This window comes from Symphalangus syndactylus, chromosome 18 (genome assembly GCF_028878055.3).
Source record: "Symphalangus syndactylus isolate Jambi chromosome 18, NHGRI_mSymSyn1-v2.1_pri, whole genome shotgun sequence".
NCBI lineage: Eukaryota > Metazoa > Chordata > Mammalia > Primates > Hylobatidae > Symphalangus > Symphalangus syndactylus.
The window spans coordinates 104,341,347-104,412,979 of NC_072440.2; the positions used below are offsets into that span (position 1 = coordinate 104,341,347).

The following is a 71,633-nucleotide window of genomic DNA, read 5'->3' on the forward strand; positions in this document are numbered from 1 at the left end:
CCTTGTCCCCCAGACAGGGTGTGCGACAGGGGGAGTGGCTAGCTTCCTCAGTGCCTCACTGCACAAACCTCTAGGGGAGCACACAGATGGGCAGGCTGTGGGGCTGACCCCACAGCAGTGTCTAGTGATGAATGTTTCCATCTCCTGAACCCCCAGTGGGTGTGTGTGTGTTACAGGGTGCTCTTTCAGCTTAGTCATCCGCAGGTGGCTTGTGTTTAACCGTTCAATCCCAAGGACCGGGGGCTTTCTGTATCCCGGGGTTTCTTGCCTTGGTGTATCAGAAGAATTGGATCATACATGGGCTTGGAGAATGAGTGCAAGGTTTCATTGAATGGAAGTAGCTCTCAGCAGATGGGGGAGCCAGAAGGGAGATGGAGTGGGAAGGTGAAGGTGGTTTTCCCCTGGAGTCGAGCTGCTCAGCTGCCCAGGTTTTCCCCCGCCTGCCCCGGCCAAACTCCACGTTGTTCTGCCAGTCAATGGCCTGCCGGCGTCTGTCGGTGTGCTCTTCCACCGGTGTCCTTGTGATGTCCAGCCACTTGCGTCTCTGCCTGCTAGGGTCTTGGGGTTTTTATAGGCACAGGATGGGGGTGTGGCGGGCCACGGTGGTCTTGGGAAATGTGACATTTGGGCTCGAAAACAGGAGTGCCTGTCCTCACCTAGCTCAATGGGCATAGGCCCAGGGGTGGAGCCCTAGCCAGGGACCATGCCCTGCCCTTCCCAGCACTTCCCTGCCCCACTTCCGTATCAATACTGTAAGGTATCAAATGACTTAGCAGAGTTGTCACGCTGTCTTTTGCTTGTATAGCACTTTGCAGTTTGTAAAAAGTTCCCATTTACAGGATCTCGCTTGAACTTCAGAGAGATTAAGTCACCTGCTCACATGAAATAGGCTCTCATTGTCCAACCAAATTTAGCTTATATATTTTTTGAACACTGATATGGTTTAGATTTGTGACCCCACCCAAATCTCATGTCGAATTACAATCATCAGTGTTGGAGGAGGGGCCTGGTGGGAAGCCACTGGATCACAGGGGCAGATTTCCCCCTTGCTGTTCTCATGATAGTGAGTGAGTTCTCATGAGCTCTGCCTGTTTAAAAGTGTGTCGCACCTCCCCCTGCTCTCTATTCCTCACCTCCCCCTGCTCTCTCTTCCTCACCTCCCCTGTTCTCTCTTCCTCTCTCTTCCTCCTGCTCCAGCGGGTAAAACATGCTTGCCTTCCCTTTGCCTTCTTCCATGATTGTCACTTTCCTGAGGCCTCCACAGCCAGGCCTATTCTAGAGCCTGGGGAACCATGAGCCAATTAAACTTTTTTCTTTACAGATTACCTAGTCTCAGGTAGTTCTTTATAGTAATGCAAGAATGGATTAATACAAACACTTTCTATGTGCCAGGCATGTAATAACCATGCTCATATATGTGCCCTCATTTGATCTATTTGACCATTCCTATTTTACAGACAAGAAAACGGAGGCAGAGAACGTTGGAGTCACTTGCTGGCTACACACGCTGAGGCGATTACCAAGGCAAGACTTGAACACCACCCTCTTTCTGATTGCAAACCTGGTTTTTTTCTTATTATAATGTTACAGTAAATAGCAACTGTCGTAAATTGTTATTTACTTACTTTCATGCTGCTCCCACTGGGCAAAAAGAACAAAGGAGAAATAAAAGGAGGAGGAGAGCAAGAGATAGAGGCAAGGAACTGTACTGGAAATCTACAATAACTCATGGAGGGAGGAAACGTCTTATAGAAGAGGCATTAGATTGAACATCCGGTAGTGTTTTCTCCCCTTCAGTTTCTGGAAAACCATATACTTTCATTTATTAACTCTATGCCCAGATCCCAAAGTAGGAATCAGCAGCTGCTTTGAGGACATGCAACCCTTCTCAGAAGTGACTCACATAACAGGATGAGGTAAGATGAAGGCGGCACTGCGGGTCCAGCCCTGGCTGAGGATCAGGGTCTGGCACCCTTTGATTTCTCCAGCGAAGATTCAGGTAGGATAGGGGAGGAAGAGGGGGATGAGGTGCTCCCTGCTACCTGGGAGACCCACTGCTTGGTCAAGCCTGCCTGGGCCCTGCCTGAAGTCAGCCACAGCCAAGCAACACAGACGATCCTGGAGAACTGAGGATGCCTGGCTTGATTGACAGGAAGGTGGTGGGCTCTAGTAACATTACTGAGGAGCCCAAAGGCAAGACTTGGGGCACCACAGTATCCTGGCTGATCAAGGAGCATCTGGCCAGAACCCAGATCAAGGTAGCCAGGGAGCTGCACTTCCTGTGCCTTGAGGGTCTTTTGATAACCAGCCTTTTGTGTGAAGCTGGTTTCTCTAAAGGAACTGAAAGCATGTGAGTATGGTGAGCTGCAGTATGGAAGGAAACATCTTGTTGACAAATGTCAGGCGGTAATTAGCCTATTTTAAAGAGAGGAGCCACCACTGATGGCTTTTGTTAGCTGAAAACCTCAGTGCTTTCTTGTGGCTGTGCTTGAAGAGGCCGGGTAGACACGGAGACTCTGAACCCAGTTCATAAATAGTTGATTTCATATTCTAAAATCTTGCACTAAAACTGTCACCCCCTCTCGTGGATCACAGATGGTGAAGAACTAATTTGTTACTGTTTGATAACTGCTTTTATGTATCAAAGCTCTTATTTACTACTCCGTGGGGGAAATGACAGACTAAGAGCAATTGTGTGTTTTCTTTCCATTTTTCTTGAACCGCTAGGCTTCTTGTTTTTACCCTGACGTGTTTCTTCTTTGAAAGATAAAATGGTGAAGCTTTTGCATATGCCAACGTGGCTGAACTCAGTTTTGGGGGGATTGGAAGATGCCTCTCCCAGCATAGACCAGCAGCCTTTATTTTTTGGATCCTTTTTAATGTCCCCATGCCCCATAATAACATTCAGGTCAGCCTCTCTTCCCTCTTAAGTCACAAAATGTTTCTAATTATCTAGGCAAAGTGAGGCTTTTCTTGTAAAAACTGTCCGGCAAATGTAAGTGCAAGAAGATGGGTAAGGTGATTCCAGTTCATCTGCTCCTAGGACGCAGGCAGACTTTCTTTCCTGTAACCACTCACTTCATTCATTCATTCAGTTCATATTTGATTCACTTTTTCATTCAATTAGCCAGTTGTTAATTCTTTCGGACTTTTTGGCTAGATCAGAGCTTAGATTGCGGGCACAGTGGAAGCCGGCACTGGTATGTACTCACCCCTACCACTCCTACCTATGTCCTTGGCGTGTCTTGGACATAACATGAAATGCCTAGAGAAAAAAATCCAACAATTATTTAGCTCAGTTTGGCAAACTATAGACTGTGAGCTAAGAATAATTTTTATATTTTCAAATGGTTGGGAAAAATCAAGAGAAGAACAGTAATTCTTGACATGTGAAAATTATCAGAAATTCAAGGTTCAGCTTTTTGGAACACTGCCCCACCCACCTGTTGATGTATCATTTGCGGTTGCTTCATGCTACAGTGGCAGAGTTGAATAGTTGTGAACGGGACCATTGTCTGCAAAACCTAAAATATGTATTACCTGGCCATGTGCAGAAAAACCTTACCAATCCCTGAGCTAGCTCATTCCCTGCTTTCTTTAACACAGCAGGAATGTACTTGAACCATACCCATGGTTGTGATTCAGGCATATGCAGCCTCGTCATTTGCTACTTACCCTTTGTTCACTGTGCCCCAGTCATCCTGCCCAAGGTCACCTCCTGCCCCGCATCTTTGCACCTCCTATTCTGCTTGCATGCAGAGCTATTCATATTCTTTCTCCACATCAACTTTATTAGTTCTTTTATTTCTGATTTTATATCAAATACAACTTCATCAGAGAAGACTTCATAACCCCCCAGACCAAATTAGCTCTTTGTCATCTGTTCCTTTATGGACCTCCATTTTTTCTTTTTTCCTTTGATAAGAGTATTTATGAAAGTTTTCACTTATATTTTTCTTAGTGCCATTATTTAATTAATATCCTTACACTAGCCTTTAAGATTTCTGATAGCAAAAGCAATGACTGTTCATTTTGTCATTGCACCGAGGTGCTCAAAAAGGGCCGGTGTGCAGCAGTGAGTGCCAGTTTGAATTAAGGAAGCATGCGTGGCCTGAAGCCTCACCGTGTTCCAGGCATCCAGTTAAGTGCTCTGCACATAATACGCCCATTGCGCTCCACGATAAGGTATTCATCTCATTTTACGGATGGAGAAAATAAGGATACTTTCTAGAATTTGGCAGAGTTCTGTCTGGCAGATAGAAACTAGTTCTATTTGACTCCAAATCTCTCATCTCATTCTTATGACTATTTTACAGATAAGGAAATTGTGTGTAAGGCAGCATGATTCAAATCAATTCTCACTGGGAAAGAAAAATGCCATAGAAAACATTTTATTCTATACACAAAAAGGTTTTCTCAGCATGTTTTATCAACATAATCATCGTCACATTATCATCATTAAGACATGAAAGAGGAGCGTACAATAGAGAGGCTCTCCTTCCCTCCTCAGTCACTCAAGAACGTGATGGTAAATGGGGTTTTAAGCTGTGTTTTGCTCTACGTTTAATCGTGTTTCCTTTCTTGAATAATCACAAGATGCTAGAGTGTTAGAAAGAATATTAGAGATGATCTAGCTCAGCCAGTTTCCTCGTCACACCCAGAAGTCTGAGATCACTTCCCCTGGTCGTAAAGTGTGGGTTGACATAGATTCCCGGCACAGACCTGCTTCTGCAGTGTTTGTTCCCAGGACCTCTCCTCCACTCCACTATTCTAAAAGCACAAAAGAAAATCTCTCCAACGCTTTCTATAATTGAGAATAAATTGCCCATTTACAACTTCGTCATGTTGTATTTTGAGATTGGAGATTGTAAATGCAGTTTCATGCATGTTTGTTCAATGATGCCCCCACACTTACCCTGTTGCCATGTTAGATTTTGGAGCGCTGAACATATAAAATCAAGAAAACAAATTTTCCCATGTCACTCTTTGGAAAATGTTCATGCCTCATAAATATTGGAATGTGGATTTCATCATAAGTCAGTCTATGTTGGGTGCCCACTCTTTTCTGAACTCACACCTCCCTGTTACCCTTTGTTCAAGTGAAGTTAAAAGGGTTAAATGTTATATTATCAACAATTTGATGACATTAAAAATGAATATGAACAGAGATCAATAATTCAGCATGTAGTTTCAGAGTGTCCCTTAGCTTTCGTTAGAGTAGAAGCTGATAATGATGAGAGTTATGATGACTGAAACAATAGACGTTTAGGAGCTATTTTACATTTGGCAAAGCCCCTTCATCATGAATTTTCTCATGAAATATTCACAACTTTTCTTGTTAGTGTCATTCAGTATTATTACTGCCTTATGCAAATGAAGAAATCGAGCTACAGAAAGTTTATAGGAATTTCCACAAATCATATAATAAATACATGATAGAGCTAGGGAAATTATTCTTTTGTCTTCTAAGGAGTAGAGGGAATTTCTATGTCACCAAAGATATCTTTTCATCTTTTCTCTAATTCCTAAAATTGCAGTAATATGAAGAAAATCTATAAAAGAAAAATTCCAGTGAAAGACTAAAATACTGGAGTCAACTCATGTTGGAGCAAAAATCAGTGGCTGCGTATTTGCCTGATAAGGTCCAGCTCCTGCTGCGGTCTCACGTCATAGTTCATCATGCCTCCCTTGCTGTCCCTAGAAGGTCCCAGTTTGGACAACAATCGTGTACTCATGTGATCACCCCAGAGACAAAGGACTGAGCAGGCTTGCATGGGGGTCAAGGAAGGAAAGGACAGGAGAGGAGACCAAGAGCAGAGGCCCAGGGTCACCTTCTCCCCAGAAGCTGGCTCTGAAGTGGTGAAGGCACAAGATGCATTCCGCAGCAGCTACTGACTTGATGATGTGTATCTTGACAGGACTTGGGGTTTACACAGCATCCAGGAGCTCCCCATCTAAGCCCCCTTTCACAGCCTCCATGTGAGAGTCTCCCATCTCCCCAGTACCCTGCCAGCCCCTCCACACTGCCCTGTCCATCTCTAGCCATTCTCGGCTTTGCTAATATTTCATGAAAAAACACCTTCTTTCTCTTTGTGCCATGGTCTTTTTCCTTAATTATACCAGAACACTTCTCAGGTCAACTAGTCTAAGCATGTCCTACAGACATCCTAGCCTTCTTTCAGCATCACTTGTGGAGAATCTGCAGCCAAAGTCAGTGTCCAACAGAGGCCCCTATGTCTGGCCCTGTCAATCAAGATCACATTCCTTCCTGACTCTCAGGAAAGGCCCACACGGATCCCACAGACTTCCAGAATCCCCAGCCCTCATTTCCTGGATTCCAAAGACCCACCATCCCAATCTCCCAAACTTTTCTCTGCAGCTTTGCACATGCAGCTCAGGTGTGTGTTTCTGTGTGTGTATGTGTGTGTGTGTGTGTGTGTATGCATGCACACCTGTGCACGTGTGTATAGGAGTTGGGGAATAAAATAGAAACCTCAGATAACACATTCCGAAGTCATCCCTTCACCATCATCTCTCATATGTTTTTGTTTTTCGGCTAAAAGTGACAACATGTTTACTATTACTCTAAGCCCCAAATGGCAAGAGAAAGGCTCATTTCATACATTCCTCCTTGCACATTCTTCTTAGGCAACACTAATGTGCGTACTTTTCACCAAAAAAGAATCAACTGTGCCTTCCTAAAGTACACTTGGTGCCTGCAACTGAATGCATTCAAATCTTAAATACATGGAAGTATAGAAAAGGATTTCTGTATACTTCTAGAATATGTTTATATTCTAACATGGGAAACAGATGTGAATATAAAGAGAGGGGATGTGTTTCCACAAAGCCAAAAGTATGTGAGAAATGTTTAAAATGGTCACAAAACTGCTCGTATAATCCCCGACAGAGGAGTTCAGGCCGGCACTTCTCTTTGGCCCACTTTCTGTATTACTCTGGCGGCCGTATTGATTTGATTTTTCAAGTCTTCATGCCCTGACCAAGGTCCTGCCTTCTGAATGGGCATCATTAGGGCTTCTTGGTTTGTTTCTCTTGAGGCAGAGGTTTTATGACCTTGAAGGTATCAGTTTTCATTTAAGTGGAAGATTTAGAGATGCAGGCTAAGGCATTATTTGCCTGAATTTTAACTTAATACACAAATAAGTTCTGAATTTCTGCTTGGAAACAGGAAAAGGGTCATTTAAACAATTTAAATATTATTAACTTGCTTAGGAAAAGGAGAAAAAAAAACCCCAAGCTATAATGGCATCTACAGCTGACAGGATAGATTTATGGAAGTTTTTATTCCATGGTAGAAATATATCTACAGATGCCCCATGGTAAAATTAGGTAGGCTTATGGCACTTAGAAAACTGAAATCTAGAAACACATGGAATGAGTAAGATGATATTTCCAGCAATCAATGCATTCTATAAAGTGATTGGAGAGAGCTTCCTCTACACAACAATTTTGGACTTGAGGTTCCAATTCAGTGTTTCTTGCCCTAAATTATAGTAAAGGCTAAATCTCATTATGACAAACCGTAATAGATCATCAAAATTCTTGAGTTAGACCTAGAAATCTGTTGCGTTATGCGCCTTGATCTAAATGTGACTGGGACTTGGAAACCTTGTTATACTGAAAAGTCTGGCTATACAGATATTTGGCTGATGTATTCAGTGATTCTCATTCCTAGAGCAGGAAAGGGAATGAAGTATAAAAGTTTCAGATTGTTTGGTGAGCTGGATCAGATCACAAAGTTGGTCATGAGTCCAGGGTGGGAGCACTGGCAGCTCCTAGGAAGCTGCTGTAACACCTGTTTCCTGCTCATCCAGCAAGCAAACAAGCTTCGAGAACTCTTAGAGCTCCCTGGGTGGATTTGGTCCCTGAGTCTGGCTTTGTTTCTCATGGAAGTGGGATCAGGACTGGATGATCTCAGCCTAGCCTGAGCAGAGCATAGATCCTGCTAGGTTGCCAGAGCTGTGGACTGACAAACTTCCCCCAGGCAGAGCAGGTGCAGGTGTCCATTCGGCACCCAGCCAGCCACTCCTTGTCATACAAAAGGGTTCTTCATGCATGGCCATTATATAGGTCTACTTAAGATTTCAGTGCAGGAGGACTAGCTACAAGTGAAACTGCTAAAATAGTCTCCTGAAATAAAAGATTATGCTGATACCTGATGTATTAGTCTGTTTTCTCACTGCTGGAAAGAACTACCTGAGACTGGATAATTTATAAAGGAAAGGTTTAATTGACTCACAGTTCCACATGGCTGGGGAGGCCTCAGGAAACTTACAATTATGGCAGAAGGTGAAGGGGAAGCAAGACATGTCCTATATGGTGGCAGGAGACAGAGAAAGCAAGCGGGGGATGTGCCACACTTTTAAACCATCTTGTGAGAACTCACTCACTATCACGAGAACAGCAAGGGGGAAATCTGCCCCCAAGATTCAATCTCCTTCCACCAGGTTCCTCCCCTGACACATGGGGATTACAATTCAACATGAGATTTGGATGAGGACACACAGCCAAACCATATCACCTGTGTTTGAGAAAACACTCTCCTCTGAAGGGTAAGATAGTAAAACAACTTTATTTAAAAAAATAAAAAAAGAAACAGAAGCTAGCATTTTAGAACCCAATACTTTCTTCCTTTATGATGATAGACTGCCAAATTCCTTTGGGCAAGCTCAGAAAGAAAACAAAAATATATGAATAGGGCAATTTCCTCTAGATGTGTAGCTTAGCGTACTCATCTTATATGGAAAAAATATCAGCTTTACTCTTCATCCACTAGAGAACTAGCAAAAGAATGCATTCCTATGGGAGTTTGTACTCTAAGAAGTCTTTCCATATGCGACAGAAGGGGAAGAAATATCCTTTCACACACGTGCCACTGAGCAGTCTGTTCTTTTAATTTGGCCAAATGTTGTCTAGGCTCTTCTTGGAGTCTCATTCACTGAGACATTTATTCCCTCATCTTACCCTTATTTTAAGGTATATTGAGAAATTAATAGGATCCGTGAACTGTCTTTTGTAGTTCATGTTAATATAGTTCTGCCTGAGAATCCTAAGAGGAGCTGTCTGAGAACTTTCTAATATCAGAAAAGTTATCTGAAGTTAGGAAATAGGCAAAGAAGATTAGTAAGTATTGTCCCAGTGCAGAGTTGGTTTTGCGTCTTTGATTGACTTTTTGTTGACTGAGCTATTTTACAGCTTCGTTAGGGGCAAAGTTACAGATTTTCATCTGGTAGAGATGCAAATAATTGCCATCCACTGGGGAAAACCTCCTCCCAAATACGGTTTATGACCTCACAAAATATCAATCAATTGTGTCTCTCACTTAAGCCATCTTTTCCTAATATCCTCATATTAAACTGTCCATAAATATCCAGCTCCTCAAATTCTCCTTTGAACCCCTATTAACATCTTAGTGGCTTCCTCACTAATTCATGAGCTGAATAGAACTTGGACATTATGTTCATATTTGTGTGAGAGTTGTGTTTTTGAACCTTTTGAAAATTAGACAATAGCTCTAGGAAATAACACTGTCCGGGGCCTGGAAATTTTCTTTGAACATTTTACATACTTCTCTGACTAGCATTCCATTTTTGTACCTATTCTCTACCCATGGAGCTTTTCTGAGAAGGATTCAATAACTATCACTCTTCCCAAGAAAAATGTACAACTCTATCTGCACATGCCAGTGCCATCTGGAAGGAGATCGGACTCCACAGCAAACAGGATGAGGCAAAGGAAGTCCAGTGGATATTCCTTCGTTTAGAAACTCTGACAGCAGGATGTGGAGGTGCCAATCAGAGTCAGATGCTGCTCATGACTGTGATAACAGCTGCCACTCAGAAGTCTTGCGCCCCACCCTGTGGTCCTCTCAGTCCCTCTAATCAGATCCATCTGCCTAGAATGACTTGTGTCTGCTTCATTCACAGGGGCAAGTAAAGTCTCTGCTGAGGTTTTACCTACCTGCCCCTTTCGCACTGGGAGCTTTGCCCTCCCTGTCCAGGTGCTGTCTTGGCTCCAGCCTCGTATCTGTCCCCAAGAGACCTGCTTTGTCTCAGAATGCCACAAGGCTATTAGCACAACTCTTTCTGATGGTTATTCATGGCAATTTGTACCTCTGGCTTCACCACTGTCTACAAAAATGCTCTTCATGACTCATTATCTGTTCCTGTCTTCTCTGGTTTTCCTTTTCTGGGCATTGTACTCCCTCTTTGGGTACCAAGACTACTTGGAATCCTCTCTTTTTGTATTGTTGAGTAATTCATCCTTTCTTTTCCAGTGCAAGTCTTGGGGATTTCAACTTAGAAAATAGGCCACTAAGGTATTTTGCTAAGCAAAAGAATTATAGACTCCAAGAAATACCAGTTCTCTAGGAATTCGAAATAGCCATAATCAGTGTTTCTATCAGTCTGAAAAGCGTGATTTTTAATGTTCACCCTACACCAGCAAAGGAGGCTGGATGGGAGGTGGCACCAGCCACTGAGGAAGTATCCTGGAGGAAAAATAGGTTTAGAGGGACAGTGGGAAATTTGGTTTTGAAACAGTTCCAAGGGAATTTCCCACGGAACATCCATGGTATCATGTGATGACTTCCAAAGCTTGGAGAAGTTTGCTTCCACCCTGAAACTTTCTGTCCTTCTGCAGAGGTGAGGAAAGCCTTTTCCTCATTTTGACTGTTAGTCATTGGGAAGCATTTGTTTCTTTCTCTCCGATCCCCTCCCATGAAGCTCCGCCATTCTGAATTACAGAGAGGTAGCTCCTTTTGATGCTCAGGGTCCTGTAAAACAAGCAGAAGTTACAGACTTGGAGTGTGACCCACGCAGCAGAGCCTGGCCCCCACCCACAGCAGCCCTCCCCAGGTTTGCACATATGCCCGTCCCAGTTCTGTGTGGGCTTGGCTGCAGTGGCCGAACATAAAGCCCCAGCTGCTGTTTCACAGCTTGGATTTTAAAGAGCTCATAAGGAGAGATTGAAAGCTGAGTATCTAATGCTGTCTTCAGATGCAACATCTATCACCCAGTCTGTGTACAGCATTAGTTGCTAGAAAACTGTCCCATACATGCTTTTTATATCTCACCCTCAACCAAAATGAACCCCTAAAATGTACTAATCAACCAACCGGAGTGTCCAGATCTCTGTTAGGCCAGAGGAAAGCAAAATTGTTGAAGTTCTAAACTTACATGTATGGGAAGTGAAATTAACCTAAACTCTTAGCTTTTGTCTTATAAAAACGATGTCCTGGAGGACCTTAGAAATTTCCTGGGAAATATTTAATTACCTCTTGTAGAGTCTGATAGTTAAATGTAGCTGTTATGGAACACACTTGATACCATTTTGACCAGCCATAGTCCAACCTGCCCAGTAATCTGTATTGTGCCAGGAATCTTTCAGAGGTAATTTAGAGAGTGTACATTTTTGTGAAAAACTAATTAGTAGAAAGATAACTGGATAGAAAGCTGGAGATTTAGGTTCTAATTTGGGTTTGCCTCCTAACCAGCCATGCATCCCTGGAAATACAACCCTAGCCTTTCAAGGCGCCGGTTTGATCTGTAAGGCCAAGTAGTTGGATAAAATACTTTCCAAGTGTTTTAGAAAGGTTCTTATAATAAATACTTTCTAAAGGTTCATCAACAACCTTTGCTTACTTCTATGTGCATTTCTAGTTAAGTTCCTTTTAAAGAAAAGGAGAAAGATAGAGCCTCTACATTCTCCCTGTTCACTTTTTTCCCCCAATCTAAGGGATTATGGAGGTCTTGTCATCAGGCAGACACTGGCCTAGGCTATTGCTAAGAGCTTCCTCCAAACTTCCTGCTTTTTCAACAAGGTATTTATCATAATGAATCCATCTCATATTTTTGGCTGCCAGCACCTGAGCATATCTTCTCTGTTTCAAGATCTTTGCTACTTTTACGGGGGCCCTGGGAGCCTTAATGGGACAGAGAAGCCACCTCCCATCACTGAAATTTCAAATGCCAGGTACTTGGCTTTGACAACCTCCCATGCACCTTGGGTACAGACTTGGAACTCACCACCAGACAAATACGCCATGGGCTGTAAGTCCTCAGTGGGGCAAGGACCACAGAGATTCCGTGGTGTGGCCATCGTGTGGCTGTGGTGGTTGTAGCCCAGTTGCTTACTTGGGCAGTGGTGCTGGTGCCAGCATACAGGGACCAGGTAAGTGGAACTGAGGTGCAAGATGCAGCCTGCTGCTGGGTCACAGGGCTGTCTTCAGCAGACCAGTTCTGTGGCCTGATTTAGGGGAACTGTTCCCAGTGAACCACCTGTAAATCTGCTGCTCAAACCCTCTCAGTGATTTTGCAAGCTAATCTGCAACATTTTAATACAATCCCTTTGTGTCTAACTCAGCCACACTCAGTTTATTTGTCTTGCAACTGAGTACTCTGACTTATATAATTGGACAAAAAATAGAGGTTTTCTTATTTCAACTGTTTCCAGAGACCAAAGCTAGATAAAATCATAAATCTAAATTTCTGTCTCCTCCACTAATCTGTTGGTTCTTTGAGATCAGGGATGGTGCCTTGTTTGTTTCTACTGCTTTAGAACTCAATGCCCTGTGACATCTTTCACAGAACAAGTTCTCACATGGGAACCTGAGCAAACTGTAATGGATGTTCCTAGGATCTGCCTATGGGATTCCAGAAAAGCATATGAGAGGAGTAACATTTGGGCTGGAAGCGAAAATACAAGTAAACATGTCAAATAGGTAAGTATGGAAGTGCATTCCAATAGAAAAAAATAAGTGTAAAAATACAGAGTAAGCCATTTAGAGCATAGCAATTAATTTGGTGCTTGAGGACTACAGCAAGGTGTTTCTTTCCCCACCCAAAAGTCTAGCAGTGGAATTACAGTCATGAGTCACTTAATGACAGGGATACATTCTGAGAAATGCCTCTCTCTATGATTTTATCGTAGCGTGCACTTACATAAACTTAAATGGTATAGCCTAGTATATACCTAGGCTATGTGGCATAGCTCCTGGGCTATAAACCTGGGCTATAAACCTGTTGCTCCTGGGCTATAAACCTGTTCAGCATGTTACTGTACTGAATACTGTCAGCAATTATAACACAATGGAAAGTATTTGTGTATCTAAATGTAGAAAAGGTACGGTAAAGGTGCAGCACTATGGACCACTGTCCCATAAGATTATATGTGATGCATTATTGACCAAAGCGTGATATGTGTGGTGCGTGACTCTGTGGTACTGTCTCATGAAATCAACACAGGTCAGGAGCAGCAGACAGTCAAGAGCACGTTCACAGATCAGAATAGCTCCCGCTTTGCCAATCTTAGCTTGAACTTGAGTGAATTCATTAATTGACTGCGTTAACATATCCAGAGGCAGAATTGGCACATAAAAGGTGAGTGGATCAGCCATGGATTGGCATCTAGTTTATAAATCAGTCTTGCTTGCTTGGTTAATGTGAGACTGTCACGAAAGATACAACCTTTCTATTTTGATGATGATAAATTAAGGTTTCAAACCGGTAAGGAGCAAACTAAGGGTAGAGGATAATTTACAAAGAAAATGCCACCTCGTAAGAAATGACCAGCTAGCTATTCCCTTATGCCATGGTTTGGCTATTTGCAAAATATCCATTTACTTTGAGTTTTTCTATTTGGTGTGTCTAAAAAGTAGGATTTCTTGCATGTGGGCACGGCATGTATGAATAGTAGGGCCAGAAGAAGAGTGTGGAAGCTAGACGTTTGAGTAAAAGCAGCCCCAATTTTGCATGCTTTATATACTGGGCCTTCCACGCTGTGAGTGGGGATGAAAGACAAATTAGAAAAATCACTTTTCTTCACAAACGTTATTTGAGTGGACTATGGAGAAGTGGGCTTAGCAAGATGACAACAGCTTTATCGTGTTCTCCAGGAGGTCACTATATAGTGGGAAACAGATGAGGGTCCCAGAATTGCCGGACAAGTCCAACAACAGGTACCAGCATGAGACATGGCAATCTGACTGATCATCCACATAAGAAGAGATTGGGAGGCCAACTGAACCCACTCTGACAGCTTCTCCCTGGCAGGCTGGGTGAGGAAGTGGGCTCTGTAGTTAGTATCCAGTTCCACTTCTCAGGCCCCTCTTGGTCCTGTGGACCCTCAGCCCAGCACCTCCAAGAGGATGTTCTGGGAGGATAAGGTTGCATCCCACCATCTCCCTGTGGGAATTCTCCGCATCAGTTTCCTCTGATGGTTCAACTGTCAACGGGTGTCCAGCCGTGTCATCTTTCAGAAGTTGACTGAAGTTCTATACTGGCTGACAGTCAATCCCTCCTCCTTCCCTTTTGGGACAATTTTGGTTTATGGATTTTTTTTGAGTGTGAGTTCAATACTTCTTAAGGCAGAGGAGAGGTAACAGGGTTTGTCCAGTCTGTCATATTTTTGCATTGCTCATTTCACCCTCACTCCATCCTGGAAAGGCAAGTAATATTATTAATCTAATTTAAAAGATAAGTGTGTCTCTGTGAGTTAGGAAGCTTGCCAAGGCGGCACAGCTATAAAAGGCAGAGCCAGGCTGGATCCCCCAGCAGCCCCCACTGTGCTTCCTTGTGCAAAGTGGGCTAAGGCCAGGGGGTGTGCAGCAGGGTGCAGCCAGTGTGAGCTCAAGAAGGTTGGTGTGGTTGGTGGACTACTAGAAGAACTTTGCAGGGTGAAGGTGTGTCTGTGTCTTAAAGCAGTGGTTCCCATACTTTGCTGAATATTAGAGCTTTTAAAAATCCCCATGCATAGCCACATGCCAGGCCAATTAAATGCGAATTTCTGGCAGTGGGATTCAGACATCCAAAATTTCTAAAGCTCCCCAAGCGATTCCAGTGCAGCCAGGGTAAAATGCAGATTCAGATTCAGTAGTTGTGAGCTGGGACCTGAGAGTCCACATTTCTTTCTCTCCTGTTTTCTTTTTTTCTTTTTTTTTTTTTTTCCTGAGACAAAGACTGACTCTGTCACCCAGGCTACAGTACAGTGGCACGATCTCGGCTCACCGCAACCTCCACCTCCTGGGTTGAAGCATTTCTCCTGCCTCAGCCTCCTGAGTAGCTGGGATTACAGGCTCCTGCCACCACATCTAGCAAATTTTTGTATTTTTAGTGGAGACAGCATCTTGCCATGTTGGCCAGGCTTGTCTCGAACTCCTGACCTGAGGTAATCCAATCTCCTTGGCCTCCCAAAGTGCTGAGATTACAGGCGTGAGCCGCCGTGCCCGGTGGAGTCTACATTTGTAATGAGCTGCAGTGGATGTGGATGCAGCCGGCCCCCAGCCCACTCCCCCACTGGGGAGTAAAACCTTAGACATGTGCAAGACCCTTTATTTCAGAGTTAATTTTCGGAAAAACAAGCCTGGTTTCCTTGGAGAAGTCCTTGCTGGGAACGAGTCCGTCCTCAGGTGATGCTGCCTTGCCGGGCCACATCCCTGGTGTCGCAGCCACTCGGCCAGATCGGTGGCAGTGGGAGCAGCACCTTCTTCCTGCCCCACCGTTGCTGCCAGGCTCAGCTGAAGTTTTGCCCTACAGTTGGGGGAAGTATCAGACGTGTGTGCGGTAAGGAAAAATCATTTTATGGGGAAATCTGCTTTGACTGAGAGTTAACAAAATCAAGTTGGAAGAGGGGCATTTCAGTTGGAAACTAGGGAACATTGTTCCCCGTGGCACTTTATTAGACAGCGGAATGAGTTTCCCGGGCAGTAGCGGCCACTTGTTTCATTTAAAAAGACCAATATACAAGAGGTGCTGGCAGAGGGATAGACGAAGTGACCTAACAGGGTTTCTATTGCTTCAGCTTCTGTCGCCAAATGAAACTCAAACAGCTTTTTCATATCTTAAACAGACCTACATAGAGCAACTGTGAAAATTCCATCCATTATAAATACCTCTTTTAGCAGCAGTTTAGAAATATGCCTCTTGGGTCCCATTCATCCTCAGTAGATGGGATTTGGATGATCAGGCGGGAGAGGACTCGTGGCTGGGGAGAAGGAAGGTAAGGTCTCCCTGCCCCATCTCCGGATCCCAGCCCAAGGAAGTGGGCCTGGAGCAGCAGAGGTAGGGCGGGCAATCACTCCTTCATCTTTTCTTACGGCGTTTTACAAAATGACGCTGCCCAAGTAAACAATGCAAAGCAGGTGACCATTTGCAAACAGGTTTTCCAGGGGCAGCTGAATTCCTCACAAGGCTTTGAGTTGATCACATCCGTTTTGTGTCTGGTGACCCCTGGCCACGCGGGAGGAGCAGGCAGGTGTTCTCCCTCTGGCTAATCCATGGAACAGGCCGCTTGGAGACAGGCATGTGTGAAATTGCTTTTCACACTGTTAGGGAGGTGGGATGATCTCTCAACAGTGTAACTGCGTGTGAATACTGGCTGGAATATTTTCATTTTAGAAAGGATCTGAGCAAAGTTCTCATTTTTCATCAGAGATACACTGGAGTAGGCAGAAGTCTTTCTGTTCCCCTTAACAAGGTGAGGGAAGAATGCAGGAACAGTGCAAGAAACAGATTAGACTTAAGAAGTAAAGCAACTTCCCTGACTGACTCAGATTTATGGCTTTAATTAGGAAGGTCAACCAGGGCCATAGGAAAAGCAGAGGAATGACAGACCTGGGTTCAAATCTCATTTCTACAGCTTGTTAATTGTGAGATTTGGGGCAAGAACCTCGAACAGACTTCGTTTCCAGTGGGAACAGTCATACCATCAAAACCAGTTGGAGTTCATTGTAGCAGAACTCGTAATGAAGCCTGTTTACTCTGTACAAATGAGTCATTATTCCTCACTGACATGGCCTGGATCTTGTCCCTGCCCAAATCTCGTGTGGAATGGTAATCCCCATTGTTAAAGTTGGGGCCTGGTGGGAGGCGAGTGGATCATGCGGGTGGATTTTCCTCTCGGTGCTGTTCCGGTCATAGTGAGTTCTCATGAGATCTGGGTGTTTAAAAGCTTGTGGCCCCTCCCTGCTCTCTCTTGCTCCTGCTTCTCCATGTAAGACACCTGCTCCCGCTTTGCCTTCCAGCACGATTGGAAGCTCCTTGAGGCCACCCCAGAAGCAGAAGCCTCTATGCTTCCTGTACAGCCTGCAGAACCATGAGCCAATTAAACTTCTTTATAAATTACCCAGTCTCAGGTATGTCTTTATAGCAGTGTGAGAACGGATTAATACATTCACTAAATATCCTTTCTTAGCTGAATTCCTAGGGAAAACACCACTGATGAATTATAAAGCTTACCACAAGTTTTGATTCCGTGATTAATGCTCATTCTATAATAGCTAGAGAAATAGTTTAAGATACCAACAAGGCACCCCAAGGTGCCATCAAATTAAGCCTCAGTGAAAATAGTTAAGATGAAGAATAAGAAATATTAGTTATTATCATTTAATGACTTACTATGTAACATAAGTTCCGAATTAAAGGGTTCTTGGTGGATGTGTTTGTGAAGACAAAGCTGCTTTGATTCTGTGGGAGTTTTAATATTTACATCCATTTCATTATGTAAGATAAAAATCACTTTAAATTATTACCAAGAAAAATAAATTATGAAGTAATGTATGCAGCAGAAATCCTCACCTCGTCCTTGACCTTTAACCTCTGGTTAATGGGGTGAGGGTGGGCCTTTAGGAATGGCCAAGAATGACATGATAATGAGAGACTGGGGCAGGAAACAATTTAAAAACAATTGAACTTACATATAGTTAATGAGTATACATTTTAGAATATCCAAGGAACATCTGTTACTATACTCATGGTATATATACACTGGAAAATTAATTTAAAAATAAATCAGAATGGTTTGTTTCTGGATTTAAAATAGATAAACTTGTCCCAATGCCCACCGTGTTAAACATCCAACAGTCTTTTGGGATGCCATGTGATCTCAGCAGGACCACAGAGATGATTCACTCATGAAGTCTACCTTCAGCTCCTTCCAGACCACTGAGGTTGAGACAATGGGAGTGTGAGTCCACTGTGATGTTAGACACGCAGTGACCAGGGCCACAGACAGGCTGAGCCCATTTCTGTGGAAGGGAAGTGGAGAACAGCCCATTTAGAACTGCAGAGGAAAGCTAAGGTTCAAGGAGAAGAGGCATTTGAACTGCGTCTTCATCTTTTATTAGGATTCAGATCCAGAATGAAAAGAAAGGAAATGGTTAGCCTGAGCTAAGGACTGGGGCAAGAGTGTAAGCTGCCAGAAGGGGAAATAAGAGGAGCTTTAGATAGCATGAGTTGTGAACAGGTGTTGGCTTTCAATGCCTAGCTGGAGAACTAGGCTGTTACTTCCTGGGTCCTGGGGAGCAGGTGAACTACACGAGGGTAAAGATGGTGTTGACAGAAATCTGAGTTCGTTAGCATTTAGTGGGGCACAATGGAGCATCCCGCAGCAGGGAGGCTGGGAGAAGTATTGTGACTGTCCCCATGGAGTAACAGCTCTCTACCCTGACTCAGACAACAGATGCTGAATGACAAGGGTAATGGGTGGGCTTCTTCCACAGAAGTGGAGGAGACCTTCTAGAACCAGATCCTGTTATTGGTGTGGATCATTCAGCACATGCAGAGCCAATCCTAGAAAGGGCCTCAGACAGTTCTCCACATTGAAAGGGACACATTTTACCCCCTGAAACTGAACAGGCCATGCTTTCTGTAATAGCGTCATCAAAAAGATATTCGATAAAAAATGTGCTCATCAGGTTTAGGTGAATTTGTCAAGTCTGGAGTTTTTCAGGCGCAATACAATCTAAGAATAAAAGCACCATCAATAAATCCAGTAAGAATGCTTCTTTAAGGTCTCAGGAGGTGAATGATGAGACTAGGTTTGAGTCTTCAGGAAATTCAGAAAACATGAGAAAGAAGGAGACTAGTGATTATCAATCTACCTACACATCAATGCATTGAATATATTATCTCTAATCTTCATAAAAATGCAAAATCAGTTATGACCCATTCTACGGTTGTGGAAATTGTAATTTAGAGTAAACAATTAGTCAAAGGCCACAGGACTCACAAATGTTGAAACTGAAGCTTGACTTTTGGTCAGACTGACTCTTAAGATCTCTCCACTAGAACCCCTTATTTCAAGAAGATTAGAATGTTCCTCAACTTCTATTTATGGATATCATTAGAACACGCAAAAATATAAAATTCATGACAGTGCAGTCTCCACAAGAGCATTGGGGATAGTATTTGAAATAAAATTCTGCGATTTTAAAATTCCTTCTTTCCATGTTTCTCCCCTGCTCCTACTAGCAGTGTTCTTATTAGAGAAAGTCAGAGAGAAAAGCATTAGTCATAGCTTAGTTTTGCATTTCAAAATTTAGCTGTGATTATCAGGAGCCAAAATTTGGAGAAATTAGCATCCAGTCTATCTCCAAATTATAGGATTTCATAGACCATGAGCCGAACTGGTCCCTTTTGTCTTCTATATACCAATTCTATCCCAGGGAAGGGAAATCAAAAGTCTTCATGGATTAGTTGTACATGTAAGATTTGTTCCAAAGAGTTGGAGAGAAGCAAGTGTTAGATGTGGATGTGGGTTTCCTGATCCCCATGCTAACTTCCAACTCCTCCTAGAAAGGGAGAAGTTGGAGAAGTTAGGGATAGAAACTTCCTTAATGTGAAGGAGTCCAAGAGCAGGAGAACTTATGCTAGCTTTTTAAGCACCTAGCCTAGGGATTATTAGGGACTACTTGAAATCTTGTTGAGATTAACATCTGCTTTCCCTTTCTCTTAATGCTAGGAGAAATATTTTGATTTCACAGATTCAACCTCTAAATGGGTACAATGAGAAATAAGAGAATAGGGCTGGGGGTTTCAGGTAGCTCTTTAAAAGTCTAATTGTTGGTTAGGTACATTTTCTGGGAGGAAGAAACATTTGCATGTGGTATAAAGAAAATTGTCCTAGCCGACTTGGGTTATTAGATTTCTTTTTTTGTTTCCTTTTTTTTTTTTTTTTTTTAAATTGAGATAGAATCTCACACTGTCGCCCTGGCTGGAGTGCAGTGGTGTGATCTCAGCTCACTGCATCCTCCACCTCCCTGGTTCAAGGGATTCTCCTGCCTCAGCCTCCCAAGTAGCTGGGATTACAGTCACCTGCCACCATACCTAGTTAATTTTTTTTGTATTTTTAGTAGAGACGGGGTTTCCCCACATTGGCCAGGCTGGTCTCGAACTCCTGACCTCGTGATTCGCCTGCCTCAGCCTCTCAAAGTGCTGGGATTACAGGCGTGAGCCACTGCTCCTGGCCAGTTATTAGATTTCTTAGACAAACAATCTTGACTTCTCTGGGTCTCAGGTGACTTACCTATGTGCTGCTGGGCAGCTATGTGAAGATAGGAGTCTTGTTCCAAGTTTTGTCTGAAGTTATTTCCCTATCTAGGATCCTGTGAGAAGGGTCTAAAAGAAATATGAATATGTACCAGAGTGGAGAGTGAGTATCCCTCTATTATGGTTTTTTTTTTTTCAGTTTACCTGAAAGGAGAATGGTAAGGTCAATCAAGGGATGATCGAGGGAAAACCTGCATGGTAGTTCCCTAAAAAACTCCACATCCTTCAGTAGCATCCTCCCTCACCTGGGGCAGTGGGCTGTAACCACGGACCTTAACAGATCCACCTTGAACCTCAGGCCTGTGTTCTCATGCCTTGAGTCTCTCCCCTGCTTTAAATGGCCTCCATGTCCATCTCTTTTCTGCCCCAAGGCCTCCCCCGGCTGCTTTCTTTCCTCCTTCCCCTGGGGCTGACACATTGCTGGAAGGTCACTTCCCAGTGTGTCCAAGGTCCCGGCTCTGGTCATCCTTGTTCAGCCTTCACAGTGAGGCCCCAGGCCTGGTTCTGACCAAAGTGGCAGGTTCTCATCTTGTTGAAAGGGGCGTCAGAAATTTAGCTCCAAAGGATGGAGACGAAATTTGGATTTCTATAGTCCAGATATTAGAATGACTTTGTGATTACCTCAGGGAGGTTGTTGGACCTGACCGGAAACAGTCATTTCTCACCTCACTGTGAGCTACTCCCCTTGCTAAGCCCTCAATGGCAGACCCTCTTCTGGTTCAGTCCCAGGCTGCGTGCCCTGCGTGTGGGCTGTCATGCTGCCTGACACTTAACGTTCTGCCCGACCTGCTGTTCCTTGTGAGGTCTAACTTGATTATTTCAGTGCAGGCAGTGCTGAAATTCCTCTTTGAAATTCCTGATCCTCGTCACATGATCACTGAATGCAGAGCTCCTGTGAGTCTACCCAGAGAGGACAAGCCAGGAAAGGACAAACCAGCACCTTCTCCTGTGCGAGACAGCACTGACCTCTGATGGGTGGGGGGAGAAGGAGGGCAGGTGAGCAAACGTGCACAGCAGAGTTCCAGGATCCTTTGAGAAAGCAGGAACTGAAAGCCCAACCTTACTCCCAAGGCTCAGTTACTAAAACTTACTGATTGTCTTAGCATGGTGCTTGGTGCAGTGAAAGTCAGCCCAGGGTGGCTCTGACCAAGGCTTCCTGGAAGAAGAGTCTGATGAGCCTCCTGAAATAAAAGCATCATGGGATATAGAGAGACAACCAGTGGGCCAATCCCATGGAGAATCTGCCATTACAAGGACAATATAGATTGCCATCTAGGAGGAGGTAAGTGCCCAAACCTTCTCAGAAGCAGCTCTCCTGGGAGCCCAGGCTGATGTCGGTGTGGTATGCATGTGGAGGTAGCTTCTGTGGGCAAGATTGTTCTCTGTCTCTAATTGAAGAGAACCACAGTGTCTGGTCCAATAAAGTATGGCTTAGAGCAGGAGTTTGGGGTTCAGATGCATCCCCCCGGGATGCCTTGGAAGGAACTGGCTTTGGAGGTCATGACGATTCCTCTACTGCAAGGTGTATTTCTGGTTTCCAGCCCCAACAATGAGATGGGAGCTTCCAGAGCAAACTTCGAACACTAAAAATCACCCACGAGCTTCTGGAGATTTTGCTAGGAAAGGTGGCCCTGCAGAAGCAGGGTGTCCTAGAGTCTCATGGTATTTAATAACAATGTTCAAAGTGGCTGTGATTTATTTCCATGCTGGTTTGGAGCCAGCAGGACACATTGTTTACACACATGTTGTTCTTGAGCTTCTGAAGTATCTTCGGGGATAGCCTCATTGCCCTCCCGTGAAGAGGAGGCCTGCAAACACAGGGACTAAGCCATTATCATTTTCCCACCTCCGCATTCTAGAACATATCTGATGATCAGAAACACAAATTTCATCCTGCCTGCTCCATAAACCCCTGCCTCTTATCTTTTTTCTTCTGGCATCTTTGGAAAAAGCTCATCTGAGATCATCTACACTTTGCCCCTTGATGTCCCAGGCTTTCAGAGACCACCTGGATTTTCTGTATATCATGTTCTATTCACATGATTATCAGTGTACATCTCAGATATTCTGCCTTAATTTTCATTTTCACACCCCACAACTTTCTGTGTACAATCTGTAATCAATGAGGCACCTCCCCAAGACCTTTGTGCTAAAGTACATTTGCAGGTGTTATTCGATCAAGAGGTTATATACATTTACATAACGTATTTTGCTGTACATGTTCACATGTATATGATATTTGTTTTTTTATTGTAAAGATTTCAAACATGTCCATTAAACATAGTCACCATAGATCTTCATTTCAGAAATATCATCTTTGGCCTAAAAGTAAAAATTTAAGGTGTACTGATTTAAAGAACATAGTTCTTTTCATATGTAGTGGCTTTGAACCTATCGTATTTAGTGAATTGCGTGATGATCAAATTTTTAAAATAGGGAAACTGAGGCCTAAAGCAATGAAGTGACTGGGTCAAGGTCATACCCCTAACGCAGTACAGAGCCTGAATTTGAACGCAGCTCTCAGGTTTCTTCATTAGACTATTTCCAAGAAATAACACTTATAACCTAATAAGTGAACATTTAGGTGGTAGGCAGCACTTCCCAGTTTACTTGACATTTCTGAAATCCTCCTTTAAGTTTAACAACAAAGTGAACAGTGCTGTTCTTAATCCCGACCAGGAGGAAACTTTTGCTGAAGGCCACACAACCAGGAACCAGGACAGCCAAGACTAGCATCCATTTATTTTGACCATACGCACTTTGGTTTGGTTTTATGTTTGTTTATTGCTTTGTCTTTATTATTTTCCTCACGGTCTCTCTCTTCCCTCCTCACGCCCTTCCTCTCTCGGAGGTCACTTGTTTACCTCATCCCAGTATCCTCCAGAAAATGAGGAGGAGATACACATCTTCAACTCCATGTTCACAGGGGCATCTTTCCCGATAGCATAACAATTATGCCTTAATTCTTTCTTTCCTCATCGTAAAAGTAATATGTGCTCATTTTGTAGGAAATTTAGAAAATACCAAAAACTCTAAAGAAGAAAATACAAATCCCATTATCTCATCATCCCCAAATAACTACTAGTAATCTCTATACATTCGCTTATTTATATATGTCTGTGTCTCTTGCCATCTATGTTTCTATCTATCTAGCCATCCTGTCCTCTATTTATGTATCTTTTATTCATGTTTCTACATCTCTATAATTGTTTTTACAAATTTCAGATCATAATAAATATGTGTTTTATTCGTAAATGTGTAATGAATAGTGGTCTGTGTAAAAAATCGTTTTCAGAATAGCTACTGATATGATTTACTTAATCAGTTCTTTCGTTGGCTGTGTCGGTTGTGTCCATTTTTTTTCTTCTGTGATAAATGACATTGCAGTGAACAACCTTACAAGATGCCCTTTCTACTCGCTCAAGACTCAGGTGTCTTCTCAGGTGGCTTATGAGTTAGCTTTTCTTTCTAACACAGGGGAAGTATGTGTGGTACTGGGGCCTTGGTGAGTGCTTCAAGGACAGTGTTGGTGGCAGAGAGACCATTGGATGCCCTGAGGCCCACAGCTCTGCTGGTTTCAATGAGCTCTTGCCCCCATCAACTTCCTAAAAGCAGTTACCCAAGTCGCTGTTAGAATACCAAATGGGCAAGGGCTTGGAATTAGGGAATGAGTTCCTCTGCTTTTGACTCCGGTTAGATAAAAGGGTAGGTCCTGATTCCTCCAGGGCCATAAGCGTCAGAAGCTGAAAGCTGGAGACCAGAATCCAGAGCCTTTCGGACAGTATCGATTCACCCTTGGGAAGGCAATATAACTGATACTTCAAGTTTCTTTGTTGTGTGCTTACCCTCGTGTGATAAGTCTTGTTTCCTCATTTGACAAATATTTCCAAGTACCTGCCCCTGCGAGGCATGCAGTCGGTTGCCTGGCAGTGTACTAAGCCCTCCTTGACTTTCATTATGTCCTCTATCCTTCACAGCAATTCTGAGAGGGAAGTTCTCTAACACTCAGTGTTTTCAGGGTAAGAAAACGGAGGCTTAGCAATGTCAAGGAATGTGCTCCCCTTATGACACAGCTCATAAGGAGTAAAGCTGGGATATGAACCAGGCTTATCTTCCTAGGGGCTTCTCAAGTTAGCACTGTTCATTTTGGGCTGGATGATTCTTTGGGGTGTGTGTGCGCGTGCATGTGTGTGTGTGTGTGTGTGTGTGAGAGAGAGAGAGAGATAAAAAGAGAGGGAGCTGCTCTGTGTCATGTAGGGTATGTAACAGTCTTCGTGGCCTCTACTCACTGATATCTGCAGGAGCTTGTCCCCGTCCCCAGTTGTGCCAGTTGTGACAACCAAAAACATCCCTGGGGGCTGAACCACCTCAGTTGAGAACCACAGGTCCAACTCTTTATCCCTGCTTTAACCACCATGCAATGTTTCATCTCATGGGAAAACAAATTTTATCTAATAAATGCAGTTTGGTAGAAGATAGTTTCTCATTGTCTTCTGGGAGGAGGAGCAGCAGAAGGTGAAAACACGTTTACTGGCCTACCTCACTCACAGCAGGGAAGGCAGTTTTTCTTCTCATTGCGGTAATTTCATTCCATTTTTCAGAGAAAGAACTTTTGTTTTTCTCCCATCAAGTAACATGCTCGTCAAAATAAGAATCTTTTTATTAACATTCTGATCATCAGATAATTGTATGTGTGCCCACCTCTATGCAACAGATTGCCCCCTTTTCCTTTCCCAAGCTGCCTCCGTGTTTCCCAATCACTTCCTACCTGGCACTAGGGGAAGACAGCAGTGTGTGAAAATGCCGATTCTTGCTTCCAAGTTAGTGTAAAGAAGAAGGAAAGTTTACAAGAGTTGAAAAAGTCAATCCGTGAAATTAAATGGCAATTGCTTCTCCTTAGTTGTCCAGAGAAGAACCAGAAGTTGCCAAGATTTCTGTCCAAATTGGTCATTAAGGAGGTCTGATGCCACTCGAATATTACCACCAGCAACTGCAAATTTCATTGCTACGTGGGCCTGAAAGCCCCTGTTCTGCATTCAAATATAGCTGCAAGCAGCTGTGATAGAAAATTGGTCATTTACCAGTGCTTAATGACTAATGCCCTACCCAATCTGAATTAGCAAGATTTATGACAGAATTGCATTGTGCATCTGAACTCTCTGCTGTTCTCAAAGAAATCATAAGCATCTGACATGAGGGAGAGAGATAGTGTTGTCTGTGCCTGTTGGTCGAGGACAAGCATTTATTCTCTACCTTACAGGGACAGGGCCTGGGCAACCTTCCATCTCCTGACCCGTTTTAGAATCAAGCTGCACATCTCCAGCATTGACCCAAGCAATCATTCCTGAGGGTCATCCTGAACAACCCTGGTTGAAAGGGATCTGTGGTCAACTCCAACTTGAGCTTGCCAAGGCAAAGAGATTCACTTTCCTTATTTAGGCCAGATTCCAGCTCCTTTCCAGCCACCATCATCATCAGCATCTTCATCTTCCATAAATGAAAGATGTATTTTTAAAGGATAATAGTCTTTTAAACATGTAGACCTGAATGTTTTATTGATTCACTTGTATGTTTCTTTGTCTACTCTTTTAATCATCCATTGACATAGTCACTTAGTCTTTATTCCTTATTTGTCAATGAATATGTACCCCACACTGAATTAGGCTCTGCAGAAACAGAGATAAGAAAGAGACATTGCCTTCGCGTCGCTCAGGGACTGGTGGGAAAATCAGCATGAGCCAGGTGGGCTGCAGTGCATTGTGTGAGGAGCCGATGTGAAGGCGTGTGTGGCCCTCCCTGAACAGTCAGGTTGGGAGGGTGGCAGTGCTTTATGGCAACACTGGCGGAAACACTCTTTGGCACCAGAAAATTAAGCTATGTTATTTAACCCATGGTAACACACCTGTGAAGTACATTTTATTATCTCAATTTTACTGAGGAGGAAGGTGAGGCTCAAAGTCTACATGCCACCTACTAGTGGTAGAGCTATGGTCAAACCTAGACTTGGCTCCAAGCCAAGGACAGTCCAGCTCACTGTAACTCTGGATGAATGGGGAGGGGTAGAAATTCAACACAGAGTTCCCCAAATCAGAGACTCATATTCCATTTGCTTCGTAATCTCACTTTAATGAGCCAAGCATCCATGCCATCATCTAGTAATAATTTTCAATATGCACATTATATTATACTGGAAACAAAGAATACAGATTGTGTAGGGAAAAGCGTAGAGGACCACCATCAGCAACCCTCTTGATTCCCTTCTCTACCCAGGATTGACCTCTGCTCGCAGTGCATTCTGTGTTCTTTTAGGTTTTTTTGTTCACTTACAAAACAGACATGAATATACTTATATATACACACTTCATCTATGTCTTCTTTAATCACACAATAGACCTTTGAGGGCTTATAAATGGACAGACAAAGCAATGTTTCTCTCCATTTTTTAAACCAACTTAACTTTCCCACATAGCCAAAAATTATTTCTATATTTCTAGGGCAAAAGCTTCCTCCATTAAAAGAGCAGGAGACTATCCTAACCCGAGGATCCATGGCCAGGGTTAGCTGTGAGTGAGGGGAGGCCACATTGTTGCCCCATGAGACAGGTTCATCCATCTTGAGCTCACATCTCCTGGGAGCAAAGGATGCCCCCTGTGCAAGTGTCTGCTCTTGTAGAATCGGTGAATAATGAATGCATTGCTTCTTTTTGATGCCATAAACCCCAGAGCCAGGTGGCAAGCTCATGACAGGCAGTTTTTTGCTCCTGGAATGCTTTGGTCCCAAGCCACAGGAGGTGCTCCACTGGGGGACCTGCACTTGTCAGATTGCAGGCATTGTCATTGATTAGACCACTCCTCCAGGCTGGCTGGAGCCATACGTGCATCTCAGAGAGGAACGGACAAAAGCTTCCCAGAACAGATGTTGCTGCTGGAAGCGAGGAAATTTCCCTCACTGCCTAGCGCTGCTGGGACCCAGCTGGGCATAAGAGCCAGGCTTCAGCCACACACACACCCTGAGCTCCAGGCCCCTTGCAGGTAGCCAGACGTGCAGAGGCTGACAGATGAAAGGCTGCTCTCCAGATGTCCCCTGCCGAGGGTGAGGTGGCCTGTCCAGAAATGTCATGTTTGGCAGCTGCTGAAAGCCCCCTCTCCCTGCTGTTGGCTCATGGCTCCTGCAGGGATAGGAGACAGGGTAGCATTAAAGTCTAAAGAGACAGTATTAAAGAGAATTTAAAGGGAATTTTTGCCCTCACTCATATCAATACAAAGCTGACAATGGGTTGCACCTTCTTGGCATCTCATTAATGACGTTTTGTAACATAATGAGAGCCACAGGATTCTGCTAACATGTACCTCTGATAATGCCACCCATCCATGGCTTCTCAGTGATGCCAAGACAGAATTCAACTTGTTCAGATGGCTTCAGCTTCAAGATGGACAATTCCACACACCCTCAGCTCACATGTGTAGATAGAACGTGGTTTTTTGATTTTCTGTTGCTTCCATAACCTTTTTATGAGTGCTCACCCTTCTGGGCAGCAGTGGAGTTCCCAGATGAGGAGTTTGTAGCCTCTTTTAGTTTGAATGCATACTTTTACCTGGAATATTGACTATGAACAAAATTCAACTCTTTCTCATTATTTCAGTGGCTGCTTTTGGCTATTGTAATATCTTGTAAATGCTAAGTGACTGTGCATCCCTGGGGTCACCCACCCACACCGTGCTGACGTTGTCTGTGTAACATCCCTATTGGCTGCATGGATAACTTAGCTTGTTGCCTCTGCATTGCCACGTCTGGGATGTGGTGACCTGGGAAGAGATGGATAAATAAACAAAAGAAGAAATGGAAGCGCTGTTGTGAGCCAAGGATATGTGGCAGCGAGGGGTCGCTGGGCTGTGTGAGTGGCTTGACTTCAGTGGAAATTCATCAGGAGCCTGGAGGGGCGCCGAGGAAATGAGGATCCCAGGTTCTCGCTGGGGTTACAGCCTGAAGACCTTGAACAACTGCATTCTCGGTGTTTTGATATCATTTTTTTCCTTCTTGTTTTCTTTTTTACCCCCCATTTTTTGTTTGTTTCTAGAAATGTGGCCAGGAAGTATGCAGTCACTGTTGGCCACCTCACCCCGCCTGGGCTGAGCCTCACAGGGCACTCAGCCACGGCAGTGGAGGCTCCTCTGAGAAGCCTGCACAGGGCTGAAATCTGGCGGGGAGCAGGGAAGGGGTGGGAGGTACAAGCCGATGTCGTGATTTCGCAGTGCACGGAGTTGGAAAGTTCAGGACTCTCATCTCCTGCTTTGTGAATCCACACAGCCGGCTTTGACCAAGGTCCACCTAGAAAGTTGTTTCTGCAAAATGTAATTTGGAATAATAAGATCGGTGTCCACGATTTCCATAGCAATGGGCAACAGGAAGGAGGCTGGGCTGCCTTCTCCTTACTACATTATCCCATGTTGTCATAATGCTTTTCTTAATAAAATGCGCTCATATCAACTTGATAAGAAAGAAAAACCTCAATCCAGGGTTATTTCTCCCTGCAGTTTTCTCTGAAATTAAATAAATAAGCATACTAATAGCCAACATTCGCTTTATGTTATTCGCTCTCCTAAGTACCTTACATTCATTCATTTGCTTAATTTCCATAGCAACCCTATGAGACAGATCTTATTATGCCATTTACAGAGGAGGACACAGTGGCACAGAGAGGTTAAGCTACTTCCCTGAGGTCACACAGCTAGTAAATGGCAAAATCATGCTTCCAACCTGTTGTTCTGGCTCAGAGTCCGTGCTCCTAACGGCTTTGCTATGTTGTCTTTCAAGAGAAAATGGAGTTACGCCATTTCCAGGACAGTGACCATGATGGCAGGTGGCTTTGTTGGCGGTGAGCTGAAGGAGGAACAGGGTGGCCCTCTCTCCCTGCCCTGGGAGGGAAGTAGCTCTACCTTGCGGGATTTGCAGGAAACCTGGAGGCTCTTGGAAGCAGCCCCTAGGAGAAGCTTTATAAACTGACTTTCACCAGTCCCATGAAGGCCTGGCTTCCCTAAAAACAGCTCCAGAGAAGGCCTTCCTTGTCTTTTGGGCACAAGCCACTGCTGGTGACCAGGAAGGATGCTCTACAGTGGGACAGAGGCCATGCCAATCAGGTTAGCCCAACCAGAGTCACCTCTGAAGTGTGGACGAAGGCGCATATGGTACAGGCCCCACGGCGGGGGCTGGGCCCGCTGCACCAGCTGAGCAGGGCTCTCTGTGAATGGTGTCCACCTGCTCACAGGCCCTTTGGCTCCCTGAGGGCATCTGTTCTGTCCAGCTATGGCCCCCCCTCCTATAATAAGAGGTCTAAACAGAAAGCAGTCAGCATTCCTGATGGGCACAGGGCCCACATATATACCAAGACGTGCCTGTGTATTCCACTACTTCTCACATACGTGGAGAAGAGGGTAAGGAACATAGTATGTGTTCAGTTCCACCCTTACCAGGTGTCACATGGCCTGGGAGATGCTCTCACATAGGTGGCCACGTTTGTTCTCATCACCGCCCTGGGAGGTGGCGTCCTCAGCTTCATTGCCTCCAGGAAAGGATCTTCAAGACCTAGGATCTCCTCTGAGTGACCCAGCTGATAGATATGGGAACCAGGGTAAGATTTCAGGTACCACAGACCCCAAGGCCCTGGCTTCTCCCCACTATCACACTGATGCCCTTCCCTCCCTCCATCACTCTTTCTCACGCTGCCTGTTGAGCTATGTGCTTTACCAAGGGTGGAGTGGGGGGCGGCACGCAGAGGTCTGGCGCCCAGGGAAATTGGATTAGGGCTCCATTAAGTAGAAAAAAAGAGAGAGAGAGAGAAAGAAAGAAAAGACTTCAAAATATGTATAAATTTAAAAATGTTCCATTGAGTCAAGAAATAATTTAAAACCCCTGAGTACAGACGGTGATTTAGAGAGGTTTTCCCTTCCTCTTTCGGTGGGACACCAGAGCTTCCCAAAGCAGAACAATAAGGCTGATAAGGCTCCTTCTCCCTTGGAGGAAAAAAAAAAAAAGAAACTTGATTTCCACTGGGCCGATTAATTTTCCACCTCTGCTTTATAGAGAAATATGACACAATGGGAGAAAAATTTAAAAGAAAATAAGTGCTCACACCCTCTGTGGCTGACTCAAAAATGTCTCCGAGTGCCCTGTATTTATAGCTGGAAAGAGCGGAGAGGAGCAGCTGCTCGCTGTTATTTCGAAGAACTTCAGGCTTCTGACCAAAATAGTCTCTGAACTTTTGAAACTCATTCTAATAGTCTCAAGGAGGAGTGAACCAATATCCTAGAATTTGAGAAGATATTTTTAGTCTTGAAATGAACGGTGCCCTTCCCTCCCTCCATCACTCTTTCTCACGCTGCCTGTTGAGCTATGTGCTTTACCAAGGGTGGAGTGGGGGGCAGCACGCAGAGGGCTGGCGCCCAGGGACATTGGATTAGGGCTCCATTAAGTAGAAAAAAAAAGAGAGAGAGAGAGAAAGAAAGAAAAGATCTCAAAATATGTATAAATTAAAAAATGTTCCATTGAGTCAAGAAATAATTTAAAATATGTTCATCAAACTAAAAAAAAATAAGAAGGCTGTTTTTAAGCTTAATAAAAGTGCTTATTAAAATAGATTTGCAGATGCTATAGCCCATATGCATCGTGCATATCTGTGTTCCCTATATGCATATATTAAGCTCAGCATGTTCTATGCCATATGCATCTATTCTTTCCTTTAATAAGGCACTCCTGGTGATCGATGAGGATGAATCACAGATCATCCAGCCCATTGAGTGCCATCCTCAACCTGAAAGCTTCATTCTTCCCCTCTTCTTAACTCCAACACGGAGCCCATCAGCAAGTGCTGCTGGTTCTACATCTAAACTCGATTTCAGGCCTCTCCTCATGTCCTTCCCTGCACTGCTGTGTCTGGTCCAGGCCACCTTTGGTTCCTGCCTGGGTCGCTGCAGCCATTTCCAACTAATCTCATTTCTTCCGCTCTTGATGCCCCCAAACCAGTAACTGTGATGGAGGTGGAGTTGCTTTTTATGCCCTTTGAGGATCGAAGTCCTGATTTTGGTGAAGACAAAATCATCGTCCCTTGAGAACAGTTTTTCCTCCATTGCATTAGCCTTGGTGGGGCTATAGGTTGAGGATCCACCCCTGATCCCACACTTCTGCCAAGGGATTGGTGTGTGATCCAAGCGAAGCACTCAGATGCTGACTCCCAAATTGGAATCTTGAACAAGGATGACAAGAATTGGGACTACTGGGGGCTGAGGATCAGCTTCTTCCTGCTGTTGAGGTGCTTAGAGAGCCTTTCTAAGAGCAGGTTTTTCAGAGGTTTTATCCTTTCAGATTTCTTCATTTAGCCAGAATTAAATCCTTTTGTTTTTAATCAGAAAGATTTAACCAATCCAGCAGTCTATTGAGAATGTAGTGAAGAAACATTATTTTTCTGCTTATGAGTTCAGTGGTGTCCCAGTGTGCTAAGAATAAAATCCAAGCATTGCAGGGTGCTGGACAGTCTGGCCCTGTCTATGTATCCAATGTGAGATTTGATGAACACCTAGTAGGCTCATTTTATAGACCAGGAAGGAAATTGAGGCTCACCTGGGTTAAATAATTTACATTAAATAACAAAATTATAAGCAATGTAACAGAGACTGAAATCTTTCTGACTACATAAATCTTTGCTCTTTCCTTCACTTCATAGGATATATGGTTTCTTTTCTCACTAACTTATCTACAATCAGAGCACAGAAACCCATACATACAATTTTTCTTAAGGCAAGATCATTTTCAGAGACCCTGGAAGACTGTATATATGTTTCTTCCATCCAATTCAATGGGTGTCAAATGACCCCAAACTCCAAATTCCTTGAAAACTTACCTTAATATCAAGTTAATTGTTTAGTTTGTGTAACATCTTTGAAGATGCTGTTCAAGTCTTTTTAATTACATGGAAAATTATGTTTGTAACAGAGCAATTAGGGAGGAATTAGTTCAATATGGTAGCATTTGGGGGCATGTAATAGGCATGGCGGGATCTTGCAGATCATCAAATATTTGTCCCTTTGGGTGAAAGGGCATTGTGAAATTCTCCCACACTTATAATCCCCAGTTTTCCTTTCTCTGTTACATTATTTGCATAAAATGGAAAGAAGACTTTACAGGAACCAGGGCTGAGAACAAAACGGGCCATGTCTCACTCTTTTAGCTCCTGCCAAATAATCTGTAAATTATAGTCCATTGCCGTTTTTTCATTAATTGCACATATTCTTTTTCATTTGGCTGCAAATTCCATCACTTTGGCCAAAAATGTGTACTTCTGTGACAGCACAAAGTAAGCACTTTGAAAGGACAGGCAGTTCAGAAAGAGTAAGTAATTATACCAAGAAAACCAAATGCAAGAGGACAATAAAGCCCCAAGATTGAAATGAGAGAAAAAGATGAAATAAAATGAAGTCACCTTATCGTGTTTTATGTGAATAGATTGATAAACAGTGCAAGCATTAAAGGCCAGATGTTCTGGCTAGCTGTTCTTCCCCCCTCTTCCGTCACGTGTCCATGTCTGAGTGGTCGGGTTCTTTCCTTTCATCCTCCTTTCCAGATGCAATGGAGGCATCCAGATTTGAGGATGCAGGATTCAGTCCACTGCTGGTAAACACTGGACTCACCAGGGATAAGTCTTGAGTGCCAGAGGTACCACTGACTCCATGCCTTCTATGTGTGAAACACCTCACTCTGCATTTACTGCTCTCAGTAGCACTGTGTCATACGTGTCATTGTCCCCATCATGTTTTTCAGAAGAGAAAACTAAGAATTAGTAACTCCAGTGGATTTTCCTAAGAACTCACTGGGCAATTTGGTATGATCAGGTGTAGACCCTGGCCTGTGTGACTCCAGGGCTGGGCAGACACACCTGATGGAATTCCGAATGTCATCCATTTGTCTTCGTTCATTGGAAACCTTGAGAGACTGCTGGGTGGGATGGGGAAGTGCCTCAGCACACTCTTCCAAAGATGGCTTTGGATTTATGTTTCAGATCCACCTATTAAAGTCCTTGGGTTTATTTGCAAGGGTGAGGAGGCCAAGTATGGTGGAGCTACTGTCTTGATTATTCTGTACTGTCCAAATGTACAAACTCTACGTTGGAAGGGGGAATTTCACTATACATAAATTATAAAAATAGAAACAAGTATCTCATAATTTCTATGTCTTGAGAAACAAAAACAAGAGATTGTGATGATTGACCTCATGGCTTAGCAGAGTTCTGGTTCCCATCAGCGGAAGGCGAATCATCATTAGAGGGACAGGATCATCAGTTGCTCTGTCTCTCATCCCCTGAGCTGGGTACCTTTGAAAACCCAATCTTATCGGGAAAAAGTCAGACTTAGAGTTGATCAAAAACAAACAAAAATCCTCTGATCTATGATCTTAGTCCATCCTAGAGAGGAGGACTATGTTTCTGTGTTTGCTTTTTTAAACAAACAATTTGCTTATGGTTAGTAGACTGTAAATATTTTGCAGGACATTACTTCCCCATATTTAATCACTTAATTATATGTATTTTAATGGGAATCTAAATTGTAATTTTGAAATAATCAACATCCTGCTGTGTCAGGGCTTTGAGAATAGTGGAACAGTTTCCTTGACATGGTGTACGTTCCCAGTTTGTCTCAGAGCCCATTCCAGAGCTTGAACAGTACCATCAGAGGGAGTGAAGAGCAATTTTTTTTGTTTGTTTCTACTTAACATCTCACCTGTTTTCAGAATGATCAGAGTAAGAAAGGCCAACAATATCTGAACTTTTCAAGCTTGTTGGATCTTTACAGCTGACAAGAACAGAAAACTTGTGTGGCGGGTGGAAACATGTACACAAACTTCCAAATGCCCAATGCTAGTAGACCTGCTATAATGAGGGATTTTCCTAAAATTATTTTCTAAGGCAATATTGTTTTACATCTCACTGGTGTTGACCTCTTTGACTATGTGGAGGGCCTTCCCTCCTTAAGACTTTCCCATGCCATGTCAACGTGAGTTTGTATAGGAAAATTGAGTTATGGTAAGTATTCTGGGAAAACGGGGCTTACTATGAGCATTAGGCTTTCATGAACACTGGGAGAACGTGGGAGAAAAGGTCAGGTGCACTCCAGTTGAAAGATGAGAACAGACACTGGGACCTTAGCCTGAAACGCCAGTGGTGGTTGTTTCCACAGGCTTGCCAGGAAACTGCTACAATTTTCAAGGCGCCTTTGAAAGCTCTCACCAACTGCCGCAGTCTGCATCAGCCAGGCATGTGTACCCACACAGCCTGCCCAGTAGTCTGTGTGAAGCCCATCTCCACTTCCAGGTCTGGCTGTGTCCAGCTCTAGAGAGCTGTGGAGTCAGCACCACTTCTGCTTCAAGATCCGTGTAGGTTTCTCTTGTTAGCAAACCGGGAACCTCATGGGAAAAAGGATCCTAAGATATAGCATCATTCCCAGCTTCTGCTCCCATTGTAGACAGTGGGGAGTGGGGCAGTGCCTTGACAACAGAGTATTATCACACACCTGCTGTTCCTTCCTCTGGGAACACTGTTCCTCTCACTCTATCCTTCAGGTCTTACCGTAAGTGTCATAGACTTGGTGCAGTCTTCCTGGACAACCAAATCTAAAGTTTGAGCTTCCTAATTAATCTTTTGTAATACTCCATTTTTTCCTTCATAGAACTCATTATGATTCATGGCATGGATTTGTTGGTTTTACTGTTTATTGTCTAGCTTCATCCTCGAAAGTAAGTTTCCATGAGGGCAGGTGCCAGATCTGCTCAGTTTGCTACTATAGGTCTAATTTCTAGCATAGTACTTAAAAACAAGTATATTTTGATTACATTTCTGAATTTTAATTTTTTTCTCAGATATTCTGAATTGTAAATTTTTTCTCAGACGTTTCTCAGATATTCTGAATTTAATTTTTTTCTCAGATATTCTGCCATTCTTTATCATACACAAGGTACATATGCTGATCTAAATAATAAAATAAGAAAAACCACGGAACATCAGTTATTTGCAAGGCAGTTTTCTAGAGTCTTAAGGAGGGGCCTACAGATGTTAAACAGAATGAGGGTCATGGCTCTGCTTTGAAATAATTTAGTCTTGAACACATGGGTTCCAGCATCACTAAAAATCTCACCTGAAGAGAGCCTTTTACTTGTTTCTAGTTAAGTTTGATATGACCCCTATGTCTCATAAAAAAATACAAGCCTCTTATTTATGTAGTTCATGCAGTGGTTTAGAGTAGAGGAGCTTATATTAGCTTTCAAGGTTGTGAACAGGATATATGAGCTGAGAAATCTGGAATTAGTCTGCATAGCCAGGGTTTCTGACCAACACAAATACTATTGTCCCAAAACAACAGAAAAACAGATTATGACAAGCAGCCTGTGGCGCCAGTGCTGTGGGACATGAAGCTCTATATTACTATTTCAAACAGTTTCAGGCAAGTTTAGGGCAAAAATAAAAGTAGGTAAAGCTCCTTTGGCTTTGGATGACACAGAAATACTATAACTTCAAGATCGCTATTTTTTTTTCTGTAGGAGGGAGAAGATTCTTTAAAAAAATTGTCTTCATTTAGATGTAGTATTACGGCATCTACCCACCAGGTTAGATGTCTATCTAGTTAAGAGGGGGATTTTAATTAAAGAACATAAAATTTAAATGGTTTGGAAAATGTCAACATGGTTTCCTATTTTGAGCCCAACACAGATGATAGAACAAGAGGGTATAAATGAAAATTAAAGAAAAACAAATTCAGAACAGATGTCAGGAAGTGTTTCTTCTTCTTCTTCTTCTATTTTTTTTTCCCCATGCAGAGAATCATGAATATGTGAAATAGCTTACCAGGCAATAGTTAAGGCAAAAAGAGAGAGGTCATTAAATCTACAATTAGATTTCAAAAACAATGCGATGTGGTGAAGTGAATGGTCTTTCTCTTTCCTCGTCTTTATATTGTTTCAGGATGAATGCCATCCCTGGACATCCCTCAAGCCTTCACTATGTAGACCATGCAGAGAGAACTTGCAGATATTGTAATGTCTGTATTCCTACACTTCAAATGTGAGCTTGTGGAGTGTCATCTTGGAGATTTTCATGTTGGAAATCTTCCACTCAAACACATGTGCTTCAGGAGAAACACGAAGTGTGAAAATGTTAAGTTCCAAGAAAGCACAGACGTGAGTCTAATGAATAGATTTGGAAATGATGGGTAGACACGGACAAGGATCTCATCTACTGCATTTGCTAAATAATCAGACCTAGTCTTAACATTTTAGCTCGTTCTACTCGTGGTTGTCCATGTGGCAAGGAGTCATGAAGTAATAATATACCCTGTGTAGTCAGTGCCTATGAAGGGGTGACGGACATCTGCATGTACAGGATATGCCGTGAATTTAGTGAGTTTTGTCTTGTGTCCTATATTGACTTTATCAGGAAGCCCTAAATGTCCCAGACTCAGCCTTTACCAATAAATTACAAAAACTGGCACACAGAGCTATTTTTCTGCCATGGTAATTGGTGCTTCAGTCATTTACCTAGCTGACAATCATATCTCTACACACAAAAATCTGGACAACCTCTTCCGGTCTTTCTCATAGGGTCAGCTGAGGGAAGACCAAAAGAGGGGACTGAGAAGAATTAAAAGTACATCTTTTCACCTTCAAGAAAGGAAAAGATCTCTCTCTTGCCTGAGTCCCAAGGAGTGAACAGGTGCCCAGCATTAATGAGAGATAACTTCGCATCAGTGCACATGTTCTGAAAATCAGCCAATCCCTGATAACCTCACTTGTGTTGTGCTTCTGAAAAGGAGCCAGTCAGCAACAGCCTCGCTCCAGTAACTACGCTTCTGAAGATCAGCCAATCAATGACAGCTCCAGCTCCTGAAAGTCAGCCTGTCAGTGACAGCCCCTCACTTACAGACAACAGCCAATCTGCCGGTCTTCACCCCGGTGACAGTGCTTCTGAAAGTCAGCTAACTCCAGTGACCAGGGGCACTGCTCACGTCCTGAGTTGCCCACACTCTCACCTCTGGAACCCACCAGCCTCTCCAGGCTGGGCTTCTTCAAACCTTATCCAAGATCAGCTCAGGCTTGATTTGGGAGAGATTGTTCCTCCCTTACAATTTCAACTCTTCCTTGGAGGAAAATGAGAAGTTTTCCTCCATAACAGATATTGAGTGTAATTTATCATTAGCTTACATATTTGCAACCTTTGTGACAGTTCATTCAGCCCCTGTTCACAGTTCAGACTTGCCAAAGATGGACATTAAGATGCTCAAATTTAATTTTTTCCGTTTTTGTGATGGTTGCTATTATCCATTTTTATTTGTGTATTTTTGAGTGCCCAAAATGCTAAAAGGCAAGTGTGAATATCATGATAAATTTAATGAGCAGTGGATATTTACCAAACAAGCATGTGTCTTTTTGAAGCTCTTTGTGTAGTATGCAATTGTGCATTCAATACTAAAAATGGTGGAATGTAAGATACAAGTCAGCAAATACTAAGAGCTAAGCATGGGAGATGCGTGATATCCTTTACCAGTGCCAATGAAAACAATAGTACATTTTTTGTGTAAGAGAAATTCAAATGAAACTGATATATGAGTGGCAGCAGACCTTGTGATGGCCTTCCACATTGTCTGTCAATCATCCATCTTTCAGCTTAAACCAGTTTGTGTCCTTCTACCATTCAGAAGCACTGTCTAATTCCAAATTTGCAAATAAATGTTTTAAGTGCCAGGTAAAAATTTACTTGCGTAATTTAAAAATGTAATAGTTCCACTAACTATTATAGAGATTATCAAAGATATAAATGCCTCACCTTTTATGGCAACTGCGGGTACAAGTAATCAAAATGCAGAACAAATTTCCCTTTGCTTTTGTAATATTTTTTTTCTCATGTGAACACCCTTCCAAAGGCGATTTCAGAAACAAAAGCAAATTTTAGGAAACTCATATGTAGGGTTGAAGAAGATGATAAAATTTGATGACAACATGGTTTTTTTGTTTGTTTGTTAGTTTGCTTGTTTTGGCCAGAAAATAATATTTCAAGAAGTTGATCAGGAAATTCAATATAATCCTGAAGTGTGGAAAAAATAAGTTATACCATGAAACATGGTATTTTGTGCTTGAACAAATCAAATTTGAAGAGCAATTCTCAGAGTGCCAATGTATAGTCAATAAACTTGTCTATGATGCTAATATTGAGCATAATTTTCAATTAACAAAGAACAGAATAAGTTAGATGTGCAGAAGCTATGATTTGAGGTAAAGAAACAGAGACTTTAACTGTAAGGAATTGCGTAAGGAAGTTCTGTAAAGCAAGGAACTATTAAGAAGAGCCAAATCACATATAATAAATATAGTTAAACAAGTATAAAATATAATTATTTCAGATTAGCCACAATTAATGTTTTAATATTCATATGTCTCATGCAACATTTTCTTTTATTTCAGTGTACATATGTACAGGCAATTAGAAATAACTCAAATTTAACTGAGTGTTCTATATTTTTATTTGCTAACTCTGGCAACTCTACCTCACTGATACTTAAGGCCTATAAATTTTACTGACATAAAGGACATGTTATCTGATTTCTTTTCTCTATTAGCCACGAAAGAACATGTCATACTGCTTCTGACAACCCAATTCAGTGCAAAACATGCAACTTTAATGGCTAGAGAAGTGGAGAGGAGGGATGGTTGACTCTTTTGAATTCTAAGCTTTCCTGGTAATGAACGAGTTGACTGGGAGGAAGTTAGTTCTCCTTTCTAAGTTTAGAAATACTACAGTGAAAACAAGGTATTTTTAATACTTCACTGCTTCAAACAACAACCACAAAAAGTGGCTGTCTGAGCTGTATGGGGAAAGGAAGGAAAGAAGGAAGGGAGGGAGGGAGGGAGGGAGGGAAGAGAGGGAAAGAGGCAGCAAAGCTCTGCATTCTCAGATCTCATGTCTAGTTTTTTGTTTGTGTCTTTCTTTTATGTTATTAATTTCAAATACATAAAGTTACTTAAACTGACATAAGAAACCATATTCTAGTAGATGTTACCAGGTTAATAATTAAATCAGAGTAATTTTAGTAAAATACATCATTTTTAGTTGTATGAGTATTTAAATGCACTTCAAGCTGCCAATTAAAATAGAATATGCTCTTATAGGACTTCAAGTGTTTTTCAATCAATATAGTTCTAATAAGTGAGTCTGAAACAATTGTAAATTTCAGCCAGCCCACTTTACTATTGGTTCCAGTATCATACTGCCTTACATAGAGAAGTCCCAACTGATGATTGTAAAATCATAGACTATATTTTATCTTTGGTACCAATAAGAATTTTTTCTTGCCATATGAATAGATTCATTATCTGATAATGATGCTAATTTTTGTTTTTATTTGTTGTGGAGGAATGTCAAATTAATGAACTGGTTACCTTTCTCAAAGACTCTCAACACATGTCCCTTACAATTGTCAAAGTCAGAAAAGGTTCATTAGATGTCACATGCAAACACTTCCTAGATTTCTTTTGTGTATGTGAGATTATCCCCTTGCTTTAACCTGCCTGTCATCTTTGATGACATTGAGCATGAGCTGTTTTCCCTGGATAGAGTAGTTTTCTGTTTATCTTGTAGAGCTTCAGTCTCTGTTGGGACAACTAAGGACTTATAATAGCCTGGCTTTCAGGCACAGAGGGACAAACTAAAACATAATTCTGTCGAATAAAAACAAATCCGCATTTAGGTAAGAAAAGATATTTTTCAGAAGGATTTTTGCAATAAGTGGGGAAGAGACTACTGCTGTAGAGAGAATGCTCCAACTGTAATATCTATAAGTCAGAAATGAATTTTCTTTTATAGCGGAATGTAAGTAAGGCTAGAAAGAACCAGGTACAGGGTATAGGTGTGAGCAGGTGGCATGGTGGTTCCAGCGCTTGGGGGTGGGCCAAATTTAGGGTCCTGTAGGGGAGGAGGGAAGCTTGATTAAGGCAAGTTAGCAGGTGTCTTGTCCAGATTGGTCAATGGGTACAAATAATTCAGTCAATCATTTATGGGGCAATGAATGGAATTTGGAGGGTCTATGTCTGGCTGTGTCACAGGCAAATAAACAGGCACCTATGAGTCTTCTCTAAGTCACAGGAGGAGAAGTGTTTCTTTGCAAAAAGCCTTTCCCAGAAGACAAAACGTGAGGACATTTCTTTACTCTTTCCTGTTTTCTAGTATCACAGGGCTTGGGTAAATTGTCAATCTCATCTTGCAGTAAAATAACTAGGCAATAACTAATCAAGTAATCAATACATCCATGTGAGCTAGAATGCAGAAATATAATATACTTCCTGTAAAAATGAAGCTAAGCTATTTAATGGCCAATACAATCAGGAGAGTAACTGGAATGATCCAAACTTCAAATATGGAACAGGGCGCTTCTGCTGAATTGCCTCTAAGGCAATATTTTGTCCATCTCCACGTCTCCAAGCCTTAGCATACTGACTTGCACAGTCCTGCTCATAAGAGGTTGAGTAAGCTGTAACCTCACTCCTTGGCCCTCCAAGCACACTCTGCACTCCAGCCACATGGACACAATCGTAAGACCTTTCTCTACCTCAAGATTTGTCTTCATCCTGTTCTCCGTGAACAGCCCTCTCCTATTTCTCTGACTATCCAAATTCCACCCATTCTTCAATAACCAGCCCAAATGACACTTTTCCCCTTAAATTTTCTTGGTAGCTCAATTTCTCCCTCCTTCCTTAATCTGACCATCTAGCACACTTTTGTATTGAGCACCTACCATGTAGAGGGGCCAATGCTAGTTGGGCTTTCTTTTTATGCCCATTGTTTTACTCGTCATTTGAGTATTACTCACAGTTCATGATTTATGATTCAACTTTTTTTGTCACATAACCAGTGGCGTGCTGGTTAATGTTTAGTGATAGCCTCTATGGGGCGTGTGTGTGTGTGTCTTCTGATTTGTAGCATTTTCTAATTTCAGTGGTGTAAGCTACTCTAAATTTGGAAAGGAATACATAGAATTGGTTCTCAGGAGCCTGTATGAGCCAGCCCCAGCATACCACTATACTTGACTGTGTAAACAATGTTTAAATAAGAATGTGAATGCCTTGTTTACCTCACCAGATGACAAGACTCTGTAGGGCAGGAAGTAGTTTACCAATTAACAATAGTAATAAGGACACTACTATTTACTGCATGGATATTCATTGAGTAAATGAATGAAAAAATAAGTGAATTGAAACATGTTCGATATAATGTATAATTGATCATGTTTTCCCCAGCAGCTTGCTGAGAGTCTTGCATTCCATAGGTACTGAAGAATATCTGCTCATTTGCTGAATGAGGCACTGCTTTTATGGGGTTAATTTCTGTTCACTGGCTTTAGGCTTCATCATGAAATACAAACGTAGCATGATTCTGTTAAAGCAGATATGTAGCATCTGGATCCACTCCCTTGCCCTTCTGCCTTTCTTGTAGAGGCTACCTGTGTTTGATGTCCTCCATTTTAGCCACATGCTTCAGGAGAGTGCCCAGTCTCATGTGTGTCATGATTGGTCCAAGCCCATCACAGTAAATGTTTTGCCCTCACTGCTGATTGATTGGCTGAGGCATGCCCACATGTTGGCAATATGGCCAATGACACAGAAAGAATGCAAGCCAGGGGGCTTGTGGGAATTTTCTCTCATTTAAAAATTGAAGTGAACTTGGCTCTGACTTTATTTGCTGTATAGGGTTGTGTGCTGCAGGGGTCTGTCCTGTGATCACAAAGGAAGTGAGCTTGAGGACAAAAATCAGCACATTAAGTATGGGGAGCAGAGAGGAGGAATGAACCTGAATTCTTGGCAATGCAGCTGAGCAGGAGAATGGACTAGTCAAGGAATTCTCCTCTCCCTGAGTATCTTATGCAGATAATGAATGCTTTTATTGCTCAAGCTACTTTTACCTACAATGTATCCTGGACATATTAGTATTGCTATGATGATGATGATGATGATGATGATCAACACTATTGTTATTATTTTGTTAAAAGCTGGTCTTGTTGCCTTCTTAGGAGCAAGGAATGCAGATGCTTGGGTAGGTGAGAGCTGGTAGTGTGTCCTCAACATGGTTTACAAGTGAGGTGGGAGTATTACTGACTGATAGTTGGATTTGAAACGGACTGTCTCAGCATCGTTAATGGACTCCTAATTGCAGGATCTTCGGGGCTGTATTTGAAATTTTTATCTAAGCAGTCTGATTAAGAGAGAGAGAGCAGATATGCAGATATGTAAACAGGAAGGCAGAGCTGCCCCTTATAAAATTCTGCCCAGGTGATATCAAGTCTAGAGCAATTTGAGAAACAGATGAAGAACACAATCATAAGATATCTAATAATTCCGCTCTTGGAGGGTTTTGCACCAGAAGGTAAGAAACATCCCACTAGTGTAATGCCAAGTGTAAGAATATTTCTGTACCCAAATCAGCATGCCCACTGTATTATTCACAATTCTCTAGAGGGACAGAGCTAATAGGATAGATGATAGATAGATGATAGATAGATAGATGATAGATACACAGATAGATAGATAGATACATAGATAGATACATAGATACATGATAGATGATAGATAGATTAGATAGATAGATAGATAGATAGATAGATAGATAGATAGATAGATAGAGGAGCATATTAAGTATTAACTCACAAGGTCCCACAATAGGCCGTCTGCAAGCTGAGGAGCAAGGAGAGCCAGTTCGAGTCCCAAAACTGAAGAACCTGGAGTCTGGTGTTCAAGAGCAGGAAGCATCCAGCAGGGGAGAATAACGTAGGCTGGACCCACAAACCCCTGAATGGTCACCAGAATTGGTGGGTGGAGAAGTAGTAAGGACTTCTTTTGCACAATCAAAGCAAGGATGTGAGACCCAAATCATCCATCCTTTGTAAAGTCACCTTGCATGTCTGTCCCACCATTTCAAGCACAGAATTAGCACCATCATTTGTGGCAGCTCCTGGTTTCTAGATCAGTATTATAAAATTACAGGTTATCCAGGAACATAAAAGATATATTTTTAAGAAGTTGTAAAAGAGCTTACCACTCATATTTAAAGTCAATTAACTTTATCTAGAGATCTTTATGAGCCAGACCAGGAACAATTAGGAAATGGAAGATTTAAATAAGATGAAGGTAGTTGTTCATTCCTGCTCATATCTTCCAAATATTTCAGCATTTCTGAGATTATTTTTAAAAAATTTTTTTTGAGAGTTGGTTTTTAGGGGAATGTTTTAAACATTGCTTCTCATGTTATCATTCTCCTGATGCAGTCTGCCAGGATGTTCCATTCAGCTGCCACAATCTGCTCATCCCTGTCTTATAAAGGAAAACTATTCTCAAATGAAAATCTCTCTCTCTTTTTTGCACCAGTATATTTCACAAAAGAATAAAGGTGTCAAATTTCAGAATTTTTAAAAATTTTAAAAGATGGGCATTTCCTGAAACCTATCTTTAGATGATCACATTCAAGGTGTTCACTTACGTATTTGCTACTCTTCCTTGGGTATCACTGAGCTTCACCACATACTGTTTATTAATTCTGCTTATTAATTTATTTAAAGATACAGGGCATTCACTGAATGCCCAGCAAAGGTAATATCTAAACACTGGGAGCTGAGATCTACAGAACATATATTCCCTGTCTCATAGAACTCAGGGTCAAGTGGGAAAATATTTATTTTGTGTATTCTCATGAGAAAATGAGTCCAGTGAGACAGAAATTCAGAAGAGCAGTTTAGTACCAGAGCATGCAAAAACACAACCTTCTCCCACCTCAGTGCTCACCAAGACTAAGCAAAAGTGGATTTTGAAACATATATGGACTTGAACCCTTCTGCAACTTATTAGGCAGCCACATCCTCATAGTCACATGTTTGATTTCTTGCAGCCCAGGATTCTGCAACCATAATTTAGCCATCTTGCTGTATTGTTATAAGAGATAAGAGAGATGTCACACAGCTGTTACCATGTTAGGTGATCAATACATGCCGGTGGCCTTTCTCCTCCCGTCTTCTCTGAGAACTCCAAGCCTATCTCTGTATGCTATTTTATCCTTTTATACTTCTAATTTGGCCTATCAGCACAATAATTTTGTCATGGTATTAAGTGGGTAAATAACTTCAAAATATTGATAATCAAAATGGGGAGCAAGAAATATATCAATGGAATATTTAAGCAATTCAATAGGGTATAAATTAATGTCAGTGTGCATTCATATGACTAAAAGAACCATAGGATGCCGTGTTTTTTCTACCATTAGCAAGTTTTGATCTTCTTGAGAACAGAGTACATGCACAGGAGATGTCTCCACTCATGAAAATATCTTCATTTATTCATTTGTCCATTCAACACATACTCACAGAAAGCTTATTTTGATATATTTAAAAATGTGTTATGAAACTTTACTGGTCTAGATATATTTGATAAGTGCTTGAAAAGAGAAGCAGCAATGAATCCTCCCATTCCCCTTTGAGAGGGAGGTGCTAGATTTATCCTTCTTGGGCTAAATCCCTCTACCTCCCCTTAAAGAGGAAGGTGCTAGATTTATCCTTGTTGGGCCAAATACACCTGGGCTCAGCTGGCACAGCCACTGTACCCTCCACTCCATGTAGTCTGAGCAGGGAGAAGCTGATGGATGTTGAAGAGGCCGCACGTGGTAGCCTTGGCCATGATATGGAGCTTCCCCTGGGCTATGCGGATGCTGAAGAAAGTAGCCAAACTTGGGATGCTTTGAAGAGATCAAGACCAAGAGAGCAGCCAGCATCACAAGGCTGTGGAGTGGAGTCGCAGGTGCAGGAGCTGGTAATGAGAGGGAGGGCACCAAAAGGGGGTTGACAAGTTCACCATGTGTTTCTGGGAAGCATGCGGTATTCATGTTGCCCATGGCTTCTGAAAAACTTGTACATCTGCCTCCAAGGAAAACTCCAGTATTGGAATGTCAGTCACGAGAAGGACTTGAATGAACGTCTCATAACAAAAGCAATCCAGTTAAGACTTCTGTATATTTTCTTAGGTCATCTTCTACTTTACTCTGACCTTTGTGGTGCTAGTCTCAGGAGTAAGAGCAGGCAACTAAACCAGACAAGAGCATGAATATCACAGCACTATTCACAATAACAAGGACATGGAATCAATCTAGATGCTCATCAATGGTGGACTGGATAAAGAAAATATGGTACAAATACCCCATGGAACACTATACAGCCACGAAAGAGAGTATCATGCCCTTTGCAGCAACATGGATGGAGCCGGAGGATATTGTTCTAAGTGAACTAATGAAGAAAGAGAAAATTAAATGGTCATGTGATCTCACTTATATGTGGGAGCTATACATTGAGCACCCATGGAAGGGAATGACAGACACCAGGACCTAATTGAGGATGGAAGTTGGGAAGAGTGAGGATAGAGAAACTATCATCAGGTACCATGCTTATTACCTGGGTGATGAAATAATCCGTACACCCAACCCCCACAGCATGTAATTTATCTGTAGAACACATTCTGCACATTTACCCCTGGAATTAAAAGTTAAAAAAAAAAAAGAACAGACCAAATCCCCTTCTGCCCTGAAGGCCCTCTAGCTAGGCCAGATGGCTGCAGGCTGTTTGCACCCCTGGCTCTGCCCAGGGACACCCCTCTCCTGGTTCTAACGCTCAGACCCAGGAGGCCAGAGTCTGCAGCCTGAGGGAGCTTCAAGGCCGAGGGGTAGGACTTACACGGCCCACACCACCCTTCTGATGGAGAGCTTTGCACGTGCATTCACGCACACATGCCTGGCGGGATCGCTGAGGATGGGTCTCGTGGCAGGAGTGGGCAGAATGGGGCGCATTTTACAGAAGAGTCACAGAGAGGCTCGCCCTCGGCGGAGGACACACAGCTGGGTGGGCATGTGAAAGGGAGTGCAGGTGTGCTGACTCCGAACCAGGGGAGAGCGCTCTGTCCTGAGCTCGCCGCCCCTCACAATGCACACGGCTGATGGCTGGTTCGGGCCTGAACTGGGAATGGGGTGAAGGTTTGAATCAGGTGAAATGGACTTTTCTAAACCTTAAAGTAAGTCCTAATTACCAAATTAGAAGATCATAAAAGAGACTGGCCAGAAATTAGTGTAAACATGAACAGGAAGAGTACTGCTCCAAAGCGTGTTTGAAAGCAGTAATTGGAGGAAAAATAAAGCTCTTTTCCTATTGCACCCAACCAAGTTCCAGCCCCCTCCGTACACTGCTTAGACAGCCACTGAACTCTGAGCATTCATCACATGGGGCCCAATCTGCAGATGCTACTGGATGGGGCCTGATCAAGAGTAAGAAAAGTCATGCTCCAAACTCAGTTCACACATTCATTACCTATATAGTCCTGGACCAGTCTTTGAAAATCTCTGACAGGAATGCAAACCTCATTGCTTTCTTCAGAGATAATCAGACTTGTATTATTTTTCTACTTCACTTTAGCCCAGACTTGAACTCGCACAAATTGAGTAATGAGAGCCTACTTAATTGAATATACACTTATTATTAAAAAGATGAAGGGGGTAGGAGAAACCAACCGTATCTCCTCGCTCCTTCCATTCGCTATACTCATGGAGCCTCAGATGCCTCTTGAAGGTGCTTTGGGGGCTATGTGCTGATATCTGTAATTCAAGGGACCCATTCCCTCCAAGTAGTAACCATAAACATGGATCCATTAATACTCATCGATGTGCAAGTAAAGAATATCTCAGGGAATAGCTTGGACCCAGAGGTGGTAGAAATCTGGGATGAGACTGATAAAATCACTAATTGTATGACCCTACAACATGGGCCTTCACTCAACTCTTTTGGATGGGGGGCTCCGGGAATACCAATTGCATATTATAGCTTTAGGCTCTAGAGGCAACAAATGTGGGTTAGTAGTAATGTATTTTTAAATAATTCACAAACATACTTTATAAAGGAGTAAAATGGAGGGTAAAAATATTCCTGGTAATAAAACACAGAGAAAAATACTTTTCCATTTTATTATCATAAGCATAGTAATTACTATGTCCAAAACAAACATAGACCTTGCACTTTGCAAGCCTGATTTCACTTCACAAGTATTATGCCCAGGAAGAAGACTCTAAAATGTAGTGTCCTTTAGTTAGTCAGTGGTAAAGACTGGATTCTGTCCCAACTATGGCTGTTTCCAAAGTGAACGCTCTTAACTACTGGGTTATACTGCCCTTCCTTCACGTTTGAGTGGAGTTTGGGACAAGACTTCTTCAATTAAACCTCAGAGTGATGCCTCGTCATTATTTCTCAGAACAGTTTGACTTCAATTGACAAACACTTATTGGACACTTACTATTGTAATAATTCACCATCCCTTGCAATCCATTTCCTTAGTAAGAAAATGTATTGGAACTCCTTTTTATCCACTGAAAGAATGTTGGCTCCTGGTGCCTAGAGTTGCAGATTATCTGTATTGGGAATAATTGCAAAAAAAGAGGGACAAAGACGTCATCAACAGAAAAAACAAACAGAATGGAGGACATTAAAAAGTGTGACTTGTGCAATGAGGTCTTGAGAGAGAGAAGGAAGGAAAGATGGAGTGATGGCAGCCTAGATGTGGCACTGCATGGCTGGGTTCCTCAAAGCTGGGCACCCCACAGGGATCTCATGACTCACACTCTAACATGGGCTTACAAGGAGAAAGCTAGTAAAATCTAGGAAAATGGTGAAAAATACTTACAAACTTTTTTATGTCTCACAAATCCACAAAACTTTGCTTGTTATGGCATAACCTAGGGTGCAAAAGGGAGGAGATTTTCATACATAAGACCATTTATGGAGTGTTTTGATGAAGGACCAGATGAAGGCAAAATAAATCACCTCTAGTCTGTTTATAATCTACAACGAAGTCAGACGAATTCACAACCATCTTAATGACACCACAAAAATGATTATTGAGACTGTCTAAAGAGTGATAAAAGGCAATTAATTTGCAAAACACATTATTACTCAGCTAGCATTCTTAGTATGACAGTATTGATCTGTTTGTTTTAGGTAGCTTTAATATTTTATTTATTTTTTATTCTGGTAAAATATAGATGTCATATAATTTGTAATTTTAACAATTTTTAAGTGTCCAGTTCATTGCTATTACTGTGTAACCATCACCACCATCCAGATTTAGAATTTTCCATCTTCTCAAAGTGAAATTCTGTACCCATTAAACACTAACTCCTCATTTCCACTCCCTTCAACCCCTGGTAACCTCTGTTTTGCTTTCTGTCTTTATGAATTTGACTATTCTGGGTACCTCACATATAATGTTTATCCTTTTGTGTCTGGCCTTGTTTCACTTAGCATAATGTCAAGGGTCATTCATGTGGTAGCACACATCAGATTTTCATTCCTTTTTAAGGCTGAATAATATCCCATTATATGTATTTACCACATTTTGTTTATCCATTCATCCGTCAATGGACATTTGGATTGTTTTCACATTTTGGCTATTGTAAGTAAAGCTACTAAGAACATTGGAGTACAAATATTGTTCAAGTCCTCAGTTTGCATTCTTTCGAGTAAACACTTAGAAGAGGAATTGCTGGGTTTTATTGTAACTCTGTGGTTAAAATTTTGAGGAATGGCCACACTGTTTGTACAGAACCTGAACCATTTTACGTGTCTACCAGCAAAGCACAAGGGTTACTATATTATATTCTATTGGGTGTGAAAAGACTTCCTAAGAGTTTGCACACCCCCTCCCCACTACATTTTCTCCACATAGATTCAGTTCTAGCCTTTTTTATTGGTCCATTCTCAAGCTGCCAATAAAGACATACCCAAGACTGGGTAATTTATAAAGAAAAGGTTTAATTGACTCACAGTTCCACAGGGCTGGGGAGGCCTCAGGAAACTTACAATCATGGTGGAAGGAGAAGCAAACGCGTCCTTCTGCACATGGTGGCAGGAAGGAGAAGTGCTGAGTGAAGCAGGGAAAAGCCCGTTATAAAACCATCAGATCTTGTGAGAACTCACTATCACAAGAACAGCACGAGGGTAACCACCCCCATGATTAAATTACCTCCCACTGAGTCCCTCCCACAACATGTGGGGATCATGGGAAATACAATTCAAGATGAGAAGTGGGTAGGGACACAGCCAAACCGTATCACCTTTAAACCACAAATTCACCTTGGCAGGTTGCAGAGTGGAGGGATATTCTAAATGGGATTTCTGTGAGACAGTAGAAAATAATAACTGAGCATCTACACTTTTCCAAACATTTTTTTACAAATATTATTTCATTTAATCATCACAACACTGTGAAGCAGTCATCATTATCATCACGATTCTCAATTGACAGATAGGTTATTGGAGGCTGATTGGCTTACGTGACTTCCAATGTGCTATGGAGGTGCCCGGGGTGTGAAGTTCAACCGATCTATCTGGCTTTGCCACTCTGAGCAGGCCTTCAGCAAATACTGTGATAATTTGCTAAGGTAAGTACCTGCTTGTCCCCTGCAGCTGGGGTCCATGGCTGAGGACCCTACTGTGACAGCTGACTCACTCCTGGGTGGCTCGGAGTGTCTCTGTTTGCTGTATATGCAGCTATTTGTATTCAATTATTTAAAATTTAGTTTTTTTGTGAAATAATTGTCCATCTCTCCCCCCAAAAAAGGCCAACTGCTAGTGCAGATGATGAAAATGAAGAAAAAGTGAGACAAGCTAAGGCACGTAGGTTTCTTCGCCAGAATATAAAAGTGAGTAAACTAAAGAGAGAAATAAATTCAGCAGTGGCTCAGATCTGAGGAATGAACAAGTTCACCAATTTCTCTCTACAGAAATGAGAAAAAGACATTTGTGAAACTGTTGCAAATGATCCAGCCAGTGAAAAAATTGCTCATCAAGTGAGAGATAAGACTTAAGTGAAAACTGAAAAGGGGGTTAATGTGTGGAGTGAGAACATGCACAGGAAACACACGACTTATGATGGAAACGGGGCTCGGCAGGAAGCCCAGATCCTGTACAAACATTTCCACGAAGCAGCAGATGGGAAGCCTCCAGAGTGGCTCCTCAACCAACCTTTGCTGTGAGTGCAATTGATTGGAAAACTTGAAGAAGCATTTCTTTTTCTTGGATGATGCAAAGTAACGAGGAGAAATGGCACCCGTTAACCTCTTGGTCAATGTCCAGTTTTCTTCTGCACTCAGAAGGATCCTCGAGAGGAACGTGGTAGACCAGAAGAAGAGTCAGACACTGCTTTAGACACCTCTGTTGGGGCCAAAGTGTCTTCTGAACACAGGTATCCAGGAGTAAAGTGAACTCTAAGATTAAAGGCAGCCAAAGACAGGGTCTTCTAGACTTTGGGGACACGGTGGGCTTTAAGGTTGAGCCACGTTTGCTGAACCATTCCTTAAACCCCCAGACATTTAGGAGCAAGGCTAAAAATTTCATAGCCATGTAGTAACAATGTAGGAAAACAATGCTGGGATCATGGCACATTTCCTTTTGCCCAGGATAACTATGTCATCCGAGTGGAATTTGGATTTCTATAGGTCTCAAGACCCTTGTCTCCCGCTGTAGCTGGGGCTGTGGATCCTAAAAACACCCTGTTGAGGTGGGTGGGCCATGCTTCAAACACAGATAAACTTGAATCCAAAGTCTAGGCCCTTTCGACTCTTCTCTACCAACTTTCAGAAGTTGGTCAGGCAAACTTATTCCCCAAAACCATGGAATTGGGGCTAAGATTTATGCAAAGGTCTAGAGTTCTTTTCTGGTCCCTCAGCCCTTCCTTCCCTCTATTCTACTGCTGGGGAGTTGTGGGCAGTTTGCTAACTGGCACCTCCATCTAGGCACATCATATATAATAGAGCAAACTCCCATAATGTGATAAGCTCCGTTTTGATTTTATATGTTTTAAAGATATTTTTCTATCAATACCGTTCACAATTTAATTACAATAATTAACATAGTTTTCCAATATTATTTTTGCATTTGATTATATGCCTAAAAATGTTGCAGCTGTGTTTACCTATATGCCTTTTGTCTTAGGCTTCATTTAAAATGAGAAGTAAATATCATTTTTATATATAGCTTTCCACTTGCTTTGTGAACTATTTTCATAATACCCCAATTTAGCCACAAACATCCTCTGGTGTGCTCAGATCTCTCCAATTAGGGTGAGAGGGGGACAGAAATCAGGGGACAACATCGGTTCCCTGGCCCTAGCAAGCGATGATTCCAAGTGCTAGGAAAATAAATATATTTTTCTTCATAAAAACAATGTAGATAATTTGTAGTCCTATTTGGCTATCCATATCGTTGCAGGCAAAATGGAACAAAACAAAATCCTTTTTGGCGACTCTACCTTAGAGGAGGGAAAGAAAGCGAATTGCTGACCAGAAGCCAATTTCATCTTGACTGTTTGGAGAAAAAGAAAAAGACAAAGCCTTTTAAAGACCACATGGCACAATTCAACAGCAGATCAGAGCATTAGGCTGCTTCTCCATGTGGAGTCTGGGTTAGGGCCGGAGCACACTATGGATGCCGCAGGGAGGAAGCGAGGTTGAATTGTCAACTCAGCGTCCTGCCTAGATCTAGACCATGGCAATTAGTACCTGGAACTTCAGACAGATTCTGGAGTCCAGAATGCAGAGGGTGCAAGTGGATAATTCAGATATATGTAGGCAGGTCTGAGCGCATTAATTGCTGACAGGGATTGATGATTTCAGTGAAGATTGAAGAGATTATTGAAACATAAATGCAGAAAACTCAGTCATATACTTGGGAAACATATCTAAATCATGCATCTGCCAGGAAGGCTGGACATTAGAGTGGTTTGTTTGTTTGTTTGTTTGAGGTGGAGTCTTGCTCTGTCACACAGGCTGGAGTGCAGTGGCATGACCTTGGCACACTGCAACCTCCACCTCCTGGGTTCAAGCAATTCTCCTGCCTCAGCCTCCTGAGGAGCTGGGATTACAGGTGGGCACCACCATGCCTGGCTAATTTTTAGTAGAGACGGGGTTTCACCATGTTGGCTAGGCTGGTCTCGAAATCATGACCTTGTGATTTGCCCGCCTTGGCCTCCCAAAGTGCTGGGATTACAGATGTGAGCCACCGTGCCCAGCCCTAGAATGTTTTTGTTCTTAATCTTGTTTAGTCTTTCGGAAAGTATAATGTGTTTACCATGGCAATCTCAGGGTGATTTTCCACTGAACTGGGATGCAAGAAGAGACAGAGCTAGGGTTGGATTGCCTGTATGGGTGTGCAGGTTGGGAATTGAGATGAAGAAAGGGATGGCAAAGGAAAACAGGAGGTAGGAAGGGCAGCTCCTCATGGGTGACTTCTGTGCCTCCAGGCTTCTGATGTTGACATTTAACTAGCACACACACACACACACACATGCTTGGCCTCACAGGCACCCTGCTGGCCCCGGCCAACAGCTCACTTAAGGTATGACTGTGGCACTTTCAACAGTGGTGCCAGGTAGCCCCTTGCCTGCACATTCTAGGGGCCCTGGTGCCTGCGTAGGGATTCTCTCCTCCCCAAGATAAGGCCCATGGTGGGGACATGAGACTGCTTGTGCTGAGGACATCGGGGTGTGTAGCTGCAGCCTCTGATTCCAATTTAGAAGTTAAGAGGACATTCTGGAATTCAACATTCTTGAGGTTCATATTTTGATTTTTATCATTACACTGCTATGTGATCCCAGGCAGGGCATTTTACCTCTTTGAACCTCTAATTCCTAACTGTACAATGGGAATTTCAGTTATGTAAAAGATTGTGAGAATTATATGAGATAACGTGTGCATGCTATTTTATAGGATGTCTCAGGGCCAGCAATTGTTTTAATTGTTCATCACACAAATGCACTCAGATCCTGGGAGTGAGTCTTCTGATGAAATTCACTCATTCAGTCAAATACCTAAAACACTATTGTTTACCAACCTGGTTATAAACTCATATAAAGTAGCTGAAACAATTTGGAACATCATGAAAAGACAATAGAGACTTAATACATGGTATCCACGGGTGTTTCTCCAAGTCAGGTGGCAACAGTGACTGGCAGACATTGCTATTCCTCTTCTTTTGGGATATTGCCACGCAAACACACAAACATATTCAGCAGAAGAAGTGACTCTGTAGAGTGTTTCAGAAGTAACAGTTTATTAGGTAACTCAATTATTTCAGAATAACAATTAAATCTCAGTATTTAACAGTGTCAGAGAAGATAATTTACCCTTTTCAACCCAGGTAAGTTAATTTGGTGCTAACTAGCTAAAACTAACGAAACTAAATTGTCGTGTGGATATAGACTCCCAAGTATCCAGCTACATATATCTTTTATATGACTGACCAGAAACACCTCTCTCTTCTTCATTGAGAAATTTATTTTCAGGTATTCATTTTTTAAAAAGTTTGGATTTATTATGTTTGCATTACATAATGTATTGCAGTATTTAATCGTACAATTTTCTTGTAAACTGAATAACTTTTTTGCATCTAATAGTGTATTTATCTTTCATTTATGTGATGGCATAAATGTTTACCAGTAAATTTATTTGAGAATAAAAGTGAATCAATTTAAAAAATATGTCAATATTAGTATGAATAAATATTGCAAACTTGAGAATGACTAGATTTGGGAACAGTGTTCCAGGATATACATATGCAATTGATGAATACATATAGTCTCGTTTTAATAAATTTAAGAATGCATATAGCCTAGAATTTAAAGAGCCACTTTGTATCCTTAGAGGTAACATGTGATCTCATACATGTATCCTTTCTTTTTATATAAAAAATTGCTCTGTGCTCATTTTCTTTTTCATTTATACTATATATGAGACATTCTTCCATGTCACTACACATGTCTTAATAATTTATTTTTTAATACATAAATGATGTTCTTTAATATGGATGTAATATAATTTATTTTATTATTCATTTAATGACATTGTATTTCTAATTGTGGACTATTACAAACAATGTTACAAAAAACAGTATTCAAATATTCATAAACATGGGTAAATATTTCCCTGGGAAAGGTTGCTACAGATAGAACTGGTGAGCCAAAGTATTTTTTAAATCAACATATGCAATTAAAATGTCCTTTAAAAGCCTATTCTACTTACAGAAAGCAACACTTCATGATACGGTCTGATTTTTCACATTCTGTCTTTATATATTAAAATTCTTTGAAAATTTTTACCAATTTAAAGAATGAAAATAATATCTTACTCATTTTCATTTGTTTTTGTCATCTGTAGTATGTCAATTTATATCCTTTATTTATTATCATTTAAAATTTACTAGGTGATTCTTTGTTCTTAATTGATATACAGAATTTCTTTTTAAATAGCTTGGATACACATATTGTGTGTGTGCGTTTGTGTGTATGCACAGGTGTATAACAAAGGTGTTTCTACAACTGAAAAATTGTTTTTTAAATCTTGAATTTGTTTTTCTTCATAAGAAACATTTACATTTTTATGTGGCATATTTGTCTTTTTTTTCTTTACTGTCTGTATTTTATACCTTGCATAAAAATGCCTGTCTTACCAAAATGCTACCTAAAATAGGCTCCATATTTTCTTATACTTTTTTCTTATAGTGAGTCATTTGTATCCTTGGGTTCCACATCTTCAGATTCAACCAAATATACACAAAATTATTTTTTTAATTTACAAAATAAAAATAATGATACAACAATTAAACATACAAATAAAAATACAGTATAATATCTATTGACATAGCATTTACATTGTGTTAGGTATTGTATGTAATACATGACTTCAAGTATACAGGAGAATGTCCCTGGGTTATATGTAAATACTATGTCACTTCATTTCAGCAACTTGAGCATCTGTGGGTCTTGCATCTTTGATGGTCTGGAAAGAAATTCTCCACAGATATAGAGGGACAACTCTAATTTCATTAGGGCATTATTTTTGCATTATATGAAACAAGTCTAACTTTATCTTTCTTTAAGTATAATGACAATTTTTTCAACACTACTTAGTTTACTCTTACTTGAGATGTAATAAATGATTGCTGTGCTAGTCTGGATAGGTTAGGATACACTATGGCAATACATTAACTGCAAAATCTCAGTGGTTCCACATGGCAATGCTCTTTCTTCTTACGCATACCAATGTCCTTTGAAGGTAGCATGGGCTCAGCTCAGCACAGCTGCTTGGGAAGCCAGAGTAATGAAGGTCCCACCGTCCTGAGGCTGCTCCAAAGGCAACGTGTGTTTTTCCCGGGCACAGCATTACAATATCGGTGAGGCTGAAGGATTACCAGGTTCTCTGAAGCTCAGCCTGGGAAGGGCTATCCTGGGTCGTTTCTGCTTACATTGCCTTGGCCAAAGCTAGTATGAGGGCCTTGCCTAATGTAGTAAAGACATAGAGAATAGGATGGAATGCATATTTTTCTCCAAATTCAATCTATTCCATTTCTAAAGCTGGAGAGTGAGAATTCGATAGCAAGTTCAGATAGTGCGGAAAAAACTGTTCTCCAAATCTCTTTGATCCTGAGTTTTGAATAGCAAGCAGGGAGAATTCATATAACATGGGGTAATCCAAAAATTGGTTAAATCTATTCAGTGTCTGAATTTAGAAAGCAAGAATTGGAAGAGCAAAGGATACCTGTATTTGGTGAGTGTTGCTTTTTCTGCCAGAACTATCTATAAAAATAAGTAAATGTATGCAATGAAAACCAAATAGAGTGATTTGCAAATATAATCAACTGTGTCCACACTTGATAACTCTTTTTATTTAAAAACTTTAATTATGAATTTAAATTTCCAATAGTTTTCAATTATCTATTTGCAAATTCTTAAATTGTACTTGAACCTGCATCTTTTATTCAATTGATAAAGAACTTTAACTGTATGGCAATGTGAAAATTGTTAAACTTCTTTGTGTGTTGGTTGCTTCATCTATAAAATGAGGATAATAATAATATGTCTACATTGGAGGAATGTTGTGCATATTCAATGAGTAAATATATACATATATATGGACTTGGCATATAGTAAGTTCTATTTAAGTATGAGCTATTATAATAGTCTCATAGTTGGTTATTTAAAAAGCTCTAGGTGGAAAATGATAGTTTTCAAAATTAAGCACCCCCTCTTCTTAACTTATATTCTATGCCTGATTGAATTTCCTAGAAGCTGAGCCTGAGACAGGATTCTTGGGTCAGTGGTTTCCAGGAAAATGTGTTCTCAGGTGAAACCTGTCAGAGACTGAGGACAGCAGGCCAGGGCAGGGGAAAAGCTGTGCAGGTGTGGCCTCAGCTGTGGCCCAAACTCAGCCTAACCCCACAGGGCCTTCTGGCTTGCAAATAGCATCATAGAGTTATGCTACTTTGAAGCAAGAGGGCTGCCTTCAATATCAGTCAGTCATTGCCCTGTATCAGTCAGTCATTGGCTACAGGCTGTATTAGGTGATATAAGTAATATAGAGATGATTTCAAGTATGTGGGAGAATGTGCCTGGGTTATATGCAAATACCATGCCATTTTATAGCAAGAACTTTAGCATCTGTGGATCTTGTATCTTCGAGGGTCTGGAGAGCAATCTTCTACAGAAAGAAAGCAGAATCTTCTGGGCATTTCTGAGCAAGTGGACTTCCTTCAGCTGAGCACAGTCCTCAGGAGAAGGGGACAGGTGCAAAGTGTTGGAAGCCAACACTCACAGCAGTTGGGGGTTGGAGTGCTCTGGCTTCCAGTAGCATTGAAACCAATAGCATTGACTACAGCGAGTTTCTCCATCTTCAGGACACATCCCAGCCTCCCTGGGGGCTGCTAACGCACAGATTGCCATTTCCCACTCCAAGTTTCTGATTCCAGCGGTCTGGGGTAGGGCTTGATAATTTGTTCTTCTAACTACCTAATGCTGTTGGTCCAGCGACCACACTTTGAGAAATGCTGTACTATGTTTTTTCATATATTTAAAAATTCTCACCTCATTTATGGTTTAAAACTTCTAGAACAATTCTGAATAGTTTTTGTAATAGTGAGCCTCACTTTCCTGTCTCTGCCCTTAATAGGAATGTCTCTAATTATTCACCTTTCATACGGGGACTTGTGGTTTACTGGGCAATTCCTTTTGGCAGGTTAAAAAATTCCCTCTGTTTCAAGCTAAAGCCATTTACCAGGAAGAGATGTTAAGTTTTATCAGAGGGTTTTTCCAGTAACTTTTGTGATAATCATGTTTTTTTTCCTATTTATTAAGATCTCAAATATGAAACTTATTTGAAGTCCTGGATTAAACGCTGCTTGTTTTCTATAATGTTTTGTTCCTTAAATGTACTGAAAAATTTAATTAATTTTTTTTTTTAGGATTTGAGGTACAAGTTCGTACGTGATAATGACTTACTGTTTTGTTTTCATTATTTCGTCCTTCCATCCTTTCTTGATATCCTTTTTATCTCTTGGTTTCAAAATTACACTAGCGTCTTAGAATGAGTTGGAAATTAGCCCATTATTCTCCATGCCATGGAGTGTTTTGCAAAACATAAGAATGATCAGTTCCTTGCATATTTGGTAGAATTTACCTTATAAAACACAGTAGGTTTGGTGTCTCTTCTGGGGTCCAGATACTGCTATGGACTGAATGTTTGTACCCCTCTAAGATCCCTTATGTTGAAATCCTAGCCTCAAGGTGGTGGTATTAGGAGGTGGGACCTTTGGGAGGTGATCAGGCCATGAGGGTGGAGCCCTCATGAATGGGATTAGTGCCCTTATCAAATAAGGCAAAAGGAGCTTTTTAACCTCTCCCACCATGTGAGGACAAAGTGAAAAGACACCATCTATGAACCAGGAAGCAGGGCCTCACCAGATGCCAAACCTGACAGCACCTGGCCCTTGGACTTCCAGCCACTAGAACTGTGGAGAATAAATTTCTGTTGCTTATAAACAACCAGTTTACGGCATTCTGTTATAGAAGTGCCTAATAGGCTAAGGCAGATGCTATATGGTATTTAGGATTGCTTCTGTATATTTTTAAGACTTTTTGATTTTGGAATAATAATAATTTACAGAAAATTTCCAAACAGAGAAAGTCTCCACATGCCCCTCACCCCACTTCCCCTAATATTAACATAACTGTGGTCCATTTGTCAAAACTAAGAAATGAGGATTGGTACGATACTATTGACGGAATTACAGGCATTACTTAGATTTTGTCAATTGTTTTACTAATATTCTATTTCTGTGTCAGATTCCAATCTGGGTACCACATTGCATTTGTTCATCACGTCTCCTTTGTTTTTCCTGGGCTGTGACAGTTTCTTATTCTTTTCTTGTATTGTCTGGCTTTGAACTTTTGAGGAATCCTGGTTAAGTGTTTTGTAAACTGTCACTAAATTTTGCTTGTCTGATGTTTTCTCCTGGTTAGACTGGGCTTACAGGTTTTGGGGAAGAACTCTACAAAAAGGAAATGTCTTTCTCATTTCATCTAATCAATGGATATAGGATATCAACTTAACTTATTGCTGGCGATGTTAATCTTAACATCATGGTTAAGGGAGTACCTGCCAAATTACCACAAGGAAAGTTTCTATTTTTTCATTCTTATACTCAATTCTTTGGAAGCAAGTCACGAAGTCCAGCTCACGCTCAAGAATAGGGAAATTAAACCTTACCTTTTTGCATAGGGGATATGAACTTTAAAAAAACATTCTTCTAAAAGGAGACTTGTCTCTTGTAGTTCCATGTTTAATGCTTTCATGTATTCGTTTTTATAAGTATGAACTCATAAATACTCATTTTATTGGAATAATCCATTATTATATATTTTGTTGCTCAGAGTATTCCAGCTTTGACCACCGGGCCTTTTCAGGTTGACTTCTGTGTCCTTTTGACATGCCCCCATCTATCATTATTATTATTTAATTTTTTGAGCAGTTTCTTACTTTTGTCACTTCAAGATGTTCCAGGCTTAGTTTGTATTTTCCTTACTCCATCTTTAGAATCAGCCATTTCTTTAAGGAGCTTTGGGTTCTTTTATTGGAGAGTGGTATTTGGAAACCAAGATCTGGGCATTAGGTATGCTCATTGCTACCAGGATGTCACTGCTTCTAGGCCCTCTCAGCTGGACAGAGGTATGACGTATATGTTTGTAAATTAATCTACATATATCGACATATCTATAATTAGCTCTGTCCTATTCACTATTTAATTTACAACCTCTTTCTTTGGTAGATGTTTGCAGTCCATATTTTACTAACTGATTAACAGTTTTAATTTTTGGTAACAATTAATAAAATAGAAAGTTGCAGTTTTAATAGAGCTTTTCCAAATCTGGAATTATACAGTCTCTCTGGAGTGTACATTATTCATCAATGTCGTTTCTTCTTATATGTTCATTGGATTTACCAAAGGCTTATTATGTATTTAATCTAATTGTTTCAAATATAGTTTGGTTTTACTGATATAGCCTAATCTTTGTTTTTATATATTTAGAATGTATCTTGCTACTTTTCCGAAACAACCATTAGTTCTAGTAATTGTTATATTCCTTGGGATTTTCTACATACATAATTGTGCCATCTAAAGAAAAAGGATTTTTACTTCTTTCTAAACTTCATAATTTTTGTTTCTTTTCATTTGTTTGTTTTAGTGCACTGGCTAGAACCTCCAGTATAATGTTTAAAAAGAAGTAATGAGAGTAAGCATCTTTGTCTTGACTCCAACATATTGATTAATTTTTGAATATCATAAAAAACTTCTTACTCCAAAACTAAACCTCACTTGGTCATAATGTACTCATTTAATATATGTATGTGTGTGTATGTGTGTGTATATTTATATGTATGTGTGTGTATATGTGACTATACATGTATATGTATATGTGAATATGTATATAGTATGTGTATGTATAGTCATATGCATACACATACATATGTGTATGAATATATACATGTACATATACATATATACACACATACATATACCTGTATACATATACGTATACATATGTGTGACTACATTATATACATGCACGCATATGTATACATATGCATCTGTGTGTGTGTGTGTGTGTGTGTATTTGGATTTAATTTGCCAATATTTTGTTGAAGAACTTTGAGTCGATGTTTATATGGGATATTTGTCTGTAATGTCTTTTGTAACACCACGGTCAGGTTTTGACATCACATTTACTTATCTCATCCGTTTGTTATCTCTCAGTCTGGATTCTAAAGCACTCATTGGCCTTGAGCACTGAGGAATTTCTTTGCTGCTTGCCTCCCCAGATGGAGACTTTCAGCTGAGTCTGATGCTAGTGTTCAGCTCCGTCAATCCATGTGAGTCCTGTAGTACTCCCTAAGCTCCTACTATGCCTCAGGCACTGTTCCTGGGCACTGGATAGGAAGAGCAGAAAAGTTGTCAAAACGAACATCAAACCCAAGCAGCCCTCAAGTTTGAATTTCAATGATATTTTCAAAGGTTCTTGGCCAGAATACTTGGTGCTCCCCTAACTCACGCATTTGTTGTTCTGCTGAACTTTTGTAATCCTTATTCATGTGACCTGTGTTATTCCACATCTCCAGTTCCATTTGAACCTCCAGCTTGGAAACAAGTATGACTTTATGGCCACTCAGGACTGTGTGTATTCACCCCTGTTGCCTCCACCACTTCCACACCTCTTTCATCCCGGGACTCAGTGCTAAGACATTATCCAATCATTATACCTAGAGAGAACACATACAAGCACTCAGCTGAGTTAGGAAAGGATTTCCCCAACCCTGACAGCTGTGTAATTCATAATGATTTATTGATTGATTTAATAAATATTTATTGAGTGCCAACTACACGCTAAATACAATACAAGTATATATTGTATTAGATCCTGTGGAACCGATGAGAAGTAAGAAAGAAAATATTCATGTTCTCCTAAAATCTATATCCAGTGGGACAAATTGCAGCTTCTAGTACTGCCCAGTGACATGAAGAAAGTACACAGACTGGTTGTGCTGGAGAGTGCTAGGTATTGGGGCCCACATATGTAGATTCTCATAGAAAACCTCTAGGAGATACTTTATTTGAGACCTGAACAATCAAGAGCATATAAAATTACTCAAGTTCCCGGGGAGAGATTCCAGATAAAGTGGAAAAGCTTTGATGTGGGAACAAGCAGGCGTGCAGGAGGGTGGGAAAGAAGGCCAGTGGGCCAGGACACAGTTTGCACAGCGGGGAGTCTGTGATGTCAGGACAGTGGAGCAGAGGGTGGGGCCATCACACAGAGCTCCCAGTCAAGGGGCGGGGCTTGGAATGTATTCTGATTGAAAACCACAAGAGAAGATTAAGCAAGGATCTCAGCTGAGCTTCTCCTTAGACATTTTTTTTTTTTTTTTCAAATAGTATAATTTATTTCTAGACAAAATCTATTCTTATTTTCAAGGTAGTTTAAGTGTCAATATTTCTTTTTTTTTCTGTTGGACTATTTTAGTGAAATTTTTCTTTCTTTCCAGCTACAAATCCAATTAAAGAAATTTAGTTATTGAGAAATATAGTTAACTTTAAGTATAGTTTACAAATATAACATGGCTTTTTTGCATATAAATAAAGTCTGACTTTAGGCCAGGCACCAGTGGCTCATGTCTGTAATCCCAACAGTCTGGGAGGCCAAAGTTGGCAGATCATTAAAGGTCAGGAGTTTGAGACCAGCCTGGCCAATATGGCGAAACCCTATCTCTGCTAAAAACACAAAAATTAGCTGGGTGTGGTGGCCGGCACCTGTTGTCCCAGCTACTTGGAAGACTGAGGCAGGAGAATCCCTTGAACCCAGGGTGCAGAGGTTGCAGTAAGCCAAGATCACATGACTGCATTTTAGCCTGGGCAGCAGAGTGAGACTTTGCCTCAGAAAGAAGTCTGACTTTAAAACACTAAAAAAAAATTTTGTGTGTGCCCCACCCCATCTAAAATGTTTTTTTTTTATTAATTTTTTTTGCATACAAAAACAATAAACATTTTCTAAAAATACATACAAACAAAAAGATGCGTATCAAAGATCATTCTGGCCGGGCGCGGTGGCTCACGCCTGCAATCCCAGCACTTTGGGAGGCCAAGGCAGGCAGATCATGAGGTCAGGAATTCAAGACCAGCCTTCTTGATGAACCCTGTCTCTACAAACACAAAAAAATTAGCTGGGCGTGGTGGCATGCACCTGTAATCCCAGCTACTCGGGAGGCTGAGGCAGAAGAATTGCTTGAACCCAGGAGGTGGAGGTTGCAGTGAGCCAGAATCATTCCACTGAACTCCAGCTTGGGTGACAGAGCAAGACTCTGTCTCAAAAAAAAGATCATTCTGATTACGGTGCAGAGTGAATTAAAGGAGAATTCCAGAATTGAAATCAGAGAAACCAGTTAGTAGCAACAATAGCAGTCCAGGTGAGACAGCAACATGGCTTGGTCTACATTTATTTCAGTGACTATAAAGGTGAACACCCTCTATTTTGGACGTAGAACCAATTGAATCAAATGGTGAATCTACTTGGTGAATCTACGGACAATAGTAAATAATTAAAAATGACTCCTAAGTTGTTAGTTTGAGCAACTACATTGATGGTGGTACCATTTATTGCAATGTGGAAAACTCCAGAAGAAACAGATTTGGTGGTGGTGGGAGGCAGAAATTAGGAGTTCTGCTGTGAAAATGTTAAGTTTTAAGACCGATTAGACACTCAAGTGCATAGTGTATGTCAAGTAGGCAATTATATGCAAAAATCTCGAATTCAGGGGACAAGTCAGAGCTGGGATATAATTTTGAGTTATCCAGGAAGATAATATTAATTACTAGACTTGGCCTTGCACTCCCAAAGTCTAATCAAAATTGCTCTTGAAATTCATTTTTAAAAATGCCTTGCATGGGACTGACATACCATCTCTAACTAGTCCAGCACAGCCGTATTCTCCTCCTACGTTCGAACATTTAACCATTTTTAAATCAGTTTCTTTGATGAGGCCACACTGGCTTGTACTTAGCAGTCATATTGAAGGGAGTATACATTTTAAGGCATTATAATCACATCCAGCATAAAAGTGTAATAGACATTTCAAACTAAAGATTTCCAAAACAGATGTCATGGTTTCTTTCTGAAAACTCTATCAAATTTATTTCTACCCAGTAACCGCATCTCACTACATGGTATCCTTGTTCACCTTGTTGCTCAAACAACCTAAGAATAATTGTCTCTGTGAGAGGTTCACAAAATGGTAAGATTGAAGGAGTGAAAGATTTTATTTCCTCTCCCATTTGTTTGGCGAGTGTGATATCTGGCCTGCAATGTGCGTCCTGATGCCTCCATCCCAGTCATTCACACCCTCGTGCTGTCCTTTCCCACGCTGTACCAGGGTTGGTCTGTAGGACAAAGAGGACATGGAGAGCTGATGGTGTGTTACAAGATTAGCTGTGAAAGGCCTGAGCTTCCATCTAGGGTTCTTTCTCTTGGATCACCTGCCCTGAGGGAACCTGGCTGCCATGTCTTGAAGACACCCAGGAGGCTTCATATGGAGAGGCCCACATGAGGAGAAACTGAGACCCCCACCCCCCCCCACAAAGAAACAGCCAGGAAGAACTGAGGACTGTAGCCACGAGCCGTGTGGGTGTGCCATTTTGGAAATGGATCCTCGGCCCTTCCAGGATGTTCATGATACAGATCTGACTGACAGCCTGACTGCAGCCTCATGGGAGACCCCAAGCCAGAGCCACCCAGCTAAGCCAGGCTTCTGACCCTCAGAAGCTGTGTGAGATCATAGATGCTTGTGGTTTTAAACCACTGAGTTTTAGAGCAATTTGCAATGCAGCGATATATAACTAATAGGGCAAGAGAATATGTCCATTCTACGTGAGCTGTGATCTCCAGCTCTGAAGGCGGCTTGATCTCCTTCCTCCTTCTCTCTCTCCCTCTCCCTCTTCATTAACAGTGAATTCACCACATTTCCACTAGTGCCACTGCTCCACTCTAACAGTACCTCTCTCTACATGCATCCTTTTAAATCTGCAAAAGAGATAAGCGTGTTACCGAGCTTCAGCTGAAAGGCACCACACTTGGGCTAGAAAGCAAACCACTCATCACGTTTACTCACCAGGCTCAATACCTAAGTTGCTTTCTATCCTTTTGATAAAAGGGAGAGTGATAAATGAATTCTGTTGACTTTTAAAATTAAAGACTATATGGGTTCCTTGAAGTTTTTGGTAATTTCTGAAAATTAGCCCTTTACTTCCAAAAGAAAGCATAGAATACACCAATTGGAAAGGAAATTGGAGATTATTTACTCCAGCGTGCTGATTTCGTTCTTCAGGGAGAACTGCTGTGGTCCACGGTGAGGGAGTCAGAGACCAACATGTCTTCACCGATTCAGTGACAACTTGGGTGAGACCTCAGGTGTTTCAATTCAGTGCCTTCACTATACCTCCCTGTGTACTGAGCACCGTGGCAATGACGCATTGTCACTCACGACAGAGCTGACACTCCCAGAGCTCACTATGGGCCAGCACCTTTCTACATTTGTTATATTCACAAATTCCCTCTCTTCTCATAGGCCGGTTAGGTCAGTACTAGTATTATTCCCATTTTGCAGACAAGATAATGAGATACAGCGAGGTTAAGGGGCTTGCCAGCATTTGCTCTTAGTTATTGGCAAGCCTGGGATTTGAATTCAGGCAGTCTGATTCCAAAGTCTGTCTTCCTGTATTTATTTTGTTACCTATGTACTTTCAGATAACTTCCTTTTCTTCTCCACATTCATACTACAGCAATATATTACAATCTATTCTCAAATACTCATCGGCAGTAAAGTCCTGAGTCCAGGCCAACTTTGCTCTTCATCATTAATACTATTATATTATTTGAAGTTGGAAACTGCCAAATTTTGCCTCAAACTTTTTTCCAGTGAGAATGAGACATTTATACATTTTTTATTGCAGGAAAAATAGTAAATGTTATAGAAATACTATTAAAGTATCTTATGGGAATTATTTTTAACTTCTTTCATATAGATGGGAATAGCTCCTGTTTTTTGGTTTTTGATGAGTCCATCTCGAAGTGTGCAGAAATACTTGTGGAGCCAGATTAATGCCAATTATAAAACACCTCTTAGGGCTGGTTCTTAAGCCAAAATCTGGATGTGATTTCATTACTACACCTTCATCTCCACTTAAAACTCTGCATTCACCCATCGAAACACATTTTTGATACCAAGTGCTAATTATAATATGGTACTAATGGCCTTAAAAGAGGCTGAAATGATGTAAGTAAACTTGCTTCACTTTAAATTCAGGTCCGGGGGCTCTGAGGCTAGCCTATAAATTCACAAGCCATCTGGACAGGGTGATCATTTTATTTTTACCTTCAGCTCCTTTGTGTCTCATTTAGTAATGAGCTTGGAGATTATTTTTTAATATTGGCTGAAGAACCGTCTAGTTTGTAGTCCAGAGAGAATAAAGATGATTTCAGATTGCCTGAAGAACAGGAGTTAGTGGAAAGAGGCAACTCAGTTTAACTTTTGAACACATGGGAAAGATTAAGCCCTTTCTCTTCAAGAGGACTTGGTGTTGTTCCATGACTCCAGCCTGATAAGCCAGGCTCCCAGGGACTTAAAGATACTGTTGCCTGAATATGCCTTTGAAAGAAAGCTTGGATTGAGTAGAGCTTTTCTTATGGAACTAATGTTTATGGAGAGTATCTCTGAGCCAGGTAACTTGCCAGCCACCAGGGAAACAACCATGAAAACAAACCATTTCCTATATCCTCGAAGAGTTCACAGGGTAATCTCAGAAACTGCCATGGTACTCACTCCCCGGACCTTCCAGGACACTTTCTATGGGCAGGAATCCCAGCTGGGTTTCATATGCATATAAGATGTGGTCCCTGCTCTTAGGCAGCTTACAATCTTGTTGGGGAAATGAGCAAATGCAACCAAGTTAAATCCAACAAGAACTTAATTGTCTACATTGTGTGGAAGTAAAACTGGTCAATTTCATCTTCACACGGGTGTATGGGGTATTGAGCACTACATGGCGGACCTATGCAAGGCACTGCAGGGAATTAGAGAGGGGATGCAGCTGATGCATGCTGGAACAAGGCTGCAAAGAAGTTCTCAGTAAAGCGGAGGTGGGGAGTGGAGGAAGGAGGATGGGCTTTATCTGGGAAATTAGAGAAAGGTTTGCACCAGGCTCAACAGTTGCCTGAAGAGTAATCACAAATAAGCAGGATTTGAGGAAAGGATTAGCTAGTGAGCTACCAAGCCGATTTTCTAATTTGTCAAATTTTGCCTCAGACTTTTTTCCAGTTAGAATAAGACATTTATGTATTTTTTTTTGGCCAGGCGTGGTGGCTCAAGCTTGTAATCCCAACACTTTGGAGGCCAAGGCGGGTGGATCACCTGAGGTCAGGTGTTCGAGACCAGCCTGGCCAACATGGTGAAACCCCATTTCTACCAAAAATACAAAAATTAGCCAGGCATGGTGGCACACACCTGTAATCCTGGCTACTCGGGAGGCGGAGGCAAGAGAATCCCTTGAACCTGGGAAGTGGATGTTGTGGTGAAGCGAGATCACGCCACTGTACCCCAGTCTGGGTAACAGAGTGAGACCCTGTTTCAGAAAAAAAAAAAAGAATGTGACATTTATACATTTTTTATTGCAGGAAAAATAGTAACTGTCTCTGTTCATTTGATAGAAGGGTAATATATCACTTCTCAAATATATCTCTTTAAAATCTCATGTTTATTTATAAAATTGAAAACTGCTATTCTTATGTCCTCAATAGTTTTATATGAGGCATTTCTGTTTTGACATCCTTAAATTATAACATTTGTGTGCATATATCTGCTAACTATAATAATAGCATAACAAAATATCTCCTACTTGTTTACTATAAATCATAATTTCCTTGAAGTTAAGGACCATATTTTATACGTTATCATTTTTACTGGTGCCCTGGTATTAAATATATATCAAATTGAAATGACAATGGAAATAATAAGAATAATGACGATGAAAATAGCAGCTGGTAAATATTAGCCTGAAACAGCTGGATGAGATTATTTCCACTAAAAACTTGAGTAGATATTAACCTCCCTAAAAGTTTGATAGCCTCTAGAGTGACATGTGCAAGTCCAGGAGCAAGCTCCTAGAAGTATTGTTCTTGATAATATTATAAGTTTTTTGCACGGATGTGAGAATCCACCAAGGGAAGCAGAGTGGGGAACCCGGTGGGGAAGGGAAGGGGTCCAAGGCGTGAGATACGGGAAGCAGGCAGTGGTTCCTTCGGATTCTCTAAGGAGCACTGCGCTAACAAGACTAGACAAGATTAATGATCCCTAAGCAGAGGTTAAGTGTGCCGCTGCAGGCTCTGTCAGAAAAGCTGAGGGTCAGCTGGAGCGGGGATGTTGGAATGCATGTTCCATGCACACTGATGACACTAAAGGAATTATGGTCGAACATGCAACATTGCTGAGGCCTGTTGACTAGGACCCGGATTATGACCCAGACAATTAGAGTTCAGTAGCTGGGCAAAGGAAGGGAGAACACCAGAAAAGATTCAGAGGAGATAGACTTCAAAATTAACAAGCGCATTCTTTCTTTGAAATACCTTTAACAAGAACTACATCAATAATGCTATGAATGAGGGGAAGGCATACCATGTTTTTTGGTAGTCACTCATTTTATAGTTTATCCCCTTTTCTTTACTGACCAGTTTGCATGGCTAAACAGTCTGAGTGCTTTGCTTTTCTGAGTTGAATGAATGGCTGGCTGGCTGAGCAAACCGACAAGAGTTAGTGTAATTTCTTCCATTGTCTTTACCGAGCACCAGACCATGCCAGTCTGCAGTGCTACGTTTGGCAAAAAGTAGATTCACAATAAACACAGTTATATCACTATTCATATTTATCACTATTAATTTTTTAATACATGAGTTTGTAAATTATACTACTACAAGTATGTTTACTGTGAAGTATTTTGAAAATGAATAAAAGTAAAACATAAATAAAAGCAGAAAGGAAAAGAAATACAAATTCTCTATAATCCATCAGCCCAGAGATATCACTGCTCCTACTTGGAGGATCTTTTTGTAGGCGTGTGTGTGTCTTTTCTCTTTCTTTAATAAAAAACACATAAAACAGATTTCAGGTTATATTATTTATTTATTTATTTTGAGATGGAGTCTTGCTCGTCGCCCAGGCTGGAGTGCGGTGGTGCGATCTCGGCTCACTGCAAGCTCCACCTCCCCGGTTCACGCCATTCTCCTGCCTCAGCCTCCCGAGCAGCTGGGATTACAGGTGCCTGCCACCACGCCCAGCTAATTTTTTGTATTTTTAGTAGAGATGGGGTTTCACCACGTTAGCCAGGATGGTCTCGATCTCCCGAACTCGTGATCTGCCCGCCTCAGCCTCCCAAAGTGCTGGGATTACAGGCATGAGCCACCGCGCCAGACGTAGGTTATATTATTTATTTAGATGGCTTCAAAATCTGCTCTTATAGTCTTACTTTATAAATTCTGTTTTAGAATCTTGTCAGGTTCAGCAGAACAACTGCCATCCCAAGAAAAATAGAGAATTGACCTCTCAGGGACTCAGGACAAACGTTTTGAGAAGCAAAGGCCTAGAGTCCCAGGGAGGCAGGAAGAGCCAAATAAAATACTAGATTTAGGGAAAGAGTTTTCTTGTTAAATGAAAAGTGTTTTCTTTGCTAAGAATGGTCCTACTTCCTTACCTATTTGGGTTTTCCCATTTCCTCTGGGCTTAGCTTAAATTCTATCATCTCAGAGAACACTTAGCAGACAAGTCATTTCTGAATTGAGTTCTCTCCTTTAAACTCATAGCGCCGTGCCCAGCAGGCAGCTCAGCAGATCTCATCCATGTTTACTGGTGAAGAAGAGGGAAGGCGCTGAAATTGATGTCTGCTGTGGTCGGAGACTGCACTGCCTATTTCACATACGCTTGCTGTGGCCTGAATCTTTTTGTTCCCCGAAAATTTACATGTTGAAACCTAATCCCCAATGTAATGGTTTTCAGAGGTGGGGTTTCCTGAGGGAAGTGATTAGGTCATAATCGGGGAGCCCTCAGGAATGGGATAAGTGCCCTTATCAAACAGGCTCAAGGAAGCTCCTCCGTCCTTCAGCCACGTGGGGATGCAGTGAGAAGGTGCAGTCCATGGTGCAGCCAACGGACCCTTGCCAGACACTGAAACTGCTGGAGCCTCGACCTTAGACTTCTCAGCCTCCAGAACTGTAAAAAATACATTTCTGTTGTCCACCCAGTTTACGGTATTTTGTTCCAGCAAACTGGCCAGACTAAGACAACCCTAATGATATATCTGTGGGAAATATTTCATAAATAGGAAAATGAAAATTTAGCAGTTATATCAGGAAGCAGCTACATTTTTTGTGCCTTCTCTTAACTGGACAAATCACTTATTCAAATAAATTATTTGATTGTTATCCCTTGTATTATCGTTTTTCAATGGAATCCTTATGCCAGTTCTTATCTTCTCGAGTCTCAATGCCTTTGTGTCGATTTCACCACGAGCTGTTTGAGGGGAAGGTCCACATCTGATTCCCATCTGCATTGCCCCTAATGGATTGAAAAGAAATGGTAGGTGTGACTATCGGGCTGCAGTTCAGGTGTTCCAATTATCCTTTAATGTTGTATAACAAGTTGGCCTTTGAGTTTCTGCCTAGCTGTTGGAAAACATAACTTCATCATCCTAGGAGTTCCTTTCTTTCTTGATAGTCCCACCTCTTGGGTATAGGTCACAATTTTAGGATCTTAAGAGGTGATAAATATCGGCTGCTCCTCTGGTCTTCCTCCGTATGGCAGAAATCACCATTGTCCTTATCTGCTTGGTGCCTATGGTGCCCTTAGATTTGGTGGCCAGGGCTGGGTACGAAACTTGCAGAGCCCTGTGCAAAATAAAAATGTAGGCCCCTTGTTCAAAAAGCAGAAAACATGGGGCCACTAAGGGTCCTAAAATATAAAGCTTCTTTCTTCTGGTGTCTCCCTTTCATCCTGTTGTGGTGTTTTTTATTTGCCATTCAATATCTTTCTAAGTAAAGAAAAATAAAAAATCTAAACAAATTGTGTGCATTCTACCACTCATCTTTATATCGCGCAATACCAGTTTTAAATATAAACATAATAGCATTTAATTTGTATGTAGAATCACCAAAATTATACAATATGTATTTTGTAGTTTGTAGGTGCGTATATATTTTGTTCTTACCAAAACAGTGAAAGCTCCACACAAAACTCACTCAAATGTTTTTATATCACTCTTGATGCATCCACCTCTACCAATATCCTCTCCCTTTGGCTTACTGGAGGAAGAAAGAAAGGAAGTGTGGGTTGCCTTATTTTTCCCTTTACTTGTATGTCATTATTTTCTGTAAAAGTGGATGTAAGGGAAGTAATCTGAGTAAGAAAGGAAATAATTGGGTTCTTTAATTGTTTGTGTTTCTTAGTACACTATTGTCTCTTTTTTTGTTTTTAAAACAAACTCTGGTTCAGTCAGAAAGTATAATCCCAGCACTTTGGGAGGCCAAGGCGGGCGGATCACGAGGTCAGGAGATTGAGACCATCCTGGTTAACACGGTGAAACCCCGTCTCTACTAAAAATACAAAAAAATTAGCTGAGCGTGGTGGCGGGCACCTGTAGTCCCAGCTACTTGGGAGGCTGAGGCAGGAGAATGGCATGAACACGGGATGCGGAGCTTGCAGTGAGCCAAGATCACACCATTGCACTCCAGCCTGGGCAAAAGAGCGAGACTCCATCTCAAAAAAAAAGAAAGTATGATATCTCTGGGCCACAGGCCTCCTGCTGACTCAGCAGTGGACCTAACAGGCTTACCTGGTATCACCTTGAGTCTCCCTGACCTCCCAGGCATTGTGGAGTCCCCAGCATTCTGTCTTTATGGGGCATTATGGGCTCTGTATGTAAATGGGTGGCCAGGAAGCACCTTGTGGACAGGCACATGGTGGGTATCATTGTGGGACAGGCACATATCCACTGTCCCATCAGATTTTACTTACAAAGCACAAATTCAAAGATAAAAACAGTAAGAGTTCCAAGATGGCACCACTGGAGCATCAGCCAAGCGTGGCCCCTTCTGAGTACAGAGCTCGTGTGACTGCACAGACCACACGCCCTCCGAGCTGGCCCTGCCAGCAGCTTTCTGCCATGCTAGGGTATAGAAATTTTTGTGAAACTTCCCTTGATCCTGTCTTGCCCTGGGTAAGCTGTG

General features: G+C 41.6%; 1 long non-coding RNA gene across 1 annotated transcript; it reads left to right on the plus strand.

Moving 5' to 3' along the window:
• Window positions 1-4,080: 4,080 nt before the first annotated feature.
• LOC129467752 (uncharacterized) lies at window positions 4,081-58,869 on the plus strand. Its single transcript, XR_008652461.2, has 3 exons — window positions 4,081-4,185; window positions 12,609-12,742; window positions 56,950-58,869. It is a non-coding gene; the product is annotated as an uncharacterized lncRNA (long non-coding RNA).
• Window positions 58,870-71,633: the final 12,764 nt, after the last annotated feature.